This window comes from Hordeum vulgare, chromosome 3H, assembly GCF_904849725.1.
Source record: "Hordeum vulgare subsp. vulgare chromosome 3H, MorexV3_pseudomolecules_assembly, whole genome shotgun sequence".
In the NCBI taxonomy this organism is placed as follows: domain Eukaryota; kingdom Viridiplantae; phylum Streptophyta; class Magnoliopsida; order Poales; family Poaceae; genus Hordeum; species Hordeum vulgare.
Genome location: NC_058520.1, coordinates 508,515,105 through 508,587,193, shown reverse-complemented (window position 1 = coordinate 508,587,193; position 72,089 = coordinate 508,515,105). Strand labels below are relative to the sequence as shown.

Here is a 72,089-nt window from a genome sequence, read left to right as displayed (position 1 = left end):
CACAGGCTTAGTACCCGGTTAAAGCTCAATTACGAACTCAACTACTCGGTGCGGAGGAATTCCTGGTAGTTCTTCCGGAAAAACATCTTCATATTCGCATACCACTGGGACTTGCGAAATTGGAGAGATCTCGCCCTTCTCATTCAAGGAAAACAGACGGACCATGTCATCACGCGCTGCGAAGATATCACGTCCTCCGAAGAATGAGTTAGCTTCACTTCTTTAGCTTCACAATCAATAGATGCCTTGTTCATAGCCAACCAATCCATCTCAATGATCAAATCAATATCAGAGTTGCCAAGGACAATAGGAGAAGCCAGAAAAGCATAATTACCCACCTTGACAGTGACATCAGGAACTATGAAGCGAGAATTCATTTGCAACCCCGGAGAAACCACAGTTAAGTATCTAGGCAACTCTTCCCAACACATCTCATGCTTTGCAACAAAAGCCTTGAAATGAATGAATGTGATGCACCAGAATCAAATAAAACGTTTGCAGGAAATTCATTAACGAGGAGTTTACCGATAATCACGTCTGAGGAGTTGTCTACTTCTGCTGCATTCGCCATATTGACTCTCGCATACTTAGGATTGAACTTCACCATCACATTGCTTGGAGGTTTTCTTGGAGGAGGAGGCGGAAGACGCAGCTGAGAGGTGCACTTGTTGGCATAGTGACCCTTCTGCCCACACTTGTGACAAGTAACATCTGTCGGCTGACGGAACTGTGTCTGAGGATTCCCTTGCTTCTGCTGCTGAAACCTCTGCTGGAAAGCTGGGTTGGGTGGGTGGGAAGAACCACGACCACCTGCTTGCTTGAACTGGTGAGTGTGCCGAGGAGGAGGAGGAGACACCCAATATTTCTGCTGCTTCTCGACCACCTGAGTAGAGGACGACGAGCTGGAATCTCTGAAACGCTTCTTTGAATTCTCCACCGTGATCAAAGTTGCCTTAGCCCTGAGAGCCAAGTTATAGAACTTATCAAACTCATCAGGATCGTGCAAGGCGAGGGCCAGCTGCAAGTCCTCTTTCAGACCACCTCTGAACTGATAGATCTTGCTCTTCTGATTTGGAATGTCGTGCAAGGCATATCGGGCTAGCTTGTGGAACTCGACGTTGTACTTGTACACGGAGGAACCACCTTGCTTCAAGCGCCTGAACTTCTCATGCATATCCTCGACAAAGCTAGACGGGATATAGTGGGACCTGAAATCTGTGCAGAACTCATCCCAAGTGATCACTCTGGCACCCCTGGAGTCCTTCAACTGCTGCCACCAAACTGCTGCCTGCCCCTTAAGCTGGAATGTTGCAAACTTGACGAAGTCCTCTCGACGGACATTGTTGCACTCAAAGTGTTTGTTCATGTCCCGAATCCAGTCCTCAGCGTCAAACGACTGATCAGACGACGTGAAGGTCTTCGGCTGGTTTGCCAGGAATTGACTCAGAGTAGCAAACTGAACACCACCATGGTTGAAATTGCCCTGCTGCTGATTAGTCCTCTCTTGCAACAGTTGTATTAACATCTGAGTGTTAGCATTTGTTGCAGCCAGCACCGCTTGCCAAGCCTCTGCAGGAGGAGGCGGTGGTGGAGGAGGAGGTGGACGGGGTGGTGGCGGCATCTCAGCACCCTCACGACCCGGATTCTGACGAGTTGGTGGAGCCATCCTGAACACGGACAACACATTAGACCAGAGAACAATATTGAAGGTAAAGCTGAATCAAAAGGCAGGACTATCTAAACAAGAATATTAGCAATTACATTCGAACAAAATAGTGAGAATGCTTCCTCAAAGTGACTGTTGACAAAATCTGATTAAAGACCACTTGCAAACCACGTATGAGCTAGAACTGCTCGGAACAAACATATGATCGAGATTTCATCCGATATCTTCATGGATATGATCGCACGGGCTCAAATTTACAATAGCCATCATGTGCAAGGTAGTGCACACGACTTACGAAGCGTCCCCGAGTCGTAACAAGCTACAAGGACTCTTTAAGACACAACGAGAACCGCTGTAAGAGGACCGTGAACAAACGTACCCACTGAATGTCGAATCCCAACCTCACATCATGCATATGTAGGAAGATTGTCCTATAATTCACTACTTGATATCCCGCCTATGAATTCCTGAAATATCTCGTCAAGCAATCAGCTATACGGATACAAGGAGTAATATTTCACACAACTCTTATACTAACCCGTCTAGTGTATCACATCCTGCAACACATAACCAGAATCTCGGACCTTCATCTACTACATACCCTCGTGATCACAACGATACAAGTATGGCAGTACTCCCGAACAATCCGCACCAGTACTGGGGACATCGGGGTTATCTCGCCACTACTAGTATTGAAGCAATTTCGAACATACTTCGTCCTGAGATACTAATAAATCTGAATGATGGTGATGTGCACAAGAATCCATTGGAGCTCAACTCCCCGGAAGAAATCAAGTCAGACAGGAGGTACCAAGAGAGAACTCCGTCACATCGATATCATATAGATTTCAAAATACCCGTGTGATCCTAATTTTTTTTTGAGCGAGAAGAGGAGTAGAATTAAGATTTCCTAAGTCGAGAACCTCACCACAACATAGAAGAGGAGAAAAAAGAAACCTACTCTCTGATATAACTAAGACTCAAAACATTTTACTAGACTCGACTCGGCCAAGTTCGATCACACAAAGGCTCCTATGGTCGTAAGGCTCTGATTACCAACTTGTAATGACTAAGATGCGGCCCTTTCCTATTTTGGGGGCGATGCCCCAAAAGGGAAAGAGGCGAATCTAAATGTTTCGCAAGCGAGATAATCATAACATTACATATTCAATCAATGACAAGTAGGGCATACACTTGCCATCTGACATAGTATAACATAAGGTTTACATCCACACAATTATTCAGAGCAAAGTTTAGTACCGCTACGAACAAAATGAAACAAGGAAAAGACTATGACATCCTGCATGCTGGCCCACGATCACGACCATGGCCTTAGTCCTCCGGATAGTTCACGTAGAGCCGATCAGACTCCTCATCGTACTTCCACGCCAACTTGTTGGAACTATGTCCTAGAGGCAATAATAAATATAGTTATTATTATAATTCCTGTATCAAGATAATAGTTTATTATCCACGCTGTAATTGTATTGAATGAAGACTCATTTACATGTGTGGATACATAGACAAAACACCGTCCCTAGCATGCCTCTAGTTGGCTAGCCAGTTGATCGATGATAGTCAGTGTCTTCTGATTATGAACAAGGTGGTGTTGCTTGATAACTGGATCACGTCATTGGGAGAATCACGTGATGGACTAGACCCAAACTAATAGACGTAGCATGTTGATCGTGTCATTTTGTTGCTACTGTTTTATGCGTGTCAAGTATTTATTCCTATGACCATGAGATCATATAACTCACTAACACCGGAGGAATGCTTTGTGTGTATCAAACGTCGCAACGTAACTGGGTGACTATAAAGATGCTCTACAGGTATCTCCGAAGGTGTTAGTTGAGTTAGTATGGATCAAGACTTGGATTTGTCACTCTGTGTGACGGAGAGGTATCTCGGGGCCCACTCGGTAATACAACATCACACACAAGCCTTGCAAGCAATGTAACTTAGTGTAAGTTGCGGGATCTTGTATTATGGAACGAGTAAAGAGACTTGCCGGTAAACGAGATTGAAATAGGTATGCGGATACTGACGATCGAATCTCGAGCAAGTAACATACCGAAGGACAAAGGGAATGACATACGGGATTATACGAATCATTGGCACTGAGGTTCAAACGATAAGATCTTCGTAGAATATGTAGGATCCAATATGGGCATCCAGGTCCCGCTATTGGATATTGACCGAGGAGTCTCTCGGGTCATGTCTACATAGTTCTCGAACCCGCAGGGTCTGCACACTTAAGGTTCGACGTTGTTTTATGCGTATTTGAGTTATATGGTTGGTTACCGAATGTTGTTCGGAGTCCCGGATGAGATCACAGACGTCACGAGGGTTTCCGGAATGGTCCGGAAACGAAGATTGATATATAGGATGACCTCATTTGATTACCGGAAGGTTTTCCGAGTTACCGGGAATGTACCGGGAATGACGAATGGGTTCCGGGAGTTCACCGGGGGGGAACCCACCCCGGGGAAGCCCATAGGCCTTGGGGGAGACACACCAGCCCTTAGTGGGCTGGTAGGACAGCCCACAAGTGCCCTATGCGCCAAGGAGAAGAAAATCAAGAGAGAAAGAAAAAAAAGGAGGAGGTGGGAAGGAAGGGGGACTCCCTCCCACCAAACCTAGTCCAACTCGGTTTGGGGGGGGGGGGGAGAGTCCTCCCCCTTGGACTCGGCCGACCCCCTTGGGGCTCCTTTAGCCCCAAGGCAAGGCCCCCTCCCTCCCACCTATATATACGGAGGTTTTAGGGCTGATTTGAGACGACTTTTCCACGGCAGCCCGACCACATACCTCCACGGTTTTTCCTCTAGATCGCGTTTCTGCGGAGCTCGGGCGGAGCCCTGCTGAGACAAGGTCATCACCAACCTCCCGAGCGCCGTCACGCTGCCGGAGAACTCTTCTACCTCTCCTTCTCTCTTGCTGTATCAAGAAGGCCGAGATCATCGTCGAGCTGTACGTGTGCTGAACGCGGAGGTGTCGTCCGTTCGGTACTAGATCGTGGGACTGATCGCGGGATTGTTCGCGGGGCGGATCGAGGGACGTGAGGACGTTCCACTACATCAACCGCGTTCTCTAACGCTTCTGCTGTACGGTCTACAAGGGTACGTAGATCACTCATCCCCTCTCGTAGATGGACATCACCATGATAGGTCTTCGTGCGCGTAGGAAAATTTTTGTTTCCCATGCGACGTTCCCCAACAGTGGCATCATGAGCTAGGTTCATGTGTAGATGTCTTCTCGAGTAGAACACAAAAGTTTTTGTGGGCGGTGATGTGCGTTTTGCTACCCTCCTTAGTCTTTTCTTGATTCCGCGGTATTGTTGGATTGAAGCGGCTTGGACCGACATTACTCGTACGCTTACGAGAGATTGGTTTCATCGTTACGAGTAACCCCCTTTGCTCAAAGATGACTGGCAAGTGACGGTTTCTCCAACTTTAGTTGAATCGGATTTGACCGAGGAGGTCCTTGGATGAGGTTAAATAGCAACTCATATATCTCCGTTGTGGTGTTTGCGTAAGTAAGATGCGATCCTACTAGATGCCCTTGGTCACCACGTAAAACATGCAACAACAAAATTAGAGGACGTCTAACTTGTTTTTGCAGGGTATGCTTGTGATGTGATATGGCCAACGATGTGATGTGATATATTGGATGTATGAGATGATCATGTTGTAATAGAAATATCGACTTGCACGTCGATGGTACGGCAACCGGCAGGAGCCATAGGGTTGTCTTTATACTAACGTTTGTGCTTGCAGATGCGTTTACTATTTTGCTAGGATGTAGCTTTGGTAGTAATAGCATGAGTAGCACGACAACCCCGATGGCAACACGTTGATGGATGATCATGGTGTGGCGCCGGTGACAAGAAGATCGTGCCGGTGCTTTGGTGATGGAGATCAAGAAGCACGTGATGATGGCCATATCATGTCACTTATGAATTGCATGTGATGTTAATCCTTTTATGCACCTTATTTTGCTTAGAACGACGGTAGCATTATGAGGTGATCTCTCACTAAAATTTCAAGACGAAATTGTGTTCTCCCCGACTGTGCACCGTTGCTACAGTTCGTCGTTTCGAGACACCACGTGATGATCGGGTGTGATAGACTCAACGTTCACATACAACGGGTGCAAAACAGTTGCGCACGCGGAACACTCAGGTTAAGCTTGACGAGCCTAGCATGTGCAGACATGGCCTCGGAACACATGAGACCGAAAGGTCGATCATGAATCATATAGTTGATATGATTAGCATAGGGATGCTTACCACTGAAACTATACTCAACTCACGTGATGATCGGACTTGGGATAGTGTAGGTGGATCATGAACCACTCAAATGACTAGAGAGATGTACTTTTTGAGTGGGAGTTTAGCATATAATTTGATTAAGTTGAACTCTAATTATCTTGAACATAGTCTAAGTCCACTTTGAATAGATTTGTGTTGTAGATCATGGCTCACGCGACAGTCATCCTGAATTTTAATACGTTCCTAGAGAAAGCTAAGTTGAAAGATGATGGAAGCAACTTTGTAGACTGGGCTCATAATCTTAAGCTAATCTTACAAGCTGGGAAGAAGTATTATGTCCTTAATGCTGCGCTAGGAGATGAACCACCCGCTACGGCTGATCAGGATGTTAAGAACGCTTGGTTAGCACGTAAGGAGGACTACTCAATAGTTCAATGTGCAGTCTTGTATGGCTTAGAACCGGGACTTCAACGTCGCTTTGAGCGTCATGGAGCATTTGAGATGTTCCAGGAGTTGGAGTTTATCTTTCAGAAGAATGCCCGGATCGAGAGGTATGAGACCTCCGATAAATTCTATGCTTGCAAGATGGAGGAAAACTCATCTGTCAGTGAACATGTGCTCAAAATGTCTGGGTACTCAAACCGTCTAGCTGAGCTGGGGATTGAACTCCCGCAAGAAGATATCACTGACAGAATCCTTCAATCACTGCCGCCAAGCTATAAAGGCTTTGTGTTGAACTACAACATGCAAGGGATGAACAAGTCTCCCGGCGAGTTGTTTGCGATGTTGAAAGTCGCAGAGTCTGAACTCCGTAAAGAGCATCAAGTGTTGATGGTGAATAAGACCACTAGTTTCAAGAGAAACGGCAAAGGCAAGAAGGGCAATTCGAAGAAGAGCGGCAAGCCTGTTGCCAATCCGCCGAAGAAACCCAAGGCTGGACCTAAGCCTGAAACGTAGTGCTACTATTGCAAGGGTATGGGTCACTGGAAGCGCAATTGCCCCAAGTATCTGGCAGATAAGAAGGCGGGCAAAGAAAAATCAGGTATATTTGATATACATGTTATTTATGTGTACTTAACCGGCTCTCGTAGTAGTGCCTGGGTATTCGATACCGGTTCTGTTGCTCATATTTGCAACTCGAAACAGGAACTGCGGAATAGACGAAGGCTGGCGAAAGATGAAGTGACGATGCGCGTAGGAAATGGTTCCAAGGTTGATGCAATCGCCGTCGGCACAGTGTCACTTCAGCTACCGTCGGGATTAGTGATGAACTTAAATCATTGTTATTTAGTGCCTGCGTTGAGCATGAACATTATATCTGGATCTTGTTTATTGCGAGACGGTTACTCTTTTAAGTCAGAGAATAATGGTTGTTCTATTTCTATGAGTAACATCTTTTATGGTCATGCACCGAATGTGAGAGGATTGTTCATATTGAATCTTGATAGCGATACGCATATACATAACATTGAGACCAAAAGAGTTAGAGTAAACAATGATAGCGCCATATTTTTGTGGCACTGCCGCTTGGGTCATATTGGTGTAAAACGCATGAAGAAACTCCATGCTGATGGACCTTTGGAGTCACTTGACTTTGATTCACTTGACACGTGCGAACCATGCCTCATGGGCAAGATGACTAAGACTCCGTTCTCCGGAACGATGGAGCGTGCAAGTGACTTATTGGAAATCATACATACCGATGTGTGTGGTCCAATGAGCGTGGAGGCACGCGGCGGATATCGTTATTTTGTCACCTTCACTGACGATTTGAGTAGATATGGTTATGTCTACTTGATGAAGCACAAGTCTGAAACATTTGAAAAGTTCAAGCAATTTCAGAGTGAAGTGGAAAATCATCGTAACAAGAAGATCAAGTTCCTACGGTCTGATCGTGGGGGTGAATATCTGAGTTTCGAGTTTGGTGATCACTTAAGAAAATGTGGAATTGTTTCACAGTTAACACCGCCTGGAACACCACAGCGTAATGGTGTGTCTGAACGTCGTAATCGTACTTTGTTAGAGATGGTGCGATCTATGATGTCTCTTACTGATTTGCCGTTATCATTTTGGGGTTATGCATTAGAAACAGCTGCATTCACTTTAAATAGGGCACCATCAAAATCCGTTGAGACGACACCATACGAACTGTGGTATGGCAAAAGGCCAAAGTTGTCGTTTCTTAAAGTTTGGGGATGTGATGCTTATGTCAAAAAGCTTCAGCCTGAAAAGATGGAACCCAAAGCGGAAAAGTGCGTCTTCATAGGTTACCCAAAAGAGACAATTGGGTACACCTTCTATCTCAAATCCGAGGGCAAAGTGTTTGTTGCTAAGAACGGAGCTTTTCTCGAGAAGGAGTTTCTCTCGAGAGAATTGAGTGGGAGGAAGATAGAACTTGATGAGGTTGTCGAACCTCTCATCCCTCAGGATGGTGGCGCAGGGCAAGGGGAAACCTCTGTCGTTGCGATGCCGGTTGAGGAGGAAGTTAATGATGATGATCATGAAACTCCATTTCAAGTTTCTGTTGAACCACGCAGGTCGACGAGATCACGCGCTGCTCCAGAGTGGTACGGTAATCCCGTCTTATCAATCATGTTGTTAGACAACAATGAACCTGCAAATTATGAAGAAGCAATGGTGGGCCCAGATTCCAACAAATGGCTAGAAGCCATGAAGTCCGAGATAGGATCCATGTATGAGAACAAAGTGTGGACTTTGGAGATACTGCCTGAGGGCCGCAAGGCTATTCAGAACAAATGGATCTTTAAGAAGAAGACGGACGATGACGGTAATGTGACCGTTTATAAAGCTCGACTTGTGGCAAAGGGTTTTTCACAAGTTCCAGGAGTTGACTACGATGAGACTTTCTCACCCGTAGCGATGCTTAAGTCCGTCAGAATCATGTTAGCAATAGCTACATTTTTCGATTATGAAATCTGGCAGATGGATGTCAAAACGGCGTTCGTTAACGGTTTCCTTAAGGAAGAGTTGTATATGATGCAACCCGAAGGTTTTGTCGATCCTAAGAATGCTAACAAGGTGTGCAAGCTCCAGCGATCCATTTATGGACTGGTGCAAGCATCTCGGAGTTGGAACAAACGCTTTGATGAGGTGATCAAAGCATTTGGGTTTATACAAGTGGTTGGAGAATCTTGTATTTACAAGAAAGTGAGTGGGAGCTCTGTGGTGTTTCTAATATTATATGTGGATGACATATTGCTGATTGGAAACAACGTAGAGTTTTTAGAGAGCATAAAAGGTTACTTGAATAAAAGTTTCTCTATGAAGGACCTAGGAGAAGTTGCTTACATTCTAGGCATTAAGATCTATAGGGATAGATCAAAACGCCTGATAGGACTTTCACAAAGCACATACCTTGATAAAGTTTTGAAAAGGTTCAAAATGAAACAGTCCAAGAAAGGGTTCTTGCCAGTTCTGCAAGGTACGAGATTGAGTAAGACTCAGTGCCCAGCAACTGATGAAGATAGAGAGCATATGCGCTCTGTTCCCTATGCTTCAGCCATAGGTTCTATCATGTATGCAATGCTGTGCACTAGACCGGATGTTAGCCTGGCCATAAGTATGGCAGGTAGGTTCCAGAGTAATCCAGGAGTGGATCACTGGACAGCGGTCAAGAATATCCTGAAGTACCTGAAAAGGACTAAGGAGATGTTTCTCGTGTATGGAGGTAACGAAGAGCTCGCCGTAAAAGGTTACGTCGATGCAAGCTTTGACACAGATCCGGATGACTCTAAGTCGCAAACCGGATACGTATTTATTCTTAATGGGGGTGCAGTAAGCTGGTGCAGTTCCAAGCAAAGCGTCGAAGCAGATTCTACATGTGAAGCGGAGTACATGGCTGCCTTGGAGGCGGCTAAGGAGGGTGTCTGGATGAAGCAGTTCATGACGGATCTTGGAGTGGTGCCAAGCGCACTGAATCCAATAACCTTGTTCTGTGATAACACGGGTGCCATTGCCTTAGCAAAGGAACCATGGTTTCACAAGAAGACCAGACACATCAAACGACGCTTCAACCTCATCCGCGACTACGTCGAGGGAGAGGACGTAAATATATGCAAAGTGCACACGGATCTGAATGTACCAGACCCGCTGACTAAACCTCTTCCACGGCCAAAGCATGATCAACACCAGAACTGTATGGGTGTTAGATTTATTACAATGTAATTCACATGATGATGTGAGGGCTAGATTATTGACTCTAGTGCAAGTGGGAGACTGTTGGAATTATTCCCTAGAGGCAATAATTAATATAGTTATTATTATAATTCCTGTATCAAGATAATAGTTTATTATCCATGCTATAATTGTATTGAATGAAGACTCATTTACATGTGTGGATACATAGACAAAACACCGTCCCTAGCATGCCTCTAGTTGGCTAGCCAGTTGATCGATGATAGTCAGTGTCTTCTGATTATGAACAAGGTGTTGTTGCTTGATAACTCGATCACGTCATTGGGAGAATCACGTGATGGACTAGACCCAAACTAATAGACGTAGCATGTTGATCGTGTCATTTTGTTGCTACTGTTTTCTGCGTGTCAAGTATTTATTCCTATGACCATGAGATCATATAACTCACTGACACCGGAGGAATGCTTTGTGTGTATCAAACGTCGCAACGTAACTGGGTGACTATAAAGATGCTCTACAGGTATCTCCGAAGGTGTTAGTTGAGTTAGTATGGATCAAGACTAGGATTTGTCACTCCGTGTGACGGAGAGGTATCTCGGGGCCCACTCGGTAATACAACATCACACACAAGCCTTGCAAGCAATGTAACTTAGTGTAAGTAGCGGGATCTTGTATTACGGAACGAGTAAAGAGACTTGCCGGTAAACGAGATTGAAATAGGTATGCGGATACTGACGATCGAATCTCGAGCAAGTAACATACCGAAGGACAAAGGGAATGACATACGGGATTATACGAATCCTTGGCACTGAGGTTCAAACGATAAGATCTTCATAGAATATGTAGGATCCAATATGGGCATCCAGGTCCCGCTATTGAATATTTACCGAGGAGTCTCTCGGGTCATGTCTACATAGTTCTCGAACCCGCAGGGTCTGCACACTTAAGGTTCGACGTTGTTTTATGCGTATTTGAGTTATATGGTTGGTTACTGAATGTTGTTCGGAGTCCCAGATGAGATCACAGACGTCACGAGGGTTTCCGGAATGGTCCGAAAACGAAGATTGATATATAGGATGACCTCATTTGATTACCGGAAGGTTTTCGGAGTTACCGGGAATGTACTAGGAATGACGAATGGGTTCCGGGAGTTCACCGGGGGGGCAACCCACCCCGGGGAAGCCCATAGGCCTTGGGGGAGACACACCAGCCCTTAGTGGGCTGGTGGGACAGCCCACAAGTGCCCTATGCGCCAAGGAGAAGAAAATCAAGAGAGAAAGAAAAAAAAAGGAGGAGGTGGGAAGGAAGAGGGACTCCCTCCCACCAAACCTAGTCCAACTCGGTTTGGGGGGGAGAGTCCTCCCCCTTGGACTCGGCCGACCCCCTTGGGGCACCTTGAGCCCCAAGGCAAGGCCCCCTCCCTCCCACCTATATATACGGAGGTTTTAGGGCTGATTTGAGACGACTTTTCCACGGCAGCCCGACCACATACCTCCACGGTTTTTCCTCTAGATCGCGTTTCTGCGGAGCTCGGGCGGAGCCCTGCTGAGACAAGGTCATCACCAACCTCCGGAGCGCCGTCACGCTTCCGGAGAACTCTTCTACCTCTCCGTCTCTCTTGCTGGATCAAGAAGGCCGAGATCATCGTCGAGCTGTACGTGTGGTGAACGCGGAGGTGCCGTCCGTTCGGTACTAGATCGTGGGACTGATCGCGGGATTGTTCGCGGGGCGGATCGAGGGACGTGAGGACGTTCCACTACATCAACCGCGTTCTCTAACGCTTCTGTTGTACGGTCTACAAGGGTACGTAGATCACTCATCCCCTCTCGTAGATGGACATCACCATGATAGGTCTTCGTGCGCGTAGGAAAATTTTTGTTTCCCATGCGACGTTCCCCAACACAACTAGGTGCCCATAGGATCTCCTTCGTCGGGCGTACATGTACCTGTTGGGGTTTTGTAGTAAACTGTGAGCCACGGGGACTCAGCAATCGGATGACCTTGGTAACGAATCTAGTCAAGTTATTAGGTGAGGAAGGTTTAGTGTATAGGTTGCAGCATCCTAAGCTTGTATGGTGGCTAACTTACGATGATCAGAGTATTTGATATGGTGGTCTACGCGAGCGGTCGAAGACTGGGTGATCACTAAGTGATCCTGAACACCTACTTATGTCAAACATAACCCCACCGTGTTCCCGATCGAAGAGAGGTCTTCAAAGGGGACAGTCACGGTTACGCACACAGTTGGCAGTTTTATTAGAGTTAATTCAAGTTATCTAGAACCGGATGTTAACAAATTATCCATGTTTTCCACATAACCGCGGGAACGGCTTTCCGGAAGATTATACCCTACAGGGGTGCTCCAACTAGTCCATCACGAACAGTCACAGGTCACAAAGTAATCCTCTATCACGAATCTCGTGATCTCGTCGGATTCCTTAGTGGAAAACCTCAACTTTGAGAAGACCCAAAGTTTCACCAGGATTCCTATACGCAAGATATATCGCTAAGGTAAGACAAATCTGGCAAGACCTCTCGACGTGTCGACGAACCCGATAGGAGCCGCGTATCTCGTTCTCACGACACGACGGATCGTCCAAACTCCCGGTAGGCCAAACACAGAGTTGTCCCTGGTAGCCACCGGTGGTTGACAGGGTGGACCGACACTCATGAGGAGCACTGGCCTGGGTTGTTGATTAAATCCTCTGGGTAGCTATTCCCTATTCAAATTATTATTAGGTGATTAGCAAATTAAAAACCAATGTTGGGTCCTGCCAAACAAGCCTTAACACTACACAATTTATCAAGTGGGTCCCCACAACAACCCCGAATGTGTTAGGAGCGGTCAGTTATGGAATCAAACACGGGTAGCCGAAACTAAGGCTGCAACAACGGAACAAATCACCCGGCAAAAGGCTAGGCCTTCCGTAATTTACCAAGTATATAGGTGCATTAATTAAATAGCAGTTTAAACATAATGATATCAAAATGCTCATGTTATCACATGAGACAGCTGGCACCTGCAACTAGCAAAGCTATTCATTAGAGTTGAGCAAGCATACTTAGCCAAACAACATTAGCTAGCAGGGCAAGGTGTTTGGGTTTCATGGCATTAACAGGAGGCATTTTATCAAGTGGTAGGCAGCGAGCATATATCGAAGGAAACATGATTCTAAGCATAACAAAACTAGATACGGTATCAAGGTTATGGTCATCTTGCCTGTGATGTCTTCAGCTTGGAACTGCCCGTGATCTTCCTGCACGTACTCTCCAGAATCCAAGTACTCGCTCTCCGATCCCGATGCTACCCAAGATAAACATAACAGCCAATGAACACCAACACAACATGATGCAACAAACAATATGATGCATGAGATGACTTGATAAACTTCTGTACAAAACTTCAAACTAATCTATCTTGACATGCATGAGGATGGCATGAACAGGTGCATCACGAGAAAACGAAGCAAAAACATATAAAGAACGTAGAGAACGGAGCTACGGATCATCCGGAAACTACAAAACAAGATATGGAGTCCTACGGTTCAAATTCACCACAAGCACACTCCAATGGCACTCTTCTCGTGTTCCCAGGTTGCCACATGATCAAACAAACAAATATAAGTGGGGTGGTGCATGGGAACACACCAAACCATCAACGATGCCCCCACAAGCCTCAAAACAACTAAAACATGCAATCTGTTCTAAACAGCAGCATATCAGTTTGTCTACAACATGCAAAGTACCTACATCCACCCAAATGAGCCAAACAACATATGAGGCAAAAGCCATTCAAAAGCTCTACAAGCCTGAGCAAGAAGTTACTGCAAAGGCATCACACATGAGAAGATCTATGGACACAAACTTGGACAAAAATAACAGATTCTGGGACTTAGTGAAAATCTCAGATTTTCACCAGCTGCTTATGCTCTGAAGCATTTTAGCAGCCTCCAAAATGATATATACAGGAAGTGAAAGAGCATGAAATTTAACAAAGAGCTAGAAAAACACAAAATCTCACAAACCTTAGTTTGTTGCATGGGCTGATTCCCAACACATGAGCTTGTGCAACCAAAACAACAAGGGAAGAAAATAACAGCACATTCTGAGACTTTGTGAAAATCACTGATTTTCACAAAGCTGTCAGTTTCAGCCAAGTGTCAACTTTGACAAGCCACAACAAGTGCAAACAAACTCCTATGAACAAAACAAAGTCCCCATGCTATAGAGGGGTTCACCTACTACTTCCACATCAAGGATTCATCCTCATAGGGTCAAAGCACTACATGATACTAAGCTCTAAACATGGCATCAAGACAGGAAAATGACAGTTTATGAAGTTGCTCTAAAGTGAAATCTGATTTCACAAGTGGATTCCTAGGATGATTATACCCCAAAATCATATATAAAACATGGGTACTTTCATGTAACATGTAGGCACAAAGCTAGCTCGAAAAACAACATGGAAATCAATATGAGCATATAGGAGCATTATCACATGTGTCTTAGCCCTTGTAGTATCCACTACTCCTACCTATGCACACACGCAAGGTTCATACACCACCACATCACCATATTGGCAAGCATGAGGGGTTAGCCCTCATGCACAAGTATATATGTGCACTCATGCCCACACACACACATGCATGAACACCTACACACAAATATATACTCACACACACACCTACTACAAGAGGTGCATCAAGAGGGGTTGCCCTCTTGCTCATATGCATGAGCCACCACATGCACACACACACTCTCTTATGTGCACATGACACTCATGTGCACACGCACACCAACTACACACCTACTACACACATGCACATACCTAGGTGTTCAAAGGAACACCCCATGGTTTACTAAGGCAACCATGGGCACGCTTGTTCACATGTGTGTGACACACACATACACTTACACTACACACTACACACACATACACATGTGCATAACCACACACCTACACAATGTTCTCTAAAGCACATACACATGCATTCACACACATACACACTACTCACATACCTACACATGCATACTATATATCACTCTAAGCACAAGGAAACAATTACTTTATACGCTAAAACAATTAAGCATACTTGCTGCACAAGAAGAGGGGAAAAAGAAAACAAAAGGAAACATCAAGGGGAAACAAAAACAAAATGGGGATTCCTCTGGATCGAACCCAGGATCCCCTGGTCTACAGCACCACAGCTCACCACTGGGCTACTGCCCTCGGCTCGACAGATAAGGGGAAAGAGGTTGGTTGACCTCTCTGTCGATCTACTAAAATAGAGGAAAACAAAATAAAAAGGGGGCGCCTTCGGGGACTCGAACCCACGACCACCCATGTAGCAAAACCACATCCTACCACTCGGCCACGACACGACATTTAACAGAGAGGGGGTCGTTGCTCTTTTGAGCATGCCCCTCTGCTCATACCGCAGCTCGACGACGCCGGAACAGGGGAAGGTCATCGGCGAACCTACAACAACTAATCGACAAGGTGGCGCTTGCGGGGAGAAAGAGGGGTCATCAGGGGATCCATTCCCGCCCTAAGCTCACCGGGAGGTGCACTACTACGGTGGCTCGACGGAACAGCAGCGCCGACAACACAGGAGCTCGACGCCATTGATCTACTGCCCAAAGAGGAGGGCCCTAAGCGCAGGGAAGAGAGGAGGGGAAGGCTGCTCACCTAGGGGGATGTCGGAGAAGCGCTCGACGTCGAGGAGGAAGGAAGAAGAGGCGCGACGACGCGACGTGTTGCTCCGGCCTGACGAAGCCGCCGCGGAGGGAGCACCAGGGAGGGGGAACCTCCCCTCTAGCGACGGGGACGGGAAGGAGGAGGGAGCCCCATGCTTGCAGAGGCCTTGGACGCCGCAGGGAGAGGCTGCCGGCGACGAGGAGGACGCGGGATCGACGATGGCGACTCTCTGAACTCTGTGAATCTCTTTGGAACTTACCTTCACAGGGAGAGGGAGAGAGATGTGAACGAGGGTGGCGGAGGCGAGGAGGAACCCAAGGGCTCGAACGCCGAGGCCCGCTTTATAAGGAGGGAGGAGGGAACGCCTCGACGTCCATGAGGGGACGGCGCGCGCACTCTCTCTCTCTCGGGGTATGACAGAAAGCAGGGGAAGGGAGAACACAACGTCAGGAAGAAGAGAGGGATGCCGGTTGGGCCTGGCTCGGGCGAGGAGAGGAGATAATGGGCCAGGAGACAGGAGGCGGCCCATGTGCTGGCGCCAGATACACAGAGGGAAAAACCAGAAGGTTTTTCCATTTAAAACAAAACCACAACAAAATAAATCACCTAGGACATACTGGGGTTCCAAAAATAAAAATAAAACAACCCTGGTCATAAGAGAATTATGACCCAATTAAATAAAATACAAAGATGATTTTTGGAGCAAATAAAATAATTACAAAACAGAATTAATATACTGTTTTGTAGATAAAAGCCCATTTCACTAAAGTTTTTAAAACCCCAAACCATACCCCTAAAACACAAGAAAACTACAAAAATGAACAACATTTTTAAAACAGGATCGGAGCAAGTTAAACTTGAGCTCAAGTAAATAAAGAAGAAGGGGCCTTTTGAAACCTAGTTTGAAAAACAAGCATATTATAAGACCCAAGCTTTGCAATCACCACATCACACCATATAGCATACTTGCACTCAACATGGATCCAACAACAACACAACACAAGGAGAAAACATGATGCAATGAATGGCATGATGCAAAGGTGATGACACCACATAAGAACACATGAAATGATAACTCTCATATAGCATGACCACATGGATCCAAACATGAAAGGTTTACAAATATGGCAAGGTTTCATCTGGGGCATTACAAACTTTCCCACACTACAAGAAGATCTCGACCCGAGATCCAGGACTGAAAGAACTCTGGGAATTCGGAACGGAGGTGATCCTCGCACTCCGAAGTGGCCTCTTTATCAGAATGATGTGACCACTGCACCTTGAGAAACTTGATTGACTTATTACGGGTCTTGCGCTCAGTCATCTCAAGAACTGCAACTGCATGCTCATGATAGGATAGGTCGGGTTGAAGGTCGATATCCTGAAGATCAATTGTGCGCTCGGGAGTCTTGAAGCATCTCCGGAGCTGAGAGACATGGAACACGTCATACACATTTGCGAAGTTTGAAGGGAGCTCAAGTTGATAAGCAAGGTCACCTCTCTTGCCAACAATTCTAAAAGTTCCAATGAAACGAGGAGCAACCTTGACTTTGATGCCAAAACGTTGAGTGCCCTTCATAGGAGACACTTTGAGATAGACGAAGTCATTGAGCTCATAAGACATGTCACGATGCTTGCTATCAGAGTAGCTCTTATGACGGGACCGCGCTGCTCTGAGATTATCCCGAATGACCCAACACATTTCTTCTGCTTCTTCAATCAAGTCATTCCCAAGAATCTGACGCTCGCCAGTCTCTGACCAGTTGAGCGGGGTACGGCACTTCCTGCCATAGAGAATCTCAAAAGGAGCTTTGCCTGAACTTGCCTGATAGCTGTTGTTATAAGAGAACTCGGCAAAAGGTAGGCAGTCTTCCCACTTCTCGAAACAGGCTTTCGCCCCGGTTTATATATAAAGCACATAAGCCAGAGTCCATACATCAAGTCCCAACAACGAAATAGAGAAGAGGGTCCGCTGGGGCAACAGCACAATCCAGCCCAAGAAAAGAGAAGAAACAAAAAATGCCATCCCAGGGAGAGGCTAAGCAGCAAGCGAAGTAGAGGAGAGCCGTCGGGCGGCCATCATCAACGCGTCCAGGTAGCGCTGAAGCCGGTCCCGGTCCCGAGGCCTAACGAGCGGATGCCAGTGCTGCAAGAAGGCAAGGAATTTGAAGAACGAGTCAGAAGCACGCCGCTGAAACACCTTCTCAATCACCATTTTATTGCGAGTAGTCCAAAGAGTCCATATCATAGCTGCAAATACCAGCCAGAACAGTCGGCGCTTATGGCTGACCTGGGTAGCCCGCACTTGCAGAAAATCTGCAAGGTCATAGGCCTCCCATTCTGGTCCCAAAGCCTCGCGCACAAAGCACCAAAGTGCATGTGACGCGATGTAGGAGAACAGAATGTGAGAACCAGTCTCCGGGACGTGGCACAGAGGACAGATGCCGGTACCCGGACCATGGCGTTTCAGCACCTCGGTCCCAGAAGGTAAACGGTCTCGGAGAAGCTGCCAAACAAAAATCTTAATCTTCAGGGGTAACGGTGCCTTCCAGAGTGGGGATAGCCACGGGAGGACCGGCATCCTGCACAACGCCAAGTAGGCCGAACTAACCGAGAAATTTCCCGAGGGAGAAAGACCCCAAGAAACACATTCTCTGACCACCGAGGCCGGGAGGGGAACCACTACCAGGAGTACTTCCCAGTCCTGGACCTCAGCTGAACCAAGGGGGCGGCGGAAAGCGACATGCCATCTGTCCTCCAGAGCAGATGCAGAGACAACGACAACAGGGTCAGAGCAGATAGCAAAGAGCCTCGGAAAGCGACAGCGTAAAGGCTCCCCCTCCAACTAGGGATCTAACCAAAACTGGGTCCCAGACCCATTGCCCACCGAGACCTGCAGACCCAACCTAATCTCGTGCTTAATGCTTTGGATAGATTTCCAGAACTGCGATCCATTTGCGAGCGAGCATGCCAAGAGGGGTCTGCCTCTAAGGTACTTGGCCTCGATCAATTGAAGCCACAAACCCCCATCGCCCTGCAGGATCCACCACACCCAACGGAGCATCAAGGCCACGTTCATGCGGCGGGACGCAGGTATGCCCAAGCCCCCTCGGTCTTTTGGCACGCAGATGTCGGCCCATTTCACCATGTGATACTTGGGTCTACCATTCCCTGCCTGCCAAAAGAATCTATCCAGCTCCTTGTCAAAGGCACTGTGCACACCTTCAGGTAGGAGATACATCCCCATCATATACATGGGGAGACTCGCAAGGTTAGCACTAATGAGAATGGATTTGCTACCTTTAGACGTGAACCTGCCGCACCAGGGCTCCGCACGGGACGCTACTCGTCCCACAAGCGGATCAAACCCACTAACCGGAATCCTGGACTCAGCCAGGGGCATCCCCAAATAAGAGATGGGGAAAGCAACCAGCTTGCAGTTAAGGTTGTCCGCGATCCTGTGCTGCTCAGCCTCAGAGTAGCCTAGGACCACCACCTCACTCTTATCAAAGTTAATCTTAAGTCCAGACATTTCCTCGGAGCAGAGCAAGAGGAACTTAAGATTAGCAATGCCCGAGTCCGAGCCTGAGACCATGATCATGGTGTCATCCGCATATTGGAGGTGGGAGACCCCACCCCCCGGGATGAGGTGACCAACCACCCCCTGGATATGCCCGGCTAGTTTTGCCTTATCCAGGATGCCAACAAGGGCGTCAACAGCGAGATTAAAAAGCAGGGGGGAGATAGGGTCTCCTTGCTTGACCCCCCCCCCTGGAAGCCTGGAAGAAGGGGCCTACTTCGCCATTGATATTGATCGCGGTACTACCGGATCGAACCAGTTGCATGATCCAGGAACACCACCTCTCGTCAAATCCACGTCGTTGCATCACCAACCTCAAGAAGGACCAGTCAAGACGGTCGTACGCCTTCTGGAAGTCCAATTTGAGGAAGACCCCCTTGAGACCCTTGGATGCCACCTCGTGAACAATCTCGTGAAGGGCAAGAATCCCGTCATGGATCCTTCGGCCCTTCAGGAAAGCGGACTGGAGGGGGTGAGCAATCCGTTCGGCCACAGGGGACAAACGAGTGGCGCAGACTTTCGCAAAAATATGCGCCAGCACTTAATAACCGTAATAGGACGGAATTGCCGAATATCCGAGGCCCCAACTAGTTTGGGGATGAGAGCAATGACTCCAAAGTTAATCCTGCCCATGTCCAGGATGCCTATATAAAATTCATGGAACATGGGCATGATGACCGGGCGCACGGACTCCGAGAATCGCTGGAAGAAAACCACCGGTAGGCCGTCCGGCCCGGGGGCCGAGCACGCCTTCATAGACGTGATAGCCCTTCCAACTTCTTCCGAGGAGAATGGGAGAGTGAGTTCCGTATTCTCCACGTCGGACACCTGATCAACTAGCGGCCAGAAGTCCTCACAAAGGGAGGAGCCTCCTCGCGGCACAGCCGAGAATAAATCCTTATAGAAGGAATAAATATGGGATGAGATGTCTTCTGGGTTTTCCAGTAGAGCATCCCCATCCCAGAGGAAAGGGATGACACACTTCCGCCTACGGCCGTTAGCGATGGCCTGAAAATACATGGTGTTTGCATCCCCCTTGAGAAGCCAGTTCTGGCCTCCTCGACGTTACCAGAACAATTCCTGACTCCTGAATATGTCCATGAGCTCGGCATCGAGGGAGTATCTCCGGGTCCAGTCATCCGGGGACAGGCCAGGCCTGTCCGCCAAGTCATCCAGGGTCTTAATCTGGCCAGCAGGGCCCCTTTACGGGCCCGTCGGTCAGCACCCAAATTAGCGCCCCAGCCCTTCATGGCCTGTCGAGCCATCTTAGCACAGTGATGCCAGATGTCCACCGCAAAGAAGGTACGCGGCGGGGAGGCGGCAGCATGATGCCATCGGTCGCGGACCCGCTCGCAGAAACCAGGCTGTTCTAGCCAAAATGTCTCAAAGCGAAAGCGCCGTGATCTAGGGGGGACCCATCCCCCGACGAGAAGAGCAGAGGCGTATGGTCAGAGCCAATATGTGTGATCTCCCTAAGGCCACACAGGGGGAACATCACTTCCCATTGGGGTGACACAAAGACACGATCCAGAACACTCCGGATGGGGTTCGCCTGCTTATTCGACCATGTGAACCTGGCCCCTACACAGGCTATCTCATGTAGCGCCAAGTCCGCAATGCAGACATTGAAAAGACGCATCCGGGGTCGATCTACATTCGGAGAGCTTTTATCAGAAGCCCACCTAATGAGGTTGAAGTCACAGGCCACCACCACAGGGGTGGTGCACCTGTCCACTTTATGTCTTAGCTCCGCGAGAAATTCAGCCGACCGACCATGATCAGCCGGACCATAAACGATAATCACCTCCCAGCTGAGATGAACACGTCGGTCGGTGATGGGCATGCTCACGAAGAATTCCCCCCGGTCCATATCTTCCACCGAGAACGCCTCATCCCGAACACCAAGCAGGATTCCCCCAGAGTGACCCGATGCAGGGAGCCACTGCCAGGAGAATTGGTGATGGGAGAGCCCCTGGAGCTCGTGCATGCTAAAGTCCTGGCGAATCGTCTCTTGCAGACCCACTATGTCAATCTCTTCCTGTCGCAAATACTCAATAAGTTGGCGCCGTTGGCCAGGGAGGCCGAAGCCCCTAATGTTCCAACATAGGAGCTTCATTTAACAACCTCATCTGGATTCCTAGGCCCCGCAAGCGGGGCCAAGCTAGCCCGCCCGTCAACCGCGGGGCGGGGGAGAGCCTTAGGCGGCCGACCCCGTCGGCCCCGAGAAGAGGGGACACCGGAGGTCGTCGGGCCAGAGGAGGTAGCTATGGGGCCCGAAACCCGCGCCTCGCCGCGGGTCTTAGTGGGGTTGAGACGGGTGGGCGGGCGCCCCCTGGGCTCCCGGACAGAGGGGAGTCCACCTATGGGCGGCACACTCCCGTCCGGTCCTGACGGTGCACCATCGTCCCTGGTCTCTCTATGACGAGGTTCGTAGTGCACCGGGGGAGGGGGGCATTGGAACGCGCAGCAAGACAGCGCGCTTCCGCCAGAGCTCCCTCAAGCCTCTCTTTCGCACACAAGGCAGAGATCTGCTCAAGAGGGGGACCTTTCTCCCCACAAAACACAATACCACTGTCTGCGGCCACAACAGCCAAAAGGGGCACCAAATCGCTAGAGAGTACAGAGAAATGAGATCCAGAGGAAGAAGGGGGAAGGGGGAGGACGTACCCGGAAACAGGTCACGAGCCGCAACACGCAGGGCCGCCAGCTCAGGGATCGTCGAGACGCGGCCGTCCTGAAGGATCCGGGACTGGCTTATCTGCGCGCTCTGTCGCGCCGCCACGACGGGGGAAGCGCCCTCCCCAAGCCTAGAGCAGGGCACGGGAGGGGACTCAGACACCCACCCGGGGTCGCCGGTCGCCGGAGGGCGCGGGTCCGGGGACCCCGAGGTTGGGGAAGGAGGGGACCCGGGAGAGCGCGAGTAGCAGACCACCCCGGGCGAGCGTGGGGACGATGTAGGACACACCTCCAACCCCACACTCACCTCCTCCTCAGGGGCGGCCACCGGGGCAGGGGAGGCAGGGAGAGGTATCTCCATGTCTACCGCCACCACCGGCGCCACTGTGCCCACTGTGGAACCTCGTGCAGGCCCCGACTGACCAGCGACCAAAGGGCCGGGGTTGTGCCGACAATCAGACGGCTCAGGCGGAGCCCCAACCGTGGCATCATCCCCCTCGGAAGAAGACCCCTCCTCCGAAGAGCCTCCCTCCTTGTCGAGCCCCCCGTCGCCAGGCTCCGGCCCAGTCAGGGCCGGATCTAGCGGAACCATCGGAGCCGGGGACTCGAGCTCGAAGGTGAGGCGCCTGCCCTTGTATCCAAAGTAGAAGACCAAGGACAGGCCGTCAATCTCAGCAGGGGCCGGGCAGAGAATCTCAATGCGGGCGGGGCCATCATCCTCAAAAGATGCCAGGTCGGCGGTGATCAGTTTGCCCACATGCTCAGAGATGGCTTTCAGAATATGAGTAAGCTTGCCACCCCGCGGAGCCACACTGCCTCCCCTTGGGAGGCCATATACGAGGACCCAGACCTTCTCCAAGGGAGGGACGGGGTCAGGTTCTGCCGTGGCCGCCTGGACGCAGATCATGAGCTGGTTGATGGGGCAGCGGATAGGACCATGAGAGCAGACCCGGAGAATCTCGGCCGAGGGGAAAGGAACCGAGAAGACAAGGGGAGCCGTCTCAGACACCTCCCAGGCGAACTCAGAGCCGCGAAAGTCGCCAATGTAGGCCGCAAGCTCATCCCGGATGATGTCAGCCGAGATCACCAGTCCATCCGGGATAGGCTGCTCGGGCGCCAAGGTGGCCGTCGCCAGGTGAGGCCGAGCAGCCTCCTCCTCGATCTCCGCATCCAGGAAGTAGAAACTACCCCGCTCAGTACCATACCCAAGATAGGAAAGGGTAGTGGGGCACCGCGGGGGAGCCTCACACTCCGAGCGGTAGTGCCCGGCACACCCGCAGTTGATGCACATCGTGTCCTCGCGAGAGCGCTGACGGTTAGCGCGAGCGGGGGGGTCCAGAGCCTCCTGCTCAGGAGCCCCCAGAGCCCCCGGCAATGTCAAGCAACCAGCACCGTCGAGGGTAGCACCAGGAGCCTTCTTCTTCTTTGACTTCTTCTTCTTCTTTGCCGCAGCTACTTCTTCTTCTTCTTCTTCCGCCGGGGGTAGCACGTCAAGCAAGCAGTCTTCCCACTTCATGTCAAAGGAAATGACACGGGCTCTTAGCATATCCTCGAGGACCTGATTGACTCTCTCCACTTGCCTACTAGTCTGAGGATGAAAGGTTGTGCTGAATCGAATCTTAGTACCCATCGCAGACTGAAATGAGTCCCAGAACTTGGAAGTGAAGATGCTTCCGCGATCCGAAGAAATCAGCATTGGCACGCCATGCAAAGAGACTATCCTCGAAGTGTACAGCTGTGCAAGTTGAGCTGCCGAGATAGACTCCTTGACTGGAAGGAAATGAGCTACTTTGCTCAACTTGTCGATGACGACGAAGATGGCATCGTTACCCTTCTTGGACTTCGGAAACCCGGTGACGAAATCCATCTCAATATGGTCGAACTTCCACTCTGGAATGGGCAAGCGATGCAAAAGACCTGTTGAACGTTGATGCTCTGCTTTGACCCTTCGACATACATCACATTCATTTACGAACTGAGCAATTTCACGCTTCATGCGAGTCCACCAGAAGGTCTGTTTCAAATCCTGATACATCTTAGAACTTCCTGGATGTATGGAGAGAAGAGAGTTATGAGCTTCTTCCATGATAACCTTTCCGAGATACCCTTTCGGAACGACAAGACGATCCTCAAAGAACAATGTATCTCTGGCATCAACACTGAAGCATTTATATTTGGGAACTCCCTTTGCCAAGCCAATCTTAACTTTCTTCACCATTGCATCAAGAAGTTGAGCTTGTCGGACCTGGTCTTCCAAGGTAGGAGAAATCTAAAGATTTGCAAGAAATCCCTGAGGTACTAACTGAAGGTTGAGCTTTCTGAAAACTTCACAAAGGTCGGGCTGGAGAGGCTTCAGAATGAAACTGCTGCAGTAAGCCTTCCTGCTCAAAGCATCTGCCACGACATTAGCTTTGCCTAGAGTGTACTCAATGCTTGGATTAAAATCTTGGAGCATTTCCACCCACCGAGTTTGCCGAAGACTGAGGTTAGGCTGGGTGAAAATGTACTTGAGACTCTTGTGATCGGTGAACACTTCAACCTTTCTTTCCAACAAGAGGTGTCTCCAAGTCATCAAAGCATGTACCACTGCCGCCAACTCAACATCATGAGTGGGGTAATTCTTCTCACTTGGCTTCAACTGCCTCGAGGTATAAGCTACCACTTTCTTGTGTTGCATCAACACTGCACCAAGACCTTGAAGAGAGGCATCACAAAACACTTGATAAGGTTTGGAGTCATCGGGAGGAACCAAGACTGGAGTAGAAGTGAGCTTCTCTTTGAGTGTGTCGAAAGCCAACTGACACTCTGGAGACCAGACATACTTCATACCCTTCTGAAGAAGACTTGAAAGAGGCTTAGCAATCTTGGAGAAATTCTCAATGAATCTTCTACAATAGCTTGCAAGCCCGAGAAAGCTTCGAAGTTGCTTCACATTTTGTGGAGGCTCCCACTCAACAATGGCCTACACCTTCGACGGATCAACTTTGATGCCGTCGGCAGAGATGATGCGCCCAAGGTAGACAACTTCTTTCAACCAGAACTCACATTTGGAAAACTTAGCATAGAACTTATGCTCTCTTAGCTTATCAAGCACCAGCTTGAGATGTTCTTCATGCTCTTCCTCAATTTCCGAAAAGACCAGAATATCATCAAGATACAACAAGATGAATTCATTCTTGAATGGGGAGAAGATATAAATCATCATCTGACAGAAGGTCGGTGGAGCATTGGCCAGACCAAAAGACATCACTGTATACTCATACGAGCCAAAGCTTGTCCTGAAAGCAGTCTTTGGAATGTCCTCTTCGCGAATGCGAATCTGATGATAACCCATCCTGAGATCAAGCTTCGAGAAGATCTTAGCCCCTTTCAATTGCTCGAACCACTCATTGATGTTAGGAAGTGGATACTTGTCTTTAATCGTCTTCTTATTTAATGGGTGGTAATCGACACAGAGTCGTTCCGTACCATCCTTCTTGACGAAAAGAACTCCACACCCCAAGGAGATGAGCTTGTTCTGATCAGACCCAGACGCTCTTGCTCATCAAGTTGTTTCTTCAGCTCCTTCAGCTCTCCTGGACCCAATTTGTACGACCTTTGCACACAGGCTCAGTACCCGGTTCAAGCTCAATTACGAACTCAACTGCTCGGTGTGGAGGCATTCCTCACAGTTCTTCCGGAAAAACATCTTCATATTCGCAGACCACTGGGACTTGCGAAATTGGAGAGATCTCACCCTTCTCATTCAAGGAAAACATACGGACCGTGTCATCACGCGCTGCGAAGATAATCACGTCCTCCGAAGAATGAGTTAGCTTCACTTCTTTAGCTTCACAATCAATAGACGCCTTGTTCATAGCCAACCATTCCATCCCAAGGATCAAATCAATATCAGAATTGCCAAGGACAATAGGAGAAGCCAGAAAAGCATAATTATCCATCTTGACAGTGACATCAGGAACTATGAAGCAAGAATTCATTTGCAACCCCGGAGAAACCACAGTTAAGGATCTAGGCAACTCTTCGCAACACATCTCATGATTTGCAACAAAAGGCCTTGAAATGAATGAATGCGATGCACTAGAATCAAATAAAACCTTTGCAGGAAATTCATTAACTAGGAGTTTACCCATAATCACGTCTGAGGAGTTGTCTGCTTCAGCTGCATTCACCATATTGACTCTCGCATACTTAGGATTGAACTTCATCATAGCATTGCTTGGAGGTTTGCCTGGAGGAGGAGGCGGAAGACGCAGCTGAGAGGTGCACTTGTTGGCATAGTGACCCTTCTGCCCACACTTGTGACAAGTAACATCTTCCGGCTGACGGAACTGCGTCTCAGGATTCCCTTGCTTCTGCTGCTGAAACCTCTGTTGGAAAGCTAGGTTGGGTGGGTGGGAAGAAGCACGACCACCTGCTTGCTTGAACTACTGAGTGTGCCGAGGAGGAGGAGACACCCAATATTTCTGCTGCTTGTGGACCACGTGAGTAGAGGAAGATGAGTTGGAATCTCTCAAACGCTTCTTCGAATTCTCCACCCTGAGAAAAGCTGCCTCAGCCCTCAGAACCGAGTTATAGAACTTATCAAACTCATCAGGATCGTGCAAGGCGAGGGCCAGCTGCAAGTCCTCTTTCAAACCACCTCTGAACTGATATATCTTGCTCTTGTGATCTAGAATGTCCTGCAAGGCATATCGGGCTAGCTCGTGGAACTCGACGTTGTACTTGTACACGGAGGAACCACCTTGCTTCAAGCGCCTGAACTTCTCACGCATCTCCTCCACAAAGCTAGACGGGATATAGTGGGACCTGAAATCTCTGCAGAACTCATCCCAAGTGATCACTCTGGCACCTCTGGAGTCCTTCAAGTGCTTCCACCAAACTACTGCCTGCCCCTTGAGCTGGAATGTTGCAAACTTGACGAAGTCCTCTAGACAGACATTGCTGCACTCAAAGTGTTTGTTCATGTCCCGAATCCAGTCCTCAGTGTCAAACGACTGATCACACGATGTGAAGGTCTTCGGCTGGTTTGCCAGGAATTGACTCAGAGTAGCAAACTGAACACCACCATGGTTGAAATTGCCCTGCTGTTGATTAGTCCTCTCTTGCAACAGATGGATTAACATCTGAGTGTTAGCATTTGTTGCAGCCATCACCGCTTGCCAAGCCTCTGCAGGAGGAGGAGGAGGAGGTGGAGGGGTTGGTGGCGACATCTCAGCACCCTCACGACCCGGATTCTGACGAGTTGGTGGAGCCATCCTAAACACGGACAACACATTAGACCAGAGAACAATATTGAAGGTAAAGCTGAATCAAAAGGCAGGACTATCTGGACAAGAATATTAGCAATTGCACTCGAACAAAATAGTAAGAATGCTTCCTTAAAGTGACTATTGAAAAAATCTGATTAAAGACCACTTGCAAACCAAGTATGAGCTAGAACTTCTCGGAACAAACGTATGATCAAGATTTCATCCGATATCTTCGTGGATATGATCGCACGGGCATGAATTTACAATAGCCATCATGTGCAAGGTAGTGCACACGACTTACGAAGCATCCCGGAGTCGTAGCAAGCTATAAGGATTATTTAAGACACAATGAGAACCGTTGTAAGACGACCGTGAACAAACGTACCCACTGAATGTCGAATCCCAACCTCACATCATGCATCTGTAGGAAGATTGTCCTATAAGTCACTACTTGATATCCCACCTATGAATTCCTGAAATATCTGTTCATGCAATCTGGTATACGGATACAAGGAGTAATATTTCACACAACTCCTATACTAACCCGTCTAGTGTATCACATCCGTCAACACATAACCAGAATCTCGGACCTTCATCTACTACAGACCCTCGTGATCACAACGATACAAGTATGGCAGTACTCCCGAACAATCTGCACCAGTACTGGGGACATCGGGGTTATCTCGCCACTACTAGTATTGAAGCAATTTTGAACATCCTTCGTCCTGAGATACTAAGAAATCTGAATGATGGCGATGTGCACAAGAATCCCCTGGAGCTCAACTCCCCGGAAGAAATCAAGTCCGACAGGAGGCACCAAGACAGAACTCCGTCACATTGATATCATATAGATTTCAAAATACCTGCGTGATCCTAATTTTTTTTGAGCGAGAAGAGGAGTAGAATTAAGATTTCCTAAGTCGAGAAACTCACCAGAGCATAGAAGAGGAGAAAAAAGAAACCTATTCTCCGATATAACTAAGACTCAAAACATTTTACTAGACTCGACTCGGCCAAGTTCGATCACACAAAGGCTCCTATGGTCGTAAGGCTCTGATTACCAACTTGTAACGACTAAGATGCGGCCCTTTCCTATTTTGGGGGCGATGCCCCAAAAGGGAAAGAGGCGCATCTAAACGTTTCTCAAGCGAGATAATCATAACATTACATATTCGAAAAATGACAAGTAGGGCATACACTTGCCATCTCACATAGTATAACATAAGGTTTACATCCACACAATTATTCAGAGCAAAGTTTAGTCCCCCTACGGACAACATGAAACAAGGAAAAGACTATGACATCCCGCATGCTGGCCCACGATCACGACCACGGCCTCAGTCCTCCGGATAGTTCACGTACAGTCGGTTAGACTCCTCGTCATACTTCCACGCCAGCTGGGTGCCCTTAGGGTCTCCTTCGTCGGGCATACCTGTACCTGTTAGGGTTTTGTTGTAAACTGTTAAGGTATACCCAATAGTTTCCTTAGGGTATCCTATGAATACGCATTTCTCCGCTTTGGGTTCGAGCTTTTCTGGTTGAAGTTTCTTCACGTAAGCATCGCAGCCCCAAACTTTTAGAAATGACAACTTAGGTTTCTTGCCAAACCATAATTCATACGGTGTCGTCTCAACGGATTTAGACGGTGCCCTATTTAAAGTGAATGTTGCAGTTTCCAATGTGTATCCCCAAAATGATAGCGGTAAGTCGGTAAGAGACATCATAGATCGCACCATATCTAATATAGTGCGATTACGGCGTTCAGACACTCCGTTAATTTGCGGTGTGCCAGGCGGCGTCAGTTGTGAAACAATTCCACATTTCCTTAGGTGTGTGCCAAACTCGTGACTCAAATATTCTCCTCCACGATCAGATCGTAGACACTTTATTTTCTTGTCACGTTGATTCTCAACCTCACTCTAAAATTCTTTGAACTTTTCAAATGTTTCAGACTTGTGCTTCATCAAGTAGATATATCCATACCTACTCAAATCATTGGTAAGAGTGAGAACATAACGATAGCCACCGCGAGCTTCAACGTTCATTGGACCACATACATCAGTATGTATTATTTTCAATAAGTCGGTTGCTCTCTCCATTATTCCTCAGAATGGAGTCTTAGTCATCTTGCCCATGAGGCACGGTTCGCATGTGTCAAATGATTCAAAGTCAAGAGACACTAACAGTCCATGAGTATGGAGTTTCTTCATGCGCTTGACACCGATATGACCAAGGCGGCAGTGCTACAAGTATGTGGGACTATCATTATCAACCTTACATCTTTTAGTATTCACACTATGAATATGTGTAACATCACGATCGAGATTCATCAATAATAAACCATTCACCAGCGGAGCATGACCATAAAACATATCACTCATATAAATAGAACAACCATTATTCTCTGACTTAAATGAGTAGCCGTCTCGCATTAAGCAAGACCCTGATACAATGTTCATGCTCAAAGCTGGTACTAAATAACAATTATTAAGGTTTAAAACAAATATCGACGGTAGATGTAGAGGTAGCGTGCCGACGGCGATCACATCGACCTTGGAGCCATTCCCGACGCGCATCATCACCTCGTCCTTAGCCACCCTCCGTTTATTCCGCGGTTCCTACTTTGAGTTGCAAATGTGAGCAACATCACCGGTATCAAATACCCAGGAGCTACTACGAGCGCTGGTAAGGTACACATCAATAACATGTATATCATATATACATTTGATGTTGTCGGCCTTCTTATCCGCTAAGTACTTGGGGCAGTTCCGCTTCCAGTGACCGTTTCCCTTGCAATAGAAGCATTGAGTCTCAGGCTTGGGTCCATTCTTTTTCTTCTTCACGGCAGCTGTTTGCCGTCTTTCTTGAATTTCTCCTTACCCTTGCCCTTCTTGAAACTGGTGGTCTTATTGACCATCAACACTTGATGTTCTTTCTTGATTTCTACTTCTGCAGATTTCAGCATCGAGTACAACTCGGGAATGGTCTTCTCCATCCCTTGCATGTTGTAGTTCATCACAAAACCCTTGTAGCTTGGTGGGAGAGACTGGAGGATTCTGTCAATTACAGCGTCATCCGAAAGTTCGACTCCAAGCTGAGTCATACGACCGTGCAACCCAGACATTCTGAGTATATGCTCACTAACAGAACTATTCTCCTCCTTCTTACACCTAAAGAACTTGCCGGAGACTTCATATCTCTCGACCCGGGCATGAACTTGAAAAACTAGCTTCGGCTCCTGGAACATCTCATATGCTCCTTGTTGGTCAAAACGCCTTTGGAGCCCCGTTCCTAAATTGTATAGCATGCCACACCTAACTAGAGAGTAGTCATCACTCCGCGTCTGCCAGACGTTCTGAACATCTTGGGCTGCCGCGGGAACAGGAGGGTCACCTAGCAGCGCATCAAGGACATAAACCTTCTTGGGTGCAATGAGGATGAGCTTCAAGTTGCGGACCCAGTCCGCATAGTTACTGCCATCATCTTTCAGCTTGTTTTTCTCTAGAAACGCGTCAAAATTGAGGTTGACACGTGCGTTGGCCATTGGATCTACAATATTTGTAAAGACAACTTTTAGACTAAGTTCATGATAATTAAGTTCATCTAATCAAATTATGTATGAACTCCCACTTAAATCGACATCCCTCTAGTCATCTAAGTGTTGCATGATCCATGTCGACTAACCCGTGTCCGATCATCACGTGAGACGGACTAGTCGTTGATGGTGAGCATCTTCATGCTGATCGTATTCAACCATATGACTCATGTTCAACCTTTCGGTCTCTCGTATTCGAGGCCATGTCTGTACATGCTAGGCTCGTCGAGTCAACCTAAGTGTTTCGCGTGTGTAAATCTGGCTTACACCCGTTGTATGTGAACGTTAGAATCTATCACACCCGATCATCACGTGGTGCTTCGAGACAACGGTCCTTCGCAATGGTGCACACTGAGGGGAATACATTCTCGAAATTTTATGAGGGATCATCTTATTATGCTACCATCGTTCTAAGCAATAAGATGAAAAACATGATAAACATCACATGCAATCATATAGTGACATGATATGCCCATTATCATTTTTGCTCCTTCGATCTCCATCTTCGGGCATCGCATGATCATCATCGTCACCGGCGTGACACCATGATCTCCATCATCGTGTCTCCATGAAGTTGTCACGCCAACTACTACTACTACAGCTAACCGTTAGCAATGAAGTAAAAGTAGTAAACACATGGTGTTGCATCTCATACAATAAATTAAGACAACTCCTATGGCTCCTGCCGGTTGTCATACTCATCGACATGCAAGTCATGAATCCTATTACAAGAACATGATCATCTCATACATCACACATGTAACATCACATCCTTTGGCCATATCACATCACATGTCAAACCCTGCAAAAACAAGTTAGACGTCCTCTAATTGTTGTTGCAAGTTTTACGTGGCTGATTTGGGTTTCTAGCAAGAACGCCTTCTTACCTACGTGACAGCCACAACGATGATATGACAAAGCTATTTACCCTTCATAAGGACCCTTTTCATCAAATCCAATCCTACTAGAGTAGGAGAGACAGACACCCGCTAGCCACCTTATGCACCGTGTGCATGTCAGCCGGTGGAACCTGTCTCACGTAAGTGTACGTGTAAGGTCGGTCTGGGCCGCTTCATCCCACAATACCGCCGGAAAAGAATAAGACTAGTAGTGGCAAGCAATTGACAAAATCAGCACCCACAACCTTTTGTGTTCTACTAGTGCAAAGAATCTACGCATAGAAAACCTGGCTCGGATGCCACTGTTGGGTAACGTAGCAAAAATTCAAAATTTTCCTACGCCATACATAGATCTTCCTATGGAGAAACCAGCAACGAGAGAGGGGTGTGAGCATCTTCATACCTTTGAAGATCGCTAAGCGGAAGCGTTGCTAGAACGCGGTTGATGGAGTCGTACTCGTTGCGATTCAGATCGCGGTGTCATTCCGATCTAGTGCCGAACCACGGCACCACCGCGTTCAACAAACGTGCAGCCCGGTGACGTCTCCCGCACCTTGATCCAGCAAGGAGGAGGGAGAGGTTGGGAAAGAGCTCCGGCAGCACAACGGCGTGGTGGTGATGGAGCGACGAGGTCTCCCGGCAGGGCTTCGCCAAGCACTGTAGGAGAGGAGGAAGAAGAGAGGCAGGGCTGCGCCGAGAGAGAGAGAGAGAGAGAGAAATTGTCGTGTCTCCAATGGCCAAACCCCCCATTATATATAGGGGGAAGGGGAGGATGGTGCACCCCTTAGGGTTCCCACCCCTAAGGGGTGCGGCAGCACTAGATGGCGCCAGGAGGTGGCGACCAAGAGGGGAGGAGGGGTTGGCGCACCCCCTGGTGGGCCTAAGGCCCACCTGACTTAGGGTTTGCCCCCCTTCCCTCACCCTTGCGCCTTGGGCCCCTGGTGGGAGGCGCACCAGCCCACTTTGGGCTGGTTCCCTTCCACCTTTTGTCCCATGTCACCTTTTGGGGCTGGTGGCCCCTCCCGGTGGACCTCCGGAACCCTTCCGTGGTCCCGACACTTTGTCGATGCTGCCCGAAACATTTCCGGCGTCCAAACCCATCCATCATATATATCAATCTTTACCTACGGACCATTTCGGAGCTCCTCATGACGTCCGAGATCTCATCCGGGACTCCGAACAACCTTCAGTAACCTCGTACAACAATTCCCTATAACCCTAGCGTCATCGAACCTTAAGTGTGTAGACCCTACGGGTTCGGGAGGCATGCATACATGACCGAGACACCTCTCCGGCCAATAACCATCAGCAGGATCTGGATACCCATGGTGGATCCCACATGTTCCATGATGATCTCATCGAATGACCCACGATGTCAAGGATTCAATCAATCCCGTATATAATTCCCTTTGTCTGTCGGTATAGAACTTGCCCGAGATTCGATCGTCGGTATCCCTATACCTTGTTCAATCTCGTTACCGGTAAGTCTCTTTACTCGTTCCGTAGTACACCATCCCGTGACTAACTCCTTAGTCACATTGAGCTCATTATGATGATATTCTACCGAGAGGGCCCAGAGATACCTCTCCGTCACACGGAGTGACAAATCCCGATCTCGATTCATGCCAACCCAACAGACACTTTCGGAGATACCCGTAGTGCACCTTTATAGTCACCCAGTTACGTTGTGATGTTTGATACACCCAAAGCATTCCTACGGTATCCGGGAGTTGCACAATCTCACGGTCGAAGGAAAAGATACTTGACATTATAAAAGCTTTAGCATACGAACAACACGATCTAGTGCTATGCTTAGGATTGGGTCTTGTACATCACATCATTCTCCTAATGATGTGATCCCGTTATCAATGACATCTAATGTCCATGATCAAGAAACCATGATCATCTATTGATCAACGAGCTAGCCAACTAGAGGCTTGCTAGGGACACATTGTGATCTATTTATTCACACATGTATTATTGTTTCCTGTTAATACAATTATAGCATGAACAATAGACGATTATCATGAACAATGAAATATCATAATAACCATTTTATTATTGCCTCTAGGGAATATTTCCAACAGAATGATACTTTGTATTTTGCTGGTACTCAACATGGAATAGCCAATAAGCCCATTTCTTGGGGATCTAACGAACAAAACACAATATAGGTGTTTCCACACATTGGTTTAGTTCTTCGGTCTAACCATTTGTTTGTGGTTGTTTTGTTGAATTCAAATTCATTTTTTTATTAGCGAGCTTGCATGACTCTTGCCCAGATCTACCGGTGAAAATAGGATCTATATTTGTCACCAGAACCAATTGAAATCCATGCAATTTGTAGATGTTTTCCACATATAATTGAGCCACATGGAGAGCAGCAAAAGGATGGGACAATGGTATAAAATGACCATATGTACTCAACTTATCAAAAACAACTAGCATGGTGTCAAAGTTCATACTCTTGTGCAACCCTCCAATGAAGTCCATGCTAACCAAATTCAAGGTCTCCTTGGCACTGGAAGTGGACTAAGTAGCCCTGGCTTTTTTATGTGTTCAAACTTACCATGTTTGCATATAGTTTTGAACATATGCATATATTCATGTTTCATTGCAGGCCATGCAAAAAGACCTTTGTTTCACTTCTAAGTATCTTGAAAACCTAAATGCCCTCCAATACCGTTGGCATGTAAAAACAACATAACAACCTGACGTGCTTCAATGTTATGAAGCCAAATTTGTTCTTTATATTTGATAACCCCTTGATGAAGAGATTACCATTTGTCATATGTTCGTGTCAGTGCAAATTCATGTAACAAACCTTTGTCTGCAAGGACCAATTGGTAAGCTTCAGTCACTACTAATAGTCGTTTGGGTGTGCAAAAGGAAATAATAGGTAATTACATGGGTGCAGGGACCTTGACAGAGCATAAAATGCAGCCTTAGCCAATGTTATACCAGAGACCTAATAGATTGACAAATGCTTTCTGTACCATAGAGCTACTCAACTCCTAGTCTTGCAAATGTATCAAGCTTTCGCGATGAGTGGAAATGGTGAAAGGAGCTTGTTGTAGGTATGATTTCCATTTCTCTATAGCAAGTAACACAACCAGACACTCCTTTTTATGTGCAGAGAGGGCCTAAGACTTAGGTACTAGATCTTTGCTTAGGTAAGAGAGAAGATGGCTCTCCTACACAAGCACAACTCCAATGCCTTCATTGCTAGCATCTGTCTTTATAGTAAAATGTTTCTGAAAGTTTGGAAAGGCTAACATTGGAATTGCAGCAAGTGCTTCTTTCAAGTGATGAAGGCCAACTTTAGTAGTAGGGGTCTAAGTGAAGACTCCGTCCACGTGGTTAACTTACCTCACACCATGACACTTGAACTTTGTATATAAGCGTTGAAACAGAAACTTACAACATGAGAGTTATGGAAGGTAGTGGTTAAAAAAAATAAGACGACCGACCGCATGAGATGAGATGATCAAGTGGGTAGGTGAGAGAGGTTAAATAGACCAAGTTCATATAACATACACACATGAACATGTTGAAACAGAAAACTTGCAACATAAAAGTCATGTGAAACAACAAGATGAAGCTAGTTGTCAAAGAAAAATTCAAACGATCGGGCATGTGCAAAGAAATTGTTGAAATTCGTCCAAAAAGCTTCAAACATGAACACGAAACTAAGGATTTGCAATCAATTAAACTAGGAACTGGTCGCTTCATGTGCATCTTATCGTGGAGACCTTATCTTGAATCGAAATACCATTATGTATACTAGAAGGGATTAGATGAAGGGGACTAAGAAGGTGAGTAAAACACAACAGTTGCATACCCTATTCGTTGCCACAGCTCTGCGGTATAAGAACTTGGCTCCTAGGGCCTAACTGGGAAATGCAGACTACTGAACACGCACCTTCATTGTCGGAACCAACCCCCGCTCGTCCATTGACGTATTTTCATTCTTGAAGGCGTTGTCGAAGAGTTGATCCCTGACATTAGAACATTGTTGTACTGAGCTAGGTTTCGATCACTTCTTGCGTGGCCGGATTCCCCCCCCCCCCATGGGATTCGATGTGGTGGTGGAGTGTGGAGCTCTGGACAGATGCCTTGTCCACACAAGGTTCGGTGCCAATTACGTTGACACCTACAGAAGTCCTTTTTTTCTCGAAGGCATTGTCGAAGAGCCTCTTCTCCCCATCTCGGGTCTGTTTGGCTCTCGCTTGGTGGCTTGCGCTTGGTGGTAGAGACTACCTTTGTTTCGAAGTGCTTGTGTTTGTCATTGGGTTTTGGCACGGTTGTCCTTGAGTCAACCAATTATGTGGTTTTCAACCTATTGGAAAACACTTCAAATCAGGCGGCTGATTTCTGCACTGTTTAAACCGTCTCGAGCGCTCGACGCGTGTCCAGCCTCACGCACTCCCTTATCCTCTCGTCCTCCCATGTCCAATACTCTCTCGTCCACTATTCGCATCATCTTCCTCGCCCAAACCGATCCCCTTTCTCTTTGCCTCCCCCCTCTACACAAACCATCTAGGTCCTCGCGTGCCACCGTCGCTAGCCATGGAGCCCTCTGCCTGGCCCGCACACTGCTCCCCCTCCCCATCCCACATGATTGCAAGTTCATTGGGGATCTCCGCCATTGCTGCAAGCAGAGAGCTGCACAACACCGTGATGGCTGCAGCTGAGCTTCACGGGGACGACGCCGCGGGCTGCAATGGAGCCCGTGCGTGCCACCGTCGCTAGCCATGAACCCCTCCGCCTGGCCCGCACGCTGCTCCCCCTCCCCATCCCCCATGACTGCAAATCCATTGGGGATCTCCGCCATTGCTGCAAGCAGAGAGAGCTGAGCTTCACGGGGACGGCGCCGCAGGCTGCAGTGGAGCCCGTGCGTGCCACCGTCGCTAGCCATGAACCCCTCCGCCTGGCCCGCACGCTGCTCCCCCTCCCCATCCCCCATGACTACAAATCCATTGGGGATCTCCGCCATTGCTGCAAGCAGAGAGCTGCACAACACCGTCGTGGCTACAACTGAGTTTCACGGGGACGGCACCGCGGGCTGCAATGAAGCCCGTCGTGGCTGCAATGGAGCGCGGTTGCAGCTCCGCCGGAGCTGCAATGGAGCTCGGTCGGAGTTGCCATGGCTTCGTCGGAGCCGTCGACATTGCGTTGGAGCTCCGACGGGGCTTCAATGGAGCTCGATCGGAGTTGCGATGGAGCTTCATCGGACCCGTCGCCAGAACGCCAGTGTTGCGTTGAAGCTCCATCGGAGTTGCAATGAAGCTTCGCCGGTGCTGCACCGAAGCTTCACATGTGGCGTCGATGCTCCGTTGCAGCTTCGTCTCGCTGCTGCTGTTGCTATGAAGCTTTTTGGTGACTTTTAATGTTGCCATGGACAGCACCTATAGGTACAGATCCATCGCCACATCCGACGTCCCCTAGCGCCAGATTTAACGGCTAGCTAAGAAATTATCCGCCTGATCCGTAGCAGCGGCCCAACCTATTTTATCAACTCTCTTCTACTTGATGAAATTGCAGGAGCACCCTGCCCTCCAAAGAAAAACGCCTTCATGAATCACCGTCACATATGAAACGGCAATGACATCCTACATCAATGCGTGCTCGCCGTCCACCATGGCGGCCATAATATCCCCCTCGGTTTTCCTTCAGATTTGGAGGCAGAGGCAGCGGCAGCACGAATCGGGTTCATGAATAAATAGGACAACGCCTCTCAGAGGTGATCAGGTCAAAACACGTTCCGAGCACGCCGCTACCATGAACAATAAACCCTTTTTTTACTTTCTTCTCTTTCTCCCTGTATTTTATGTACAGCAAGAATGCTTGTGCCATGGGAAGGAAGGGGCGCAGCGACATCGGCATCAACCCCGTTCGCTAAGTAAAGAATGGGTGTGGTGGAATCACACTGTCAGGTCAGTCAGCCAGTGTGCTATCTACTAAGCAAGATGCCAAAAATGAGCATATGCACAAGAGCGACCGCGACCCCGGTAGGCACCAGGCCGATGTAGTGTCGCGGCGACCCGTTCACGTCGAACTGCCCCGTGTTCACGTACTGGTTCTTCCCCGACGAGGAGGTGACGTTAACCGACAATGAACCTGACAAAGGCAAAGGAGGACATCATTAGCTACGCTAACCTTTCCATCAACCTGGGCACGAATCGGAAGAGCTGATTGCTGAAATCACGGTGGTAGAGAGTAGGGATGTGAACTTACAGTCGTAGTCCGCCCAGCCCATGCGCATGTTTCCCAAGTCATACACAAATATCTTATCCTTCAAAACAAGATCTGCGAGAAAGGGAACCAAATAGTAAGCAAGAGAACACTAGGAGTGGGAGATGGGCATTGCATCATTCTTGGGGCTATTCACACTAGATATGCTCGGTTAATAGCTGCAGTGAAGCTACTACTTACGGATTAACAGTCGGTTAATGTTTGCATGAGGTAAATATAGTCAGTCTTCATGTTGGTTCAATATCAGGGGGCTCAAACGGCATGACTTCACAATTCACGATCATTTTCTAAAGCCTGGATTGATCTACCTCGCATAGTTATGTTTCATATTTGGTGCTAGTATTGAAATTTCTGTCAACAACTTAACTTAATTCAGATCTCCATAACAGAATAGCTGCCTTAAAGTATAACAGCTACATGCATTACTTATAATGGCTAATACAGTCAACATGACTAACCTCCAAGTATAGTGATTCCCTGGCTTCTTTGCCAGCCAATGCACCATAATACAGTATTGTCCTACAAAAAGCATAATATGACATTATTTCATCTGAGGCAACTCCTCCCATAAACAGCTATTTAGACACACAATTGCAAAGAAATTTAGCAACGACGGCATCAAAAGGCTTGTTCACATACATTGGTACCCTGCTGCAGAAGATAGTTCTCTGGCTTCACTGTCATTGCAGCGCCGCCCTTAAAATATAGTGTCGCCGTAGGAAATGACGAATCAACACTAGTAGAGAAGCAAAAGAACATTTGTGAGTATAACATTCTGAATGACGTGCTCTGCTAATTTCTTTCTTAGAAAGAGAAAGAAGAAAACCTGCCGCTCGTAATAAAACATTGTGTCCCCTTGCTGACAACAGAGCGTACAGATGGAGAGACTGCAGCAGCTATCTGCACGCATCCATCATTAGAACTAATAATGGCATATTTAAGTAATGCAAACTAATCCATATAAATAAATGATGAAATGTGAGTTTACCGCGCTAATAAATGGATCATAGGCACCATCGACAAGGTATACTAATGTCGTTCCTGAATCCACAATTGTTCCTTGTGTATTTGATGTTGCAAACAAGGAAGAATCAATGGATAGCTTTTGACCACTAACAGCAATGCTTTCCAGATTCAAATTATAATGAGGCCTGCATTTCATTAAAAATACAAAAACAGATTAGAATAAATGTTTCATAGTTTATTGCCACTAGAAATGTTATACTACTTCACAAGAATAAAAAAACTAGATATATAGTTAGCCTCTCACAGGGGCATACTTAATGTCGGAAAATTAAAGATGTCCAAATAAATTCAGCTCGCAAGTACTTTCAGAAGAAAAGGAAAAATAGAAAACGAATGATGGAAACTGTTGCTTTCCACTCATACACGGGTAACTACTGAAACAAAAGACAACATGCAGAATTCCGAAGTTACACACTCAATAATTTCAGGAAAAGGAACTTACTGTGATGGAACAAGTGGAGTAAATACTAATCCTGGTTCAACGATTTCACCAAGGACAAGAATACCACCACCATTATCTGAACCTTTCAGGCAATGGGAGAATGTTTTAGGGGATACACCAAGAGAGTACAGCTGTGAAATGACAGACAGTTCATGCTGTCCAAACCCAAAAATTCCATCAACTGCCCTATCTGTCTTCATCAGGTCACCTGACTGTGAGTTGCTACATCTATTAAAAAAAAGATAGTTACAACAACGAAAATATTATTGACCCAGTTAGGGAGCAAGTTCCAATATCAAGGTGACGACTACACAAAATGGTAACCATAAACAGTTACTTTATAGCAACCCATGGTTTCATCAAACTAAGACCAGCACAAAAATGTACTCCCTCCGTTCCTGAATATAAGACCTTTTAGAGATTCCACTATAGACTACATACGGATGTATATAGACATATTTTAGAATGTAGATTAACTCATTTTGCTCCGTATGTAGTCCATAGTGAATTCTCTAAAAGATCTTATATTTAGGAACAGAGGGAGTAGACTCATATCGCTAAGAAAAAACATTCCGAGGTTGAGACTTTGGAGTGCTTAGATACATGTTAGAGGACAGCCTTTTAATCAGTCGACATTAAAGGATATCCAGGTACTAGTCATATGCCAACAAATTTTGTCTAGAGAATGAGAAAGAGGACAGTATAGCCATTTTAACATTTGTTCATGGTGACCATAATGGAAATCGACTTTTTTCCTAGTAATAACTGTTCTCTTTGATATCAGAGCAACTAGTTGCAGGACATGCATTTTGTTGTCATTAGATCCATCAACCATGCTAACCAGATCAAGGAAAAGGACAGACCCAGTGCTAGAAGCTCCCACACCTGGTGGGGTCTGGGGAAGGATTATACGCGGCAAGCCTTACCCCTGCACAGTGCAATGCAGAGAGGCCGCATCGAATCCAGGACCTGTTGGCACAAGTGGGGAGTACTTCACCACTGCGCAAGGCCTGCTCTTCGCTAACCAGATCAACAAAGTGAACAAATTTTATCCACGCCTGTGCCACAAAGCATCAACATGTACATGGTTCACATTATCAAGGAGACAAGAACCCACATCATGTCAATGCTCTTGCCTGGCACAGTTGTTGCACTTGCACCACCCTAGCCGTGTCTCTAATGTTATCAGGTATCTTAAGTAACTGATCATCAATTGTAAATGGTAAGTTTTCATTATCTAACAGGGGATTCAAAAAGTATAGGAGTCTAGGGAACTGTACCCGAAAACGACGGAGGCAGAAGAATTGGCAGTCTGCTCATTCCCCATGACAGTGTCGAAATACATAGTGTCGGACACATAGTATCCTGACGTGCCACTTCCATCACCATACGTGAAAGTGTAACCGCATGGGCTGCTTGGGGAGTCCGAGGGTTGGCAGAGTGCTTCCCCTGTCTGCAGGGCAGATGTACACCTATCATCTGAGCATGGTATCCTGGATGATGTTGATGAAGAATCAGGATTGAAGAATTCCAACTGAATCTGAGAAGCAAACCAAGTAGTAGCAATCCATCAGAAGGGAGCTTAGTTAACAAGTAGTCCCATCTCAAGGGGGAGTAAATATTACAAAAAATGTCTATTTTTTAAGAAATTGATAAGACATTCGTTAATGATTGACTCACATTGAGCCCACTTAATGTCGGACAACCTGTACAAGGGCTGCAAGCCACCCACAAGATATCACTGCCAGTGTCAATTTGGACAAAGTATTCCTTCGCGGGGTTTCCCAATTTTACACGTGTAAAATAGAGCCTGCAAATTAGAACTTTAGCATACAATACTTACAAAAGAGTGTACTCCCTCCGTAAACAAATGTAAGAGCGTTTAGATCACTACTTTGATGATCTAAACGCTCTTATATTTGTTTACAGAGGGAGTACTTATTAAGTTATTCTGTTATAGGTTGACATGAAGCCCTTCTACTACCAACTAAATGAAAAAATGAATGAATTGATGAGATGATAATGCCTAAACCGATGTTAATTGATAACGAAACAGCAGTAAAATTGAGCAACAAACTGACTTTTGCATCCTAACCAATTCGAGAACCGGTCAAAAGAAACAGAATGTGTAGCTGACTTCTGCATCCTAAAACTGAATATTGCTACATGAGTGTGATGGATTAAAGACATGATATTCAACACTCTAAATGGAACAGGTATCTAACAAGGGTCTATGCAACTAAAACATAAATCCTATAGCATTGGTGAAAACAGAATTGTTTCACTTTAAGACTGGCACATGGCAAGTAAAAACGGGTGCCAATCCATCCATTATCTATCGCTCGGTGCTAGTAAAGCCGCTGGCTCTAAATCGTGTAACTAAACGTGTATCTTTTACACGGCTACACCTTACGGACTAATAAAAAAAAATAGATGTGCAAGCATAGGGGTACAATCAGAGAGGGAGAAATCCAAAACTGCAATACTGCATCTTCAACAGCAGGGATTGACCTTAAAGCAAAAGTAAGCGAGTAAAATTAAAGAAACTGGGATGGGCAAGAAAATGCGTGAAGACGTAGGATCCAAGAGAAGCAAAGCACAAGAAAACGAGCTGTTTTCCGTTCAAGAAAACGGTACAGACAATGAATTATTGTGGTTGTTGGTGCAGGTTCGGATACCAGAAGCGAATGGTTCCATCCACAGCCGAGGAACACAGCGGATGCAACTGTCCATTATAGTATAGCTAAAAAAGAAATTGCCTTTGCCGATACACGACAGCCCACAAGAAACCACGTAGCAGATGAATTCGGAGCCGATTTCAGCTGAACGACCGCACCCGATAAACAAAACTTGGAAACGAAAACGGGGTCGAATTCTCAACGCCTCCATCGATCACGCAGGCAACCAATCAGGCCGAACCGAACCGAGCCAGGCCAGACGAAACCAAACGAAAGCAGGAGAGGGAAACAAAAAGGAAAAAAAGCGAAACGGCTGACCCACCCGACCATGTAGGGGTTGGCGGAGCCTTCGACGGGGAAGTCGACGACGCCGGCGACGGCGGGCCCGGCGCCGAGCAGGCCCCTCCCGGCGTGCCGCGCCCCGTCCCGCTCCCTGAGGCGCTCCGCGGGCACCCCCCTGTGCGGCAGCGCGCGCTCCAGCGTCAGCGCCGCCGGGAACGCCGCCGCCGCCGCCCCGCCCAAGAGCGCCGCCACCGCCAGCAAGGCCGCGGCGAGCGCCGCTTCCGGCGGCCTCATCCCCCTGCCCCGGCGAGGCGAAGGGAGAGCGGAGCAGTAGCAGCGCGGCGCGGGGCCTGTTTTGGCGGTGCAGGCCTCGGAGCGGGCAATAATTTCGGCGGCGTAGGAGTCCACCTTGGTCCCGTAGTCCGGGCCTGTGAAATGCGGCAAGTACGGGGGCGGGGGGGTAAAAGCGGGAATGGGATGGGATTACGTGTGGGCTCGCTGCGTGTGCCCCTCCCTCCCTCCCTCTCTCTATCTTTTCTTTCGCTTGTGCTTCTTCGCCGCTTTAATAGGGAGGGAGGGAGGGAGGGGCGAGAGAAACGGATTGTTTCTTCGTTGCGGCTTCCTTTGGTTTGGTTTCCTCTTCGGCCAGTCGCCTCCTTTTCCCGTCTCCGCCTCTTTGCTTTCCTTTCTCTGCCATTGACCAAAGCCATGGGTTTGGTTTTCTTTCGTCTCTTCAAACATGGACTGCTGCCATGCTACATGGTGATTCAGATGGATCTATACTTTCTACGATCACAATATATATATATATATAGTCGCCATGTGTTGCAAATGTAGAATGTAATGAATTTTGCTATTGTGAGCATCTCAATACACTAGTAATGGTTGTTAAATGTGCCATCATTTTTAACAAGCACGGTCGTAAGATACATCTAATAATCAACGATGGTAAGTACCGCTAAAATGACTATTGGTTGCCATTTGGAGTTCATGTAAAATTCTTAATACAAGTACAATGGTGTTCACTAAAATGCACAAATCTTCTGTCGTTTCAGGTTTCAATAATTTATAATGAATTATTTGTCATCATAGATAGAGGAATCAAATCAAAATGGATGTGGTCACTATGATTATACATTATCCTCTTCTTGACCTCTGGCACAAGATGAAATTTATGTCACGGCAAAACAGGAAAGGGATTGGGCCCTAGAATAACGTTTCTTCACAGCGTGTGCCAAATAGGGCGGCCCTACGTAAATAAAAGTAATAAAAATAAAACCATCCTAATAGGTTTTGGGAGATCCCCGAATTCTAGAAAAGAAACATATACAATTTTTTTTAACTCACAACCAGCTTGCAAGGCACGGTGTTTATTTTTCTTGCTTAGATACATACCATTCCCTTAAAATTTTGTGTCATCATCGGATTTTTTGAAGCTTCTAATGGAATTTAGTATAAAATTTACAAAACTCAGAATTGGCATGTACTCGCGCTAAAACCTGGCAATGATAATATAACTTACCGGCATGCTTAATTGCTTTTTACGAGCAAGATCACATAAATAAAATAAATGAATATTATTTTATTACTCGGATAGTGTCATGTTAACCGGCTGCACCACCTCAAACGGAACTTCATCAAAACACTCCGAAGCACATAAAAACCGGGACATGGCCAAAACCATTATTCTTCTACTAAGGGTTCTTTTGATTCAAAGGACTCTTATAGCAATTTTAGAGGATTAGAATCCTTGGGATTTTTTCTTATGTTGGTTTTTTTATTCATGATTTGATTATACAGGAAAAAAATTCAAGGATTTGTTTGTACTACTTTTCATAGGAATTCTAACATCCACTCGGGTCTCTTTGATTCACGTGATTCTAAGAACACGAGAAAAGAAAAATCGTAGGATTGGAATATGATGCTCGTCTCAAGCATACAAGATTTTTGATTGTTTGTTTGCATTATAGGAAAGGCAACAAATTCTTTAAAGAGGTTTGGGTGGACCCAAAAAAATCTATGGGAAATAGTGCAAAGAAATCCTTAGAAAAGAACCCTATAGGAATCAATCCTTTAATCAAACAACCAACGTACACAAATACTAGATCCTAAGGATTCCGCGAACCCTAAAACCTTGTAAGATTGAGATGAGCATAATCCTATAATTTTTTTCCCTTTTCCCGTGTTTCTAGAATCCCGCGAATCAAAGATGCCCTGAATTATGCATCTTTTCTTTTTTGCGAAACTAAATCATACATACGTCCATACAGCAATGTTTCTTTCCACTCCACCAGTGTTCATGTCACCCGGGCCGACGGGCGACGGTGCCGGAGGTCGGCTGTGTGTCGTTCCGGTCCAGGAGCTGACGATGCCCAAGCCAACCGCCTCTCATGTAGATGAAGTCATTTGCCAGTTTGGTTTCCGGCTCGATCGATCGGTGTCACACGACCCGCATGCCTAATCTTCTTGGCCAGACCAATGATCCTTCTAGACCGCTTCACAAGCCAAGCCAGCCTACAATAATAGTAACGCCCAATTATTCAACCTCTCACATCCAGCACTCCATCCATGAGTGGATGAGAAACTTCTCTCTCTGCGTGAGCTGAGCTGAGCTGGGCTGGGCACCCAATGATGAGAAACAAACCTTGCCGTCAAACCAAACTTCTCCCAAGTGGTTCGGGCCGAATGAGCCGGAGGTTGTTGCCTTGCGTGTGGTCGGTGCGCTGCTGCCTGCTCGCTCGCTCGCACGGTGGGTCATTGTCATCGGCTTTTGCCCTTCGCCCACCGGTTCTGCATGCACACGGGTTTCCTCCCCTGCTCTTGCCGCCCAAAAATGGTTCCTGCGCCAAGTGTGTGCGCGCTCCCACTCCCTCTCCCTCTCGTGGAACTGGCAATGGATAAAGGGGATATAATTATTTGGTTGTGGGGCTGGGTTAGGTTAGGTGCATATTCCTGGCACTTTATCTACACGAACACTAAAAATCTAATGTCATATTTTTAGGCATGAGAAATTTGATGTTTTTATCGTAATTTACATTGACGCGGTGATGGCAAATTGAATTTTGTTAGTAAGTATTTCAATTTTCTGATATAAAAGTGAACTGAGACGTATTTGGCATGCTCGTCAACTAAACTTTAGTCGTTCCTCAAGAATAAAATTTGCTATGTAAAACGTTCGATTTACCATGGTCAAAAAACCTGACGTGATGTCAAGTTTGTAATGGAGTCATGTATCTAAGTTATTCCTTTTATCGATCTTTTCAGCTGATCTTTTTTCTCCCACGTAATTGAAGGAGTTTTACTGTGCCCCCGGCCCGAACTCTGCATGCATCGGCATCAGAGACGCGCACAGCAAAAAAAGAAGTTCCTCCGATCAAACTAAGTTGCATCTGTAATTCTTTGCCCTTAACTCCTTGAGTGTTTGCTGTTTGTGGGCAACCGGTCGTGGTCAGCAGTCCCAAGCAACCGGGTTTTTCACTGTTTTCACCTACTCGGGTTAAGTTAATCACGCAACGAACTCTTTCGAAAGAATTTTACGTCTTGATCCTTTTAAAACGTTGTAGATCGTGGCGTTGCAGCCCTACGTACAAACGTCACTCTAATGTGGCATTCCTGGACACGCACAAAACGCCTGTCTATTGTGGCGTTTCTGGCGGTGTGAAATGCCAGTTATTGTGGCGTTGCAGGCCTGACATGAAACGCCAGGCACCCTGGCGTTTCTTACATTTATAATTTGCCAGCCCGACCCCGTCGGCCACCAACCTCCTTTCTCCTCTCTTTGGTTCGTTTCTTTGGCGAAAAAAGAGAGTCTCGGCCTCCAAATCCCCCCTTCGATCTCCCTCCTCCCTCAACCGTTTTGTTGGTTCTTTGGGGCAAATCGAAGAGGCCGGTAAGCTCCTTCAATCCTTCCAATTAGTTTTTTGTAATGATTTTGTATATGTGTAGATTTTTTTTGCACTAGGTGTAACGTATGTTTTGAAGTAAAAACTATTTTGTGATGGTTAATAGGTGTAGTTTATGGTGGTTCTAGGCCTAGTTTATGGTGGATGTAGGTATAACCTAGTTGTACTTCATATTATTGATATTAGATGAATGCCTAGGTTTAGTTCATATTAGTGGCATTCGGTGAATGTCTAGATTTAGTTCACACTAGTTTAATGTCTAAAAGAATTTTGTTCATATTACGTAGGATGTTTCAGCCGGATAAATATCCGGGACTTGATGAGTTCTACGGGCAGAAGCATCGTGTGGTGCTGGTTGAAAGAGGAGAGGTAATTATGATGGTCTTGATGATTATTTTTCTATATTCCATTATTTTTGTATTGTGATAAATTATGCGTTTGTTGATTTAGGTACCTCCAGTACTTCGTTTGAGGGGGCACAACCCGAATGAATCTGTGCTATATGACCCTCGGTACGAGCCTTATTTTAGAAGAATGGATCTTCTTCAGTTTGTGCTCAACTTTAAAGACACACCACCATGGTTGAACGCCACGGCCCTTACCGCCCTTACGGACCGTTGGAGGCCGGAGACGCACTCTTTTCACCTTCCTCTTGGTGAGATGACAATAACTCTGGAGGATATTGGTATGATCACCGGGCTTCCTATCGAGGGCAGGGCTCTTACAGGGAAGGTTAGGTCCGATGGATGGCGACAACGGGTTGCAGCATTGGTTGGTGTTGAACCCGAGCCATGGACTAATGAAGCCCGGAAGGATCCTAGGCCATCCTGTGTGTTGTTCTCTTGGATACAGAGATATTTTCGCAAGTGCCCAAGGGATGCTAGTCCGCTTGTTGTGGAGAGGTTCGCCAGGGCTTACCTCTGGAATCTCTTGACCCAAGTGGTGTTTCCGGATGGTACGGGGGACACAGCCTCGTGGATGTTTTTGGATCCTCTTCGTGACTGGGATGTCAAGTGGAGTTGGGGTTCGACGGCACTAGCCTTCTTGTACCATCAGGTACGGTTTAATATCATGCATTTTTGTTTTATTCAATTGGTATATGATGCATTTTCATTATATTAAATGGGTATATGATGCATTTTCATTTTATTAAATTTGTAGTTGGATGGAGCATGTATGAGGAGCAAGCCAACATCCACTCTTGGAGGTTTTGTTTGGGCCCTACAGGTTTGGATGTGGGAGCGTATGCCTGTTGGTCGTAACCTCAGCCTTCCTCCGGAAGAACCTTGGATGTACCCGTTTGACGGAGATGAGTAGCGGTACCCCGCTATCTCACACACATGGGCTAATGTTCAATGGACGAGTATCGCACCTATGGGGCGGTATAAGGCATGCATAAGCGAGCTAGACATGCTGACTTATGAACAGGTAAATGCTTTCGCAAATTTGTCTGGAAATTTTTCATGGATGGTCGAGTGACTTGTCGTTATGAACAGGTAAACCCTAACCCTTGTCCAACCAAACTAGGCATAACCCTAACCATAACACTAAATCTCCTCAATAATAAAAAAACCAACCAATACAATGCAACATAAATAGAACACCTGGTGCAAAAAAACTACACAAATACAAAATCATTGCAAAAACTAATTGGAGGAATTGGAGGAGCTTACCGGCCTCTTTGATTTGTCTCAAAGAACCAACTAAAAGGTTGAGGGAGGAGGGAGATCGAAGGGGGGATCTTGAGGACAATGAGAGCTTTTTCGTGCAAGAAAGAACAAGATGAGAGGAGAAATGGTGGTTGGTGGGCGAGGAGGTCGGGGTGGCAGAATATAAAGCCAAGAAACGTCATAGCAACTCGCGTTTCACCTCAGGCCTGCAACGCCACGTTAGACAAACGTTTTAAGGAAGGTCTGCAACGCCACAATAGAGTGACGTTTCTTAAGAGGGTTGCAACGCCACGGTCTATGGCGTTTCAAGGAAAGGGTCAAAACGTGAAATTCTTTCGAAACGAGTTTGTTGCGTGATTAACTTACACCCCTCGGATCAAAAAAAAAAAAACAAGCAAGCAGGCAATGGTGGCCTGTGAAGTGTGAAAGAAAGAATCTGTTCCTGCCAAGATGCCGAATGGCTCCCACAAAGCTTTCGATTCCGTGCGCCCGGTGCCGTACCAGCTGTCTGTTGGAGAGCAAAAGCAAGCGAGCGAGCAAGCAAGCAACAACAGTGACCAAACCACGGCGAGAGGAATGGTCAGACGAGCGCGCGGGCCAAGCAACACGGCCGTGCCGCACGTCTGTTTCTCCCTCTCTTTGCCGCCAACGCAAGTTCCGCTGCACGGGCGATGTGATGTGCCCCCAACATCCTCCCTGCCTTGATGCTATTGCCAATGCCCACATTGTGGCCTGCATTTGCTTCATTTGTTTAGTGCCAAGTTGGTTAATTAGGATAAAGAGTTGACGGGAGAAAGGGCCTCCAATCTTTCCATTTCTTCTATATCTCTGGCTGATACAGCATGCCACATTCCGTCCAGAGATATTTTCTCCATTTAAGTTGATATATCGTGCCGGTGATGAACGATCGAGTGCTGGTCCAGGCATTATATTAAAGAAAAACACTCATTATATAAAAAAAAACAATCATGCGACGCCTACTGCCGATGATGCTACCCCCTCGTCCACCCGACGGTTTTGGTCGCGATGCATCGTCCAAAATATACTTCAATCAACAACATGTCCCCTTTGTTGTTGCTTGCTGTTGGTGGGAGTGCATCATCTGAGTTGACTCACGACTAGATGCACGGTCATTGTTCAACAACTGTGCCGATCCCGAGTCAAATAAGTTTAATGCAGGTTGTTGTCGGACGGGCGGAAATGTTTACTTGTTCTAACACTTGTCTGAACCCCCATAATTATCTTCTCCGTAGAATAAAACATCGTGTATGCGTTTCGTGAAAGCATTTTATTATTGGAAAATTCTAATTGATAGCGTGCACAGGGCTGCGGCGGGAGGACAACGTGCGATTCCCTTTTGATGTTTGAAATTCAAAAAAATTATCTACAAAACCGTTAATTCAATCGGTGATCTGTTTTCATCATTGGCTTTCTCGCGACGAGTTCTTCGAAACTAGATCCCATGTCGATATGTTTCGTCAATTTTTTTCCGTTCATACTTGTCATATTTTTTGACCCACCTGCCATATTATTAACCACTTACTTGCCTCAAAAAATAACTTGATTGTTACTTTTTAATGTTGTTTCATACAAAAGCCTTGTAACAGATTTCATTATACATGATATAAAAGCATGTCATTTGAATAGAATTTAACCGACCGACACAGCAAAACACTACCACAACTACGTTTCAAAACATTCAAATGTCCTTTTATTACCACACAACATAACAATTGAGGATAGAATTCAGCAGATAAATACAACAAACACCGTGACAACTAATTTTTTTAAAATGACTGACAAGTTGTATGGGACAATATGATAACGAGGTAGGATTAAAATGACCAACACAAAAAAACATATGTGACAACTGTGATTTTATAAGCACCTACAAGCTTTATGAGACCACATGACAACTTAGTAGAATAAAAATGAGAAGCACATCAAAACATTTTGGGGACTGCATTTATAAGCATCGAGAATCCTTGCACGAAACGACATAAAAAATATGGCAATTAAGTTATTTTTATTGGACAAGTAAGTGGTTAATAATATAGCAAGTGAGTGGAACAATGTGGCAATTATGTAAGAAAAAAAAAGTTTGTCGAAACATGTCGACATGGGATCTAGTTTCGAAGATCTTGTCGCGACAAGCCAACAATGAAAACAGATCATTGATTGAATTAACGGGTTTGAAGATAAAACTTTTTGAATTTCAAGCATTGAAAAGAATCTTTACGTGATGCATGTGCATGCGAGACGTCGCATGGGAACACCAGCATGCGGCCAGGGGCGGACCCAGGCAAAATTCTAACTAGGGGCGCTACATTTGACTGGGGCACACCTTCTACAAAGTTGCTCATTTTGAAGTGTTTTGTTTCAAAATGTGCATAAATACAAAGGAAATTTTAAAAATTAAGTGGGGTCCTAGGCCCCCATTCCGCTGTACTTGGGTCCGCCCGTGCATGCGGCGCCGTGGCATGGTTGAATCCTTTATTGTTTTAAGGGTGTTCGATGGCTTAATCGGCCCACAGATAGTTACTTATAGGTCGATGCCGATAGTCGTCCAATCAAGATCTCATCAACCCTTTGTAAATGCACAAATTTCTGTTTAGATCAGGTAGTCATGAACAACACTTTGAAAGATAGCAAAACCATAATTTTCTTTTCTCTTGTGAGAGGAAGCGGTTTACCTAGCCGCATAGCACACAAAGTAATAGTTTATGCTCCTTTATCTTGCTTTAGCTTATATGCCTTCAATTTGTTTGTCCAAAAGATATATATGTTTTCGAATAAGTTGACGTGGCAACTAGTACCATGCCGACTACTTACTCTATATCAAAATATTTATAGTTGTAGTAGGTGTACTAAAATATGTATAGTTGTAGTAGGCTAAGAGCAACTCTAGCAGACCCCGCATCCCGCCCCGGTCCGCAAAATAACCGTCAAATTGCGGGTCGGGACCGAAAATCCGCACGATCAGACCCCGCATCCCGCCCGGCCCGTAAAGTTTTTTGCGGGGTGCGGCAAATCTTCTCCCCCAACCTCTATCTTCACGGGCTGGGAGGCCGACCCGAGCTGAACCCCTATCCAGCGCGAGATTTGGTGGGAGGGACATTTCCACGCGCCCTTTCCCGCTCCCCGCACCCTCCGCCACCATTGCCCCCCTCCGCAAGCTCCGATTCCTCTTCCCCGGCCGTTCCTCGCCGCCATGAAGGACCCCATGCTGTCCCCCGTCACCGTCGAGGTCGCGCATGCTCCTTCCCCTCGAGCGGATCTCGTCGCCGGCCATGTTTCCCCCGCCGCCGTCTCCCAAGCACACGTCATGCCTTCCCGCAAGCGGCAGGGCAACGTGGTCGTGCAGGGCGGAATCCGGCTGCCTCCTCCGCGACGGCCCGCGCTCCGAGCGCCAACGCCGCAGTGCGATCCCGGCCGGCGGCGGAGAAGGCCGGCAAGGCCGCGGGCGTAAAGCGGAGGAAGGTTCCGGCTTCAAGGAAGCCACCTTATTCAACCTCTGACTTCATCCCCCCGCAAGGAGGTGCTCCGGCGATGTCGCTCAACGATGCCGCTCCCCCCGCGAGCGAGGTGTTCGACGAAATGGCCGGAAGGTATGCCTCTTCGGTCTTGGCGATTCCCTTTCATTTTTCGTCATTAGTCTCGATAGCTTGTGACTTGTTATCATTCGCTATAGCGGTGGTTCGAACAATGCAATAACCGAGTTCGTGAACATGTTAGACACGAACGCGGTTGACATCGAACTATTCGACTACAACGAAACGGACGACGGCGTGGATGGTCATGGTTGTGCGGACGAATTGGAGGAGATCGAAGCGGAAGCATTTGAGAAATCGCAAGCAAAGAGTGGGAAAAGCCAAAGATCGAAGAACTACACGATCTTGGAAGATCAAGCTTTGATCCAAGCATGGAGTGCGGTGTCTCTTGATGCATGCACGGGTGTTTCTCAGACCGCCAAGAGATATTGGCAAAGGATCGAAGGTCAATACTTCCGCATTATGAAAAAGTATCCCAATAGGACTCCACGCACATTTCGATCGCTTCAAGGGCGTTGGGAGAATATCAAGCCTATGTGAAGCCGTTGGGAAGCTTGCTTGGAGCAAGTACGCAATGCACCTCCAAGTGACACCGTGGAGTCCGACTGTGTGAGTTTGTTTTTCCTTTGTTCAAGTTGTGCATCATCATATAATGTATCATGGGAAATGATTGCATCACTTTGTTCACATTTTGTAGGACAAGATTGCTCAACATAGATACAAGGACATGGAAGCTTCGGAAGGCAAACTCTTCAAATTAGAGCATTGTTGGGAGTTGCTCCAAAAGTCCGAGAAGTGGAAGTTGATCGACAAAGAATCCCCACCAAGGAGAGGCTCACTTATAAACATGGATGATGATGGCCCAAGAGATTTGCACAAGCCCGATGGCGACAAGAAGACTAAAGAGAAGATGAAGAGAGAGCAAGAAGCAGCGAGCTTGAGGGAGAAGATTGATGCCATGGTGCAATCAAACGAGTTGATGTTGTTGAAGTCGTTGGAGATCAAGAAAGAGTTGGCTGAGAAGAAGGCAAAAGAGAAGCAAGAAAAATGGCAAATGCTCAAGGAAGAGGGGCTCCGCAAAGCTGTCATTGAGGAGAGAAAAGCACGCGCCTGTGAAAACAAATCGATGTCATTGTTGCTCGTCGAGGAGAACAAGATCATGTCAATGAACCGCAATGACATGGACGACCTCACCAAAACATGGCATGATATGGCAAGGAGAGAGATCTTGAAGAGGAGAATGGTCGTCTCGGTCGGTCCGTGTTCCAGTTCCGGTGATGTTTTCTCTGCTCCATATGGTGCCAATGTGGATGATTTCGGTCCGGGAGTTGGAACAAGCGACGGAGGTGAATTCAGTGGCGCCGATGAACTTCAATATGGACTCCATGGCGTGGAGTGAAGATCGACCCCCAAGATGATGCCAGACATGGGCGCAAACCTTTGCATGCCCTCTTTTGCGTAATGAACTTCGCTTTTATTTGCGTGCAAACTATTTATGTCATTTGAATTTGAACTTGTTTGCCAAACCCTATGTCAAATGCGAGATTTGCAGTTTTCTGTTTGTGGGTCGTCGTGGTAGAGCCCGAGCAGAACCCGACCCGTAAAAAAGCATATTCCGCGAATATACTTTTTTACGGATCCGTTTGGAGGGTGTGCATCCATGCTAGCCCGCGCCGGCCCGCAAAAGAGGTTTTGCGCGAACTGCAAACACGTTTTACGGGCCGGCGGGATGTGGGGTCTGCTAGAGTTGCTCTAAGCCCACTACAACAACAAATATTTCAGTACAAAGGGATAGATCTCAAAGGTTACTCTATATCAAAATATTTATAGTTGTAGTAAGTGTATTAAAATATGTATAGTTGTAGTAGGCTAAGCCCACTACAACAACAAAAATTTGGATACAAAGGGATAGATCTCAAAGGGAACAAAGAACTTCACACTACTAGCTAAAAGACGGTTAATATAACAATAGAAGCATGTGTAAGCTGCAATAGCTCTCTCTGCTTCAATGAAAATAATACGTTTTTTTCTAAACAAGGCATTTTTTTTGGCTCGTTTCATTAATTAAGCAAGGAGAAAAAAAGTAGTCATGTTACAAGATACTCAGAAGGTCCTTCGATCTCTCAAAGATGATCATAGGCCGACACACGAAGTTGCGACAAACATGTGCAACTCTCTTTCCGAAACTCAAGGAGATGAGCATAAGTATAGATGTGAATTCTCTCTTCTGGCATCCACCATCGCATGAGGGATTGACGGAGGCGACGACGCCCAAGGCGGGTCGACAAGGGCTACATCGAGCCAATCTTAGACCCTAATCAATTCTACGAGAGAAGCGGCAACAAAGAGGGGTTCCTTCACCGTTCGTGCATGCATGTGCAAATGGGATACGAACAAGGAACAAACAAAATGCCCATGGGTCGAAGCAGAGGCGAAGGACGGAAAAAATTAAGGTATGGCAAAGTCTTAAGCAAAGTTTTTTTTATGCAAATCAATACAGTCAATACACATTAACAATGCACGGTACAAATAAAAAAATCCTTAACAGAAAAATAACCTGAAATATATCGATAACAAAGATTTCAATGGCTTATATCTAGCAGGCCCACACAATGGCAATGCCCTAACCCTCTTCTGAAAATCTTTTTTATTTTTAGCAAGATCAATAATATTTGTACACCCTTCGTAATGTAGCACATCATAAGTCATTAAGCCAACCATCATTTTGCTGCACAACTTAGTCTTGGTGATGAAAAGAAGAGTCTCTACGTCGCCGTCGGCGACGAGAGGATAAGAAACCCTAACAAGAGGGTAGCATCTGGCGGATTTTTAGAAACCCTAAGACTAGAATATTGGTCGTGAAACGACCTGTGCGTGCAAAAGTGCAAATGGATGTACATCCTGCACCAGCTCGCGGCCCATCATCTGAATAGGATTTTTTCTCCAGGTCTTTAGCGATATTCGTCGGGCATTAATTAGCGTAGCATGGACCGAGCCACCAGGCAAACACGTTGCATACATATAATTTTGTTTGGCACCCGATTAGGCCTTGTTCGGTTCCTTCAAAATTAAAGGGGTTTGGAGAAGATTGGGAAGGATTAAATACCCTACAAGTCAAATTCAACTTCAATCCTCTTCAATCCCCTCTTCAATGGGATTAACCGAACAAGCACTTAAGGTATGGCAAATGCCACACCTTGCCCACCGGAGGCCTCCACCAGTGGATCGAAGAGACGTTGCTTCTTAATGAAAAGACGGAACCTGTTAATTCGTGAGAAGAAAGACAAACTTTCTCCCAAATTGAGTCACTCAACTAAACATAGAGCTTATGGATCAACTATACTTGACCTATAAAGGCTTAAGCAGTTAAACTGTCCACTATCCTCGTTTCCTACAGCTATCGGCTAGCACTGGCAGCAGCGGCAGCAGCTAAACCCTCCAAGGAAAATACTAACTAGCTTTGGCGTTAAGCAAGGTCATGGCGGGGGCACACCGGCTTGGAAAAGAGAAGATCCCGAAAACAAACCTGGCGAGACATGGCTGCCGCTGCTTTTAACGCGAGCCCAATCACCCAACAAAAGCCGCCTCTCTCGCTCGGGGCCCCGCGTAGAGACACAGATTGGGGAGAGAAAATAAATAAAGCAAAGCAATGTATAAGTAGTAACAAATCACAGGTTAGCAAGAGAAAATAAATCCTACTTTTGTACGGCGATTTTCAAAGGCGTGCTGCGAATTCGGGGACCGGCAAAGGAATCATCTGCACATGTTCAATGCCCACACCCTGTAGGCGCAAAACTGGCGCCGAGCACTTTTGGAGAGCGCACCCAGCATATACAACTTTGAAGGTGTCTTGTGTACTGAATTTCTCATGGATCGCGTTGTCACTTGCTAATAACCCTGATGTCGAGGGGCAAATGTCAGGTGGGACTGCACCCAGCATAAGACTTTGAACATCTTATTATGGATGCGACCGGATAGTTTGCTAGGTGAAAAAGTTGCAACCCAAGACTAAAACAAAGACGTTGGCATGCACGCGATGCTCGTCCAGAAGGTGAGGAGAGCCGTGGTAGGCCGCATTCTTAAAATGGAATCAGGGGTGCGATCAGGCAGGCGCCTCGCTGGATGAAATGAAATCCACGCTAAAGAGTTGGATCCGGTGGGTGTGGCGTCGAATCAGCCGCGTGGAATAATGGGCTCGCGGATCCTCTCCGAGATATATATAAAGCATCGTCGCATCGCATGAGCTCCTGTAGAAACCGGTCAGGGGTTGATCTCCTGGCCCGACTGCGCCTTGGCCAGATGGAGATCTGAGAGGTAAATAAAAGAGCGCGCCAACAATCATTCGTCGGCGTTCAGCACGATGTAAACGCGCTGACGCTGATATGATACAGCAGCGATCTGTTGGTTCGTGTCCGGTGGTTAACAGGCGCGTGAGCGTCACCCTTTGTCGGGGTGCTGTTGGCGGCTCGCTGTCCGTGTCCGTGCGCGCCGGATCACCGCGTACGTCGTCAAGGCTACCAAGGAAGGAAAAAAAAGGGCAGCGCCTTTTGCGATCCGTCCGTCCGAGGGAGAAGAGAACGGGCAAAGCAACGTCTCATCTACCGCCGTGACCACGGGCGCAACCGCCCTGACGGCAACGGATTCCAATTTCTTTCTTGGCGCTCGCCCACGCTCTCTGCGTGCGTGGTACTGGCAGATCATTCTTCTCTCCCGTCTAGCCATTCATCAGGCAACAACAGATTCGTAAGGAGGCAGAGAGATTGTCTGGCAGCGGCTTTTCAAGGAGAAAAAAAAATGCATGCTTTATTGCTATTTGCAGTGTACACAACTAGTACTACACATGAGGTCGGAAACACCACAACAGCAGCCTCACAACTGTTCGAATATAATAACAACATCCTTCCCAAACCGCCGAGACCTAGAAAAAAGAATGGGCTCCAAAATTCTCTTCATCAAATTCCATCAGGCCTTAAATGTACACAAGTTGATCGAGGCGCACCGAAAAAGGTGAGCTGGTATCAGTACAAAGCTAAGCTGCGCTTGAATTCTCCTTCAAATTGCACGTACCAAAAAACCTGGGTACAAAGAAACATCTGATTCCTCCAAGTATCAACGCCTCCTCCATCCCTGCAGGCTGGAAGCAGGCCGCTTCAATCACATCTGCTTGAGCTTCTCCGCATCCATCAAACAAAATGTAAGGCGCATGGATGGGATATGCTAGGATGTGCTGACCGTCATCGGGCCAACTAGTATGTGTCATCATTCTGTAAGCAACAGATTCCCAATGACAGATTACACCCATCAGCAGTGGTGATGCCGTTATATCTTGTTATGTGCATTTCCGTTTGTTGATGTATAAGAGGACGTATGGACTCGAGACCTTCATTCACACTACTTCTGACTATGAATCATATCGGGCCCCAGATGTGAAAGATGAGAAGAACCCAGCTGCTGGTCCAGGAAGAATGTCGCTCAGCCCTACCTGGCCATCAGAGAGCATGGAACCCCATCTAGATGTGTTCTCCCCAAATTTGCTCCCAACCTGATATTAAACATTGTTTAGCTCAACACTGCTATTCAATTAGACCAAGTTACATATCTAAAAACCTAGTTGACAGAATTGATAAAGGGACATGACAAAACAGCTTAATTTAACACCACTACAAACTAAATACAGCATCCTTTCAGTTCTGCCTACCGAACCGACCCTAATGAAATCCAACCATATACTCCCTCCGTTCCTAAATACGTACAAGTCTTTTAAGAGATTCCGCTACGAACTATATACTGATGTACATAGATATATTTTAGAGTGTAGATTCATTCATTTTGCTCCGTATGTAGTCCATAATGGAATCTCTTAAAAGACTTATATTTAGGAACGGAGGGAGTAGAAAAGATAAGGTTGACTTAACACAAATAGTATGTGCTAGTGTGACAGTCAAGACATGAATCCATATGATGCCCATAATTCTTTTTACGTGATTAACTGAATCAACTCAGTATAATTTCCTACATGTTAATTATGCACTGCCCGCCCAAGCATAATGAGTATTGACATATGGGGCTACATTTACGAGAACCTACACCATGCATTATCATCATTGGCTAGTTTTACTTCAACTTTCAAATTTAAGAGCAAAAAAAAAAAAAAAAAAAGTGAAAACACATATGGCTTGTTACTTACCTGCGTAACAAAGGACTTGAGCAATGGAGCTGCAGTCCCAAGACTTGCATCATTATCATAGTCTGACATGGCAGATCTTTCCCCATTTGAATATGATGATTTCCAAGGGCTCCTAGACGCTGAATCATCAGATGGTGACTGTAGTGATGACTTGGGTGTTCTTGATGATAGAGCTGGGGCACTGCAGGTGGAAAAGACAAATAGGGAAGCAGTTAGTCTAAAAACTAGCATATTTGTTCATTACAGCCAAATCACACAACGAAAAATAAGGAACACCCAACAGAGGCCCAAAATAACAATCAGAAAAATATAGTAACAACTATCAGTTAGGACATCCTACAGGCAGAAGCCAGACTGAAAAAATATCTTTGACAATTGACCACGAGTGTTTTGTCAATTTTATGGCTGACCCTGCGTAATAAGCTAGAGGATAGTATCCACTTAATTAATAAGAAAATAATGACTTGCAACCTGTCATGTGACCACAAGGTATCTACTTAATTTCATCCAGAAGTTATGACTTATGACTGCAACATTGGTACGTCAGACAAGTATATGCCACACAGATGTCTGTTATTGACATTTTAGCAAACTAGTTTTTGCAAATTGGTACCAAGGAGCGGTTTGTACTCAGTGGTGCATAATACGGAAAACCCCATGCGACACTATTCACAACAACTCAACTGTCAAGTATGCAGTACACACCCCAGGATGTAGGCATTCAACTTCTATTGTTTATATTAACTATTACTACTATTAATAGCATTATCTCATAAAAAAATGAAGGATAACACAATGATGTGTCAGAAATTAACAAACTAAGATATTAGTATAAAAGATGCACCATGCTCTCTCTAAAAAATAGACCACTGAACTAACAATTGTACGTTTACAGGTTAGACAGAACAATTGTTTACCTGATTGGTAGGTACTTGAATCTTGGAACCTGGGAGCACCTCATAATATTTGAATCTGTATTTGTTTTTGTTGGTAACTTTTGTGCCGCACCAGTATACATGTGATTCAGTTGAACCAAGAAACCAAAAAGAACAACGCATCGCTTGTAAGATTGCTTCTCATTCTCCCATAAGTAAGATTCATACCTGTTACAAGTGAGAGACATGTTTTTTTTTAGTACGTCGATCATATACATGTATAACAATTTCAAACAGAGAAATTTACTTACGTAGCCCAGTCTATTGGATCCAATCTCTGCGAGAATTTATTGATCAGCTTGTTTATAGGCTCTATGGTAGCTGAATCTGCCTGGAATTGTGATTGTTTTCTCCTGAAGGTAGTCTTAGCAGTGTCCTGTTTAATCTGTGTTTCAGAAGGATTGGCCAAAGAGTTTTTGCCTCCGGATAGGATATCGCCAATGAAACGCAGATCTAGCAGTATTTGCAGAACTCCTTTTTCTGAAACCTGCGAGTTACTTGACTCGATAGATGCCAAAAAGTTTACGTAGATACTGATAACCTACATGAGTTTAAGCAGATGTTAGGTCCAATGATTACATTTATCGAAATAAAAGGGTCCAATGATTAAATTGGCTTTAAGTCCTACCGCACTGTTCATATTCAAACTTCGACAATACAGCTGGAGATGGAAAGGATGATAATTGACACAAATATTTGGATAAACAATCAGGTTTCGACTTGGTCCCCAGTTCTTATCGTTGAAATATTGATGTGAGTCGGATGATGCATGCAGGCAAAATATCAAATAATCAGCATAGTACTCCCTCTGTAAACTAATATAAGATCTTTTAGATCACTACTTTAGTGATCCAATAGAAGATCTTATATTAGTTTACAGACGGAGTATTTGTTTAGTGCTGAGGGTCATCTAGGTACACAAGCGTCGAGTGGAGACATAGTGACCAACCAAATCAAAGCTTGATCACAAGGGAATTAGCTGAAACTAGAAACTTTGATCAAATTATTCAAATTTGGCATAGCATATATCCCTATGAATGTCATTTATGTGAACTCCAGATATATGCCTATAGGCTATAGCTATACCTATTAGTACTGCCTATTTCATTAATGTTGTTGAGTAGGTAATGAACCTTAGAGTTATGCCATTGTGCCAAAGCTTGTTATTCAGTGGTTTTGCAGAAGGCGGCTTCATATAAGTGCATTGTTGAACAAATGCTACCCTGGCACATTACACTAACTGACTGACCTGTTTGTCATGCATTGGTTGCATTATTTTCTCAAAATTATTTCCCTCTTGTTATAAGGCTTTCGAGGAGGCAAACACAAAACATGATGGAAAATTTGACAAAGAAGAATGGTGCAATCTAGTTCTTAGGCATCCCTCATTACTGAAGAACATGACACCCCAATATCTCAAGATACGATAATGTATTTGTTGATAATTAACTATTTACTTTTGATCAGCTTATTATGCTCAAGTTGATTGAAATCTGAGGGGTTCAGAATTAATAATAGTATCAACTATCCTTGAATTATATTGCCAAAATACCTATACATTATCTCATATAGCCGAGTGTTCAACAATATTGTCAGGAAATAAAGAAGCATGGTATTGTTCAGCTATAAAGTGAAAACCAGCAAACAGAATATGCAACATTGATTAGTTAAACAATAGTTTTGTTATGCTTAGCTTCTGGGTCAGGAACACAACTAGGGAAGGTAGTTAGAGAACTCAACAATGAGTGCTAAAAAACACAATAAGTTACTGTTTGTTATGCAGATGCATGGTAAAATAGCTTAGTTACAAATGCCACAAATAAATCTTTGGTTCTTCGCTTGAAAATTCTTTGGTTCTTCGCTTGAAATAATGAAGTATCAGAACAATAATAAAGTGTTATGCATCTTCATACATTGTTACCATATAACATACCTTCTGTAGTAAATCCCAGGCAAATTTATGCAATATAATTCTGTCCAGGATGTGCCCTCCTATTTTATGAATCTCCAGACATGCTTGGTAAAGAAAGGATATAATGTACAGCGAAGGCATTGATGGAAGAGCTATCTGCATCTCCAAGGGACCATCGGTAGGTTCCTCTTGTTTGATGACTGTAACTTCCCATCCCTGACAAGGAAACCATATAATGTAATTAAAACGACCAGCACTGCATATCAATGTGAATACATAAACAAGATAGGATGTTCCCTTTTCACATTAAAATAGATGGAGCAACGGAGTGATGCTGAAATCTTTAAACAGGGTATAATCCCTGAATATATACAGAGTTACAAACCCACTCCAAAGGACAACTATGGCCAAGATAATTATTTAGCACCTAGAAAAAGTGCGCCTTTAAGAGAGACCTGAAGGTAGACCAAACTTGACATGGGAGGAGTCCGTTAAGAGAGACCTGAAGGTTTGGAATATCGACAAAGACTTAGCCATGGACAGGGGTGCGTGGAAGTTAGCTATCCACGTTCCAGAGCCATGACTTGGCTTCGAGATCTTATGGGTTTCAACTCTAGCCTACCCCAACTTGTTTGGGACTGAAAGGCTTGGTTGTTGTTGTTGTTGTTAGAAAAAGTGCGCCTTTACGTACCACTGTATCAAACATCCTATGAGATACAGTACTACTCTAAAATTGTGGTTCTACCGACAATCAAAACCAAACTTCTCAAAGTACTTCTACTCTAAACATTGTTCGATAAATTCTGCAAGTATTATTATTATATCACCTAATCAGAGAGAATGCCCAACCTCAGTCATGTCCAGTAGGTTGTACAATTCTTACAGTTGTTGGTGTTGTTATGTGTCACTAATGTTGCTCTAGATATACTTTCCCCTAATAAAAATATGAATAGCATGAAATGACGTAACTAGATACGACAGTGTGATATAGAGTATACATTTAATAATGATCAAATGATTCAAACAGCAAATAAAAAACAAGTAACGCTGAGGGTGTACCCTTAAAGGAGTTGATGAGGATAATGAATCATCTCTATTGAGAGCATATGAAAGAAGGTCTGATAATTCAGCAGACACCCATGTTATCCACAAAGTGTGAGCCGTAATGCACAGTGCCTTTAGGGTCTTATTGAGTTCATCAAGTCTGGGATTGGAGCTATCATCAGCACCAAACAAGGAAGCAGCAGCAGCAGCAATAGCTTGTCTTCTGGGGCTTTCAGAAAATTGCCTTCCAGGACTCCTAGGGCTGTCAAATTGTCTTCTGGGGGTAAAAGGTGACGACGACTCAAAAGATGCTCTTGAATGTCTTGGCGTGGGCGATGATAACCTGGCAAATGCTGCACCACCAGAATCCTTTACCCACTGCCTTGGGGAGCTTAGTATCAGGGGTACATGACTTGAATGATATCTCAACGCAAACAAGAGGCGGCCAATGAAGAGAGACCTCTCCACAATAACGGATGCAGCAGGCACGCTGTCATCCCCCTTTTTCGTTCCCAGTGCATCAGAGAGGTTTCCAAGTTCGGCTTCTAATTTGTTCAGTACTCCCAAGATGGTCCTATAGCATTTCTCCTGGATGTATGGCACCAACTCCTTCAACCTCTGAACTGAATTGTGTGACTCAACAAATCTTAAAAGGTCCTCGAGAATACTCTTGCATTTGCCATCAATTGCATCCTTGATGCGACTAACTTCCGGCCCAAAATACGAGGCTAGGCAGCTGTGGAAGTCATTCTCATCAGCAATTGGTTTCAAATGTGCCAAAATTCCACCTTTCTTGATCTTAGATTCTGAGAACCATACACTACCCCCAGTCGAAGCTTTTTGCACATGCACCAGGAAATCAGCAGCATCCTTGGGACCAGCATTCGCACCAATAGCCTGAATCGATTCCATCACATTAACACTGCCAACCAAGCTATCAAACTCTGAATGCACAATGTCCTTCATCCGTTGCACAAATGCTTCCTCCATCCAGTCTTCAAAAATATCCTTTCCTTGTTTCAAGATTAACCCACGGATTTGATCCCATGGGGATTCAATCTCTGATCCAAACACACTCTTCAGCCACTGCTCCAAACTCCCTTCCAGTCCTGTTCTGTCATCTAGTTTCTCACGAATGAGCCTTTGTGCCGAGCCAAGTCCCACCCCACTACCGATAGCATCGACTAGCCTTTGCGACCCAGCAATCACACCAAACATCTCATCGCAACATTCCTTAAGCCATTCTGTACAGGTTCGTGCCACAGTATCCGGCTCAAGTAGCACCATGGTAGCCTCAAGCTGATCCCAGTGCTCTCTCCATAACCGTGCCTCCTCGTCGGGGTCTGGAATGCCACCGAACAGCTGTGCAGGGGGCGGCGACTCGAGCACGGTCTTGTAGAACATGGGCAAGTCGGTGAGCGCAGGCACAAATAGCTGCCCGACGTGGCCGAGAGTGACACGAACGATCCCGGCGACATCGCAGAGCACGGAGGTGTAGGAGGACGGATCCGAGGCAAGCACGGTCAGAGCTTGCGAGATCCAGGCGCGGCGAGAGGAGAGGAGGAGGAGGAGCGCCTGGGACGGGGTGAGCGACGGCGCGTCGATCGCCGCTGCAGCCGCGAGTGCGTCGGCGTGGGCCGAGACAGGGAGGCGACGGTCGGTCAGGCGTTCGCGGGCGCGCTGCGCGATCTGTGGCCGGAACGCCTCCACTAGCTGCGCCTGGTGCGCGAGCAGCGGGAACCGCGCTGCCGCGGCGGCGTCGCGGGAGAGCAGGCGGTGCACGACCTGCGCCCGCATGTACCGCCCCGCGGCCTCCAGGAGCATCCCCTCGTCGAGCCGGCCCCAGATGTGCTCGGGCGTGTCGACCAGGTACTTGGCGCGGGCCGCCGCGGCGTACAGCCGCGCGCGGCCCCCGGAAGAGGAGGGCGAAGCGCTGGCGTTCGGGGCCTCGGCGGGCGGGGAGAGTGACGAGAGGGAGTCGGAGACGCGGGAGAGGTTCTCCGAAATGGCGTCCGAGGACTGCTTGATGAGCAGGATGGAGTCGGCGGAGTCGAGGAGGTCGCGGTAGCTGCGGCCGACGAGCTGCCGGAGCTCCTCCTCCTTGGCGGAGATCTCGCGGCGGGTGGCGGCCTCCACCTCGCGGATCTCCGCGACGCGCTTGGTGCGGAAAAGCTCCTCGGCGTCGGCCACGCCGCCGCCGGAGGCTGCCGCGGCGGGCATCGTGGCTTCGGACGCGCGGCGAGATCCAGGAGGGGATCGGGATTCGGGGGGAGGGAGATTGCTTACCAGAAGATGCACGTTCGTTTCAGTTAGAGCAACTCCAGCTGTTGGGCGCCCAGGGCGTGAAATAGCGCCGGCTGGTGCCGCACCGGCGAAAAAATCGGCTTGGGAAGGGAGCGTGGGTTCCAGTCGCCCCTCCCACTAAAGGTCGTCCCGAACTGTTTTTGCTCAAATTTCTGTCAAAACCGATTCAAATTCGACGAAAATTCATAGTTTTCATTGAAATTTATACAAAAGTGAAATAAAACATAATTAAACATTAAACATAAATAAAGTAAACTACTTCGCCGCTGCCGCCCGACTCCACTGCCTTGTACATGCCGAGGAGCTTGTAGAAATTTGTGTAGTCATTGTCATCGTTGTCGCCGTTGTGAGGTCCGCCGCCGGCCCTGCTGCATCCCTGCCCTGGGTCGCCGTGGCGAGCGGGATTGGAGGGTCTCGACGCCTCCTCGTCGCTGTCGTCAAGGACGACGCCGCCGCCTTCCTCGCGGTTGCGGTGCCGGGCGACGATCTCCTCGAGGGCGCAACGCTCGCACTCCATCTCTTCCCGGGCGTAGTCGTTCCGCGCCCATTTGATGGCGGTCTCGTCGGCGGCGGCCATGGCCAGGTGCTCCTGCTTGACAGGGAGGAGACCCGGCTCTGTCTTCGTCCTGACGAGACGGGAGGAGGCGTCGGCCTCGTTGATGACGATGTCGGCGGCTCCGGCTTGACGGGGAGGAGCGCCAGCGACGGGGAGGAGCGGGAGCCAGACGACGAAGACGTCGCCGTCTCCATCCTCCTCGGCGTCCAGGAACTGCCGCGGCGGCGGGAGAACGCGGGTGGCGACGGGTACTCGTACCTCGGGGAGTTGCCACCCTCGATGTGCTCGAGGACGACCTCCAATGCGTGGTCGGGGACACCCCGCTATTGTCAGCGGCCCTCGGAGTTGTGACGATCGTGTGGATCGACCCCGTTGGTGGCGGCGAGCTGGTCGGCATGCCGACGATCGAAGTACGCCTCCCACAGTGTGTTGCTGTCGGGGGAGTAGCAGGGAGGTTATGCGCGTTCTCCGGCAACCTAGAACGGATGCGCGCGACCTCCGCCCGCCGTTCAGCTCCACAGGGTCGTGGCGGCACCAGGACACCGCTGGTGCTCAGCCTCCATGACCCCCGCACCCGCATGTCCGGTGGCGATGGGTAGTCTGCCTCGTAGAGGAGGCGGGCCTCATCCTCACGAAGGTGGCGACGGTAGAAGCCATTGGCTACTGCTCCATCGTCGGGGTAGCGTTCATCCATTGGGAAGGAGGGGGAGGCGCCGGTGGCGAAGAAGGAGAGGAGAGGCGTCGGCAAAGAAGGAGAGGTGAGGCATCGACGAGAGAGGCGTGTGTGGCCACCGGCGGGGAGAGGGCAGCTTATATTGCCACAGGAGGGGCGGGCACACGGTGCCGCGCCGTGTGAACGCGTGGCAGGAACCGACGGGACGTGCGTCGCCGCACGCCTTCACTGCGCCGCCCGAAGAATCAATGGAAGGCTGACCGGCGGCGCAACCTTCGCATTGATTCCTGCGGGAAACGAGGTGATGAGGACGACGACCGCACGCCGAGTCGCTGACTTGGCGGGCCCAGGGTTTTTCGTATCAAAAAAGTTTCCGTCGGCGCCCCCGGGCGACCCCCGACGTGGTGGGTTCGGGCTAGGACCGTCGGGGCCAAATTCAGCCCTAATCGACAAAAAATGGCCTCCTGGGGGCGCGACTCGGCCGGTTTCGCTCACCGGCGGAAAAAAAATATCCTAGGGAGGGCCTGTTGGGGGCGCGGGTGGAAATGCTCGTTCGGCCCGAAATAGTGCCGCCTTGGGCGCACCGGCAGAAAAATCGGCGTGGGGCGTCGCTTCCCCGCTGATTTCGGCCCATTTTCGACACAAAATGGCCCACTTTTGGGGGAGTGGTGTTTTGGCTCCCGGGAGCATATGCTCCTAGGTGAATAGTAACGCGAAAAAATATATTAAATATTTTTAAAAAATTCTAGATTTTTTGCGGATGATTGTATTAGTGTCGTAAACATGCATGATAATTTTTCATGCGATAAGGAGCAGCGGTTTTTCATCGGCAAAAAAACAAATTTGGGATGGCATTTTAGAGTAACTTTTGGTGTTGGATTTTTTTTTGCACAAGCCAAAATGTTTAAACTTTTTGCTTCAAAATTTGCACGTAGCATTTGGATGTGACTAAGTACACAAACAATTTTTGTGTTGTTTTTTTTCCTTTTGAACTTTTTTTTGCCCCGGGAGCCAAAATGCATTTTTGCCACTTTAGGCCTATACTTGGCGCAAAATGGCCCACTTTCGACGCAAATTGAGCAGATCCTTTGTTTTTTTATCGCATAGTTCATCATAGAAAATCAATACAAATCAAAAATAGTTAAACAAATCAATATAAATCAAATTAATTCAACAAATAAATACAAATCAAGATAGTTTAACAAATAAAAACTCATAATTCATCACACATCGAGCTAGACGTTGCCCTTGAGCCTACATAGGTGCTCCACCAAATCGTCCTGCAGTTGTTAATGCACTTGTGGGTCTCTGATCTCGTGATGCATTTTGAGGAATGCAGTGCAGGTTGCCGAAGCTGCTGATCAACTTGGGCAAGAGGACCCTGCATGTAATATGGTTCAGTGTCAAACGTTGGCTCTTCCTACTCGCTCTCAATGATCATGTTGTGCAAGATGACACAGCAAGTCATGACTTCCCACATTTGATCTTTCGACCAGGTCTGAGCGGGGTACTGGGCAACATCAAAACGAGATTGGAGCACACCAAATGCCCGCTCGACATCTTTCCTGCAAGCTTCTTGATGCTTGGCAAAGTAGGAGTTATTGCCTCGTGGTGCAGGGTTTGAGATAGTCTTCACAAATGTGGACCATCTCTGATAGATCCCATCTGCTAGGTAGTATCCCTTGTTATACTGGTGCCCATTGACCTCGTAGTTAACAGGAGGAGCATGACCTTCAACAAGCTTGGCAAAGACATTCGAGCACTGTAGTACATTGATGTCATTGTGAGTTCCTGGCATACCAAAGAAGGAGTGCCAAATCCAGAGGTCATGTGTGGCCACTACCTCAAGTACCACACTGCAACCTCCTTTGGCGCCTTTGTACATCCCCTGTCGAGCAAATGGACAGTTTTTCCATTTCTAATGCATGCAGTCAATACTTCCAAGCATCTCAGGAAATCCTCTTGTTGCATTCTGTGCTAGGATCCGAAGAGTGTCTTTAGGATTGGGTGATTGCAATTATTGAGGTCTAAACACTTCCACCACTACCGTGCTGAACTTGTACAAACACTCAATGGTGGTGGACTCGGCCATGCGTCTGTAGTCTTCCAGAATATCACCGGGAGCTCCGTATGCAAGCATCCTTGTCGGCGTTCTCGGAACGAGGGTACCTAGACCTGCCTGCCTGCGGCCCAGGGCGGGTCCACTTCATCGATCAGGTGCAGCCAGGCGCGGCGCCCCTCAAGGCAAGGCCCTCGCGAGGGGCCAAACCTCGCGAAGAGGAGCAACACCAAGACCTGCGAGGGGATTTCTCAGGACCCCTCCGGAGCAGCGGATATTCCGAGGCGAGGTCCGGCCTCAGGAGTCAAGGATGACGCGGGGAAAGGATAAACGAGCAGCAGATTGCAGAACGGTGTAGTTCCCCCTTTTGTGCAAAGGGGGAAACGACGTACGTGTGTTCCCAAGCCATCTTCCAAAGGTTTATATTCTCGTGCAACTAGGCCTCCACCGCCCGCCAGCAGGACAGACGTCATCGCGGGACCCACCTCTGCGGCAGCACTAACTACTTTGCAAGCGAATACCACCTTTGGACAGCAGAAGCACGTTCCCTTGTTCCCCTTCGAAATTGGCCATTGTAGGATCCCTTCCCGCCACAGCGATAAGGGAAGAGGGCCAGGGCCGCCACTATATATAGAGGATAGGTTACTTCGTAGAGGGGCCTTCGATCCATTCTGATCCACTCACTTTCTCCACTCATAGACCACCAAGCCACCGGGAGCCCGGAAGACGCAAGAGGGCCTTCGGAGGCTCCCGGACACTGTACTAGTTCATCCACCAACCTCCTCGAGAGGCAATCCACCAAAGCAGGAGTAGGGTATTACGCTTCGCAGCGACCTGAACCTGGGTAAACTGCCTTGTTCGTTGTCTTCCTCACCATCGAGTGAGATCTCTGTCTTATCCATCGAGTAGCGAGTCAGGCGGACCTAAGCTGCAAGTGGTCTCCGTGCATGCCCCTGAGTTCGAATCATAAGGGTTTTGTAGAGCCCGAAATTCGACATTTGGCGCGCCAAGTAGGGGGCGCGTATCGGAGCCTCCACGCTCAGAGCAAGGGCCAGACCACGACTGGGCAACTCCATGGCGAGCGCAGCCGCTGACCACCGCCGGCCCCCGACGGTGGGCGGCATCCGGGCGAGCGGGGCCACCCCTGCGGTTGCCTGCATCCTCGGCGGATTGCAGGCGCCGCCTTCCAGCCGTCACGTCAAGCTTTTCTTGCAACGCGAGGAGGCGATTCGTCCAAGGCCCGAGCCCACGGAACGCCAGTTTGGCCGGAGGTCAACATCACCTTCGGCCCCGACGATCACCCCAAGGCTACAACGACTGCTGGGGCACTTCCTATGTTGTGCACGCCGACCATATGCGGCGTGGCCATCTCTAAGACCCTCATCGACGGTGGCGCGGGCCTCAACGTCATCTCGGTAGAGGCTTTCGACGCGTCGCAGTTGCCCCGAGAGAGGCTTGCGCCTTCAAGGCCCTTCTCCGGGGTGGTGGCCGGATGTGTCACCCTTGTAGGACGAATCCGCCTCCCCATCACCTTCAGCATCCGCTCCAACTTCCGCACCGAGCAGATCGACTTCGACGTCGCCCACATCCACCTCCCGTACAATGCAATACTCGGCTACCCAGCCCTCGCGCAGTTCATGGCGGCGACGCACCCGGGTTACAACGTCGTCAAGATGCCCGGGAGCGGCGGCGAGCTCACCGTCGTAGGAGACGCCAAGGATGCATCTCGTGTACTTGAGCTCTCTCACAAGGCCGCAGTCGCGACACACACCAACCTCAGGGGCGTGGCGCACGCCGCGGAGGACTCCGGGGACATCCCCGACGTCGCGCCCGTGAAGAAGAAGCCACTGTTCTCCCAGGAACGAGCGGAAACGAAGCAAGTACCTGTGGATGAAGAAAGCTCGGCTCCAACCTTCACCATTGGCGCCAACCTGCCTCAAGACCAAGAGAAGGCATTGGTGAACTTCCTCAGGGCGAATAAGGACGCATTCGTCTAGAGCGCCTCCGACCTGGTGGGGGTTCTGAGGGACATTATTGAGCACCTCCTCATGGTATGCCCGAACGCACGCCCGGTGAAGCAAAAGGCAAGGAGGCAGGCTCCGGAAAAGCAGGCGTTCATCGCTCAAGAGGTGCGCAAGCTGAAGGAGGTTGGGGTCATTGGAGAGGGTCATTGGCGTTCATCACTCTCCGGCGTATCTACTTTTCCGAACTCTTTTGCCCTTGTTTTGGACTCTAATTTTCATGATTTGAATGGAACTAACTCGGACTAACGCTGTTTTCAGCAAAATTGCCATGGTGTTGTTTTTGTGCAGAAATAAAAGTTCTCGGAATGACCTAAAAATTTACGGAGAATTTTTCTCGAATATATGAAAAATACGTGCGCAAAGATCCACCGGAGGAGGTGAGCCAGTGGGCCACAAGCCCAGCAGGCGCGGCCACCCCCCAGGCGGTACCTACCAGGCTTGTGGGGCCCACAGAGCTCCACCGCCTCCAAACTCAGCTCTATTTAGTCCGTCTCGCCTGGAAAAATTCAAGGAGAAGAGATCATCGCATTTTAAGATACGGAGGCGCCGCCACCTCCTGTTCTTCATCTGGAGGGCAGATCTGGAGTCCGTTCTGGGCTCCGGAGAGGGGAAATCGTTGCCATCGTCATCATCAACCTTCCTTCATCGCCAATTCCATGATGCTCTTCGCCGTTCATGAGTAATCTCATCGTAGGCTTGCTGGACGGTGAAGAGTTGGATGAGATCTATCATGTAATCGAGTTAGTTTTGACGAAGATTGATCCCTAGTATCCACTATGTTCTGAGATTGATGTTGCTACTACTTTGCCATGCTTAATGCTTGTCACTAGGGCCAGAGTGCCATGATTTCAGATCTGAACCTATTATGTTGTCGCCAATATATGTGTGTTTTAGATCCTATCTTGCAAGTTGTAGTCACCTACTATGTGTTATAACCCGGCAACCCCGGAGTGACAATAGTCGGAACCACTCCCGGAGATGACCATAGTATGAGGAGTTCATGTATTCACCAAGTATTAATGCGTTGGTCCGGTTCTTTATTAAAAGGAGAACCTTAATATCCCGTAGTTTCCCTTAGGACCCCGCTGCCACGGGAGGGATGGACAACAGATGTCACGCAAGTTCTTTTCCCTAAGCACGTATGACTACATACGGAATACATGCCTACATTAGATTGACGAACGGGAGCTAGTTACTTACCTCTCTGTGTTATAGATGTTACATGATGAATCACATCCGGCATAATCATCTATCACCGATCCAATGCATACGAGTCTTTTACTACTGGTCCTTGCTACGTTACTTTGCCACTACTGTTGTCACTGCTTCTACTGTTACTCTGTTGCTACTGTTGTTACTTTGTTGTTACTGGTTACTGTTGCTACTACTGCTATCATACCACCTTGCTACTGATACTTTGCTGCAGACACTAAATCTTTCAGGTGTGGTTGAATTGACAACTCAGCTGCTAATACTTGAGAATATTCTTTCGCTTCCCCTTGAGTCGAATCAATAAATTTGGGTTGAATACTCTACCCTCGAAAACTGTTGCGATCCCCTATACTTGTGGGTCATCAAAACTATTTTCTGGTGCCGTTGCCGGGGAAGCACATCTATATTCTCTGAGTCACTTGGGATTTACGTCTGCTGGTCACTATGAAGAATCTGAGAGATCCAAGAACTAAAGTCTTGCCCTCAACTACGAGGACAGGTAAGGAACTGCCATCTAGCTCTGCACTTGATTCACCTTCAGTTATGAGTAAATTTGCGACACCACCTCCTGCTAGAAATCTTGATATGTCGCATGTGCTTGATGATGCTACTTCTGCTGCCCAAGATGCTTATGATGATGCTATGCTTGATACTACTGTGCCTGATGATGCTACTCTTGATACTATGCTTGATACTGCTTTGCCACTAGGTGCATTCCTTGATGCACAAATTGCTAGAGTTGCTGCTAGATGTGATGATACTTCTGAAACTGCTGATACTATTGAAGTAGAACCTGCTATATTGCCTGATATGCCTGATACGCGTTATGTTATGGAGGGAGAGATAGCTGAGGATTTTCTTGCGTGTAAGGATAGCTGAGGATTTTCTTGCGTGTAAGGATAGCTGAGAAATTACTGCGCAAGTGTAAAGAAAAATCTCTGAATGCTAGGATGAAATACGACCCGAAGTTTGCCACTTCGCCTATCTTTGTGACCGATAAGGATTATGAATTCTCTGTCGACCCTGAGTTAATCACTTTCGTCGAATCTAATCCTTTTCACGGTTACGAGTCTGAAATGGTTGTAGCCCATCTTACCAAACTGCACGATATAGCCACCCTATTCACTATTGAGGAAAAGATTCGCCACTACCATATCCTTAAGCTGTTTCCTTTCTCGCTAAAGGATGATGCTAAAACCTGGTTCACTTCTCTTGCTCCTGGTTGTGTGCGTAACCCCCAGGATATGGTCTACTACTTCTCTGCAAAATATTTCCCTGCCCATAAGAAACAAGCTGCCTTGCAGGAAATATACAACTTTGCACAAGTTGAAGAAGAGAGTCTCCCACAAGCTTGGGGGAGGCTCGTCTAGCTGCTGAATGCTTTGCCTGATCACCCTCTTGAGAAGAATGAAATACTTGATATCTTCTATAATGGACTTACCGATGCTTCCAAAGACCACCTAGATAGTTGTGCTAGTTGTGTTTTTAGGGAACGAACCGTAGAACAAGCTGAGATCCTATTGAATAACATCTTGTGCAATGAGAATGCTTGGACTATTCCCGAACCACCTCCTAAGCCATCTCCG

General features: G+C 47.2%; 2 protein-coding genes across 2 annotated transcripts; both read right to left on the bottom strand.

Moving 5' to 3' along the window:
• Nucleotides 1–37,573: 37,573 nt before the first annotated feature.
• Nucleotides 37,574–43,007, bottom strand: LOC123444555 (aspartic proteinase 36-like). Its single transcript, XM_045121320.1, has 10 exons — nt 42,515–43,007; nt 41,195–41,324; nt 40,795–41,054; nt 39,515–39,742; nt 39,035–39,197; nt 38,873–38,946; nt 38,686–38,782; nt 38,505–38,565; nt 38,029–38,100; nt 37,574–37,911 (listed from the first exon to the last, which is right to left on the bottom strand). The coding sequence occupies exons 1-10, from the start codon at nt 42,766–42,768 to the stop codon at nt 37,745–37,747; spliced, it is 1,506 nt and encodes a 501-aa protein (XP_044977255.1). The 5' UTR covers nt 42,769–43,007; the 3' UTR covers nt 37,574–37,744.
• A 13,365-nt stretch (nt 43,008–56,372) lies between these two features.
• Nucleotides 56,373–63,989, bottom strand: LOC123444554 (conserved oligomeric Golgi complex subunit 1). Its single transcript, XM_045121319.1, has 6 exons — nt 61,691–63,989; nt 60,653–60,847; nt 58,971–59,260; nt 58,702–58,887; nt 57,785–57,965; nt 56,373–57,139 (listed from the first exon to the last, which is right to left on the bottom strand). The coding sequence occupies exons 1-6, from the start codon at nt 63,893–63,895 to the stop codon at nt 56,999–57,001; spliced, it is 3,198 nt and encodes a 1,065-aa protein (XP_044977254.1). The 5' UTR covers nt 63,896–63,989; the 3' UTR covers nt 56,373–56,998.
• Nucleotides 63,990–72,089: the final 8,100 nt, after the last annotated feature.

What these genes read in the sequence shown, in the direction of transcription:
- LOC123444554 (XM_045121319.1), bottom strand. Translation starts at nt 63,895, where the DNA reads ATGCCCGCCGCGGCAGCCTCCGGCGGCGGCGTGGCCGACGCCGAGGAG. An exon ending in CCTCATCAACTCCTTTAAGG is followed by an intron (nt 60,848 to 61,690) that starts GTACACCCTCAG and finishes TTTCCTTGTCAG; the next exon opens with GGATGGGAAGTTACAGTCAT. An exon ending in TTCAAGTACCTACCAATCAG is followed by an intron (nt 57,966 to 58,701) that starts GTAAACAATTGT and finishes TTCCACCTGCAG; the next exon opens with TGCCCCAGCTCTATCATCAA.
- LOC123444555 (XM_045121320.1), bottom strand. Translation starts at nt 42,768, where the DNA reads ATGAGGCCGCCGGAAGCGGCGCTCGCCGCGGCCTTGCTGGCGGTGGCG. An exon ending in ATGATCCATTTATTAGCGCG is followed by an intron (nt 38,947 to 39,034) that starts GTAAACTCACAT and finishes GGATGCGTGCAG; the next exon opens with ATAGCTGCTGCAGTCTCTCC. An exon ending in GGGCTGGGCGGACTACGACT is followed by an intron (nt 37,912 to 38,028) that starts GTAAGTTCACAT and finishes TGCCTTTGTCAG; the next exon opens with GTTCATTGTCGGTTAACGTC.